This window comes from Spermophilus citellus (genome assembly GCF_964194105.1).
Source record: "Spermophilus citellus genome assembly, chromosome: 9".
Lineage (NCBI taxonomy): Eukaryota > Metazoa > Chordata > Mammalia > Rodentia > Sciuridae > Spermophilus > Spermophilus citellus.
Genome location: NC_138191.1, coordinates 13,938,345 through 14,010,433, shown reverse-complemented (window position 1 = coordinate 14,010,433; position 72,089 = coordinate 13,938,345). Strand labels below are relative to the sequence as shown.

The 72,089-nt window shown below is 36.9% G+C and overlaps 1 protein-coding gene across 4 annotated transcripts; it reads right to left on the bottom strand.

The window, feature by feature from the left end:
* Positions 1 to 24,567: 24,567 nt before the first annotated feature.
* UAP1 (UDP-N-acetylglucosamine pyrophosphorylase 1) lies at positions 24,568 to 62,712 on the bottom strand. Of its 4 annotated transcripts, XM_081308608.1 has the most exons (11): positions 62,461 to 62,599; positions 56,008 to 56,344; positions 43,930 to 44,134; positions 41,074 to 41,249; positions 39,163 to 39,335; positions 34,115 to 34,308; positions 31,078 to 31,218; positions 30,079 to 30,267; positions 28,776 to 28,823; positions 26,125 to 26,191; positions 24,568 to 25,123 (listed from the first exon to the last, which is right to left on the bottom strand). In XM_081308608.1, exons 2-11 carry the CDS (start codon positions 56,285 to 56,287, stop codon positions 25,031 to 25,033), a joined length of 1,566 nt encoding a protein of 521 aa, XP_081164734.1. In that variant the 5' UTR covers positions 56,288 to 56,344; positions 62,461 to 62,599; the 3' UTR covers positions 24,568 to 25,030. The 4 variants fall into 4 exon arrangements, with proteins under 4 accessions (XP_081164734.1, XP_081164733.1, XP_081164736.1 ...); XM_081308607.1 differs by lacking the exon at positions 56,008 to 56,344 and having other exon boundaries at positions 62,461 to 62,711; XM_081308610.1 differs by lacking the exon at positions 28,776 to 28,823.
* Positions 62,713 to 72,089: the final 9,377 nt, after the last annotated feature.

The following is a 72,089-nucleotide window of genomic DNA, read 5'->3' as shown; positions in this document are numbered from 1 at the left end:
AAAAAGCAACTTTTAAATGTCTCTCAAAAGCCCAATAAACAGCTATTTATCAGCACTCAGCATCAAAAGTTCTGCTTTATATCTATCTTCAATCTCCCCTGCTGCCACTGGTACCTGGTCTCAAGCAAAAACAACTCCTGTTAGTTAAACTACCTTTCAGTTTCTGATACACCTATATGTCAGATCAGAATGGATTTGTTGCAATAGCATTATTCTCCATACTCAGGCCTAGACGGGAGCAATCATCTTATACATAATGATAACCCTCCCTATGAAATTTCTGGGCTGTGATTTTTCCAGAATCTGTGGAGGGGGAAAATGCATACTTCCCATTAACTGTCTTATTAGGGATTCAAGAACTTCAGAGGATCAATAACTTATTTGAACCTTATTTTAGAAATTCACCCTATTTTTCTCATCTACGTGAGAGGGAGCTAGGATGATTGAGAGGATAATATCTGTGTTTATTGGGGATAGTCTTTTTTAAAATATTTGTTTATTTATTTATTTTAGTTGTAGTTGGACACAATACCTTTATTTTATTTATTTATTTTTTAATGGGGTGCTGAGGATCAAACCCTGGGCCTTGCACATGCTAGGTGAGCCCTCTACCGCTGAGCCACAATCCCAGCCCCTGGGACTAATCTTATAAATAAGTATTCAAAATCATTTTGTCCTCAAAAACAACCACTTTATAGAGACTTTGCACCATGACCTATCATTCTGCCCTTAATGTGTAACTCCATCCCATTGCCCTAAGTTACACCGTAAACACCACCTCTCTGTTTCTAATACACAACATATTTCACAGCAGAAAGGAATTTATAGCACCAATGTTATTTTTCCACATACAAGTCCAATGTGGACTGTCCAGCAGCGCTCAAATTGCCTTTCAAGATAGAGGCCAGATTCTGATTCTGGACTTCTGGGAAGGCTCAGATGTTAGTCTTATGGTTAGAATCTGTGTTCTCCAAGGTCCTTTATGTCCCAGACAGAAACCCAGTTGCCCAAAATCCTTTCATTTGAACACTTAAGAAAGTTGAGGCTAACAAAATAAATAGGAAAATAAATAAGTAAAGCATTTTAGACGAATGGAGGGTTAGGGGAGTGGCTTGAGGGGAATGGAGTCTGAGGAAGATCGTCCCATGAACTGTCAGCAGTCTTGGAGAGCACAGATCAAGATCCACAAGTTCTAGTCTTTGCTTATCCCATGGGAAGTCTGTTTCTTTAATGGAATGATGAGTAGAGATAGAGCTAATTTTTTTCTTTTTTCATGAGAAATCTGGAATGTAGCTGAGAGATCTGGCAGAGGTCAATGACAAGATGCATCTTGAGTCCACATCTCTCCTACATCTGAAGCTGGGGCTCCTGGATTCTCACTTGCAGACTCAGTCTCAGCCCCCTCCCTGCCTTTTTAGGAGCAATCCATACCTGAGGTGGGAGGATCTGTACTAGAGGGCTAGTCTGTCTGGGGTTAAAGACTTACATCTGATCTTGGCCCCAATTCCAAGTTTCAACCGCATTACTAAAGTCAAGTTTGGAGATGCTAGTACATCTTCTCAGTCCACAAAAAAACTTGCTAATGCTCCCACCCCTACAGGAGTGGACTACAAGAATCCAGGCTTATATTAGGTAACATCTTCTTTCTTGACCATAATTGAAGGAATCAGGAATAACACACCTAACCTAAGTTGTTCTTTCAATTCTATATCATAAAATTTGAAAATGGAGAAAGAGATTGCAAGTCCCATCTAACTAGTTGATTGGAAAGAGAAGGTCTTAACCCTGAAACCATAGGTGGTAATATTTTCTGCAACACATGGACTATGGAAGCCAAGAAATTTGGCCCCCAGGTAAAAGGAATGAGGTCAACATACAGAAAAATGTAAATCCAAGTGAGTTTCCTGACATTTTTCTAGTTCCTAGTCCTGAGCTCTTTCCACTTTTGGATCCAAGCAACACTCTACTTTCTTATAATATAATCCCATTTGTTGCTTAAACTGTGTCAAATGGGCTTCCGTAACTTGAAATCAACATCTTTCAAGTCTGTGCAGGTGTTTCTTCTAGTAAATGAACTAACACGTCCATAGTAATAGAAAGTAGGTATTATTATTCCAATTATGACAGACAAAGAAACCAGCTAAGGGATTTGTATTGGCATTCCCAGCAGCTGTGGCCACCAGTTCACCAACTACTTACTTGCCTGGAGCAATATTTTCCTCTTGGGATTGATGCTCTGAGCTCTACTTCTATATTCGTAAAACATACACCACATCAGAAAAACACACCACACCAGGTATTTCAATAGGATTGTGTATAAAGAATTGGTCATAAAGCTGTTGGAGGGCTGACTGAGCACAAACAGTAACTGCACAAAGTAGCTGCCATCCTAAGATTGAGGGAATAAAAGTGGAAGAATTGAACTTAAGAGCTACAAGAAAGAGACACCATGAAACTGAAGCTGAGATCTTTGAGGCGGTTTATGACATGTTGTTTTCTGGTACCACTGAGGAGAAAGGTTGACAGTGGTTCTGCAAAGTGAAAAAGCTGGAAGTCATAACAGACTGCCATGAGAGTATGAATTTCCACCACAGGGCAAGGCCACTTCTGCAACAATAACACTGAGGTCAAGAATCAGAAAATGACCCCCTCTTCCCTTCCTCCAGCCTGTCAATCTCTATCTCCTGCCTTCTACTGGCAAAACCTAAAAGAAAGCCTGTTGGTAAATGAATCTGTGAATGTAGTTTGCAAAGTCCCAGCTTTGACATGACAACACAGAGCAGAGAAGAATGGATTTAGAGCTGAGAAGCAGCTCTTAGAAAGATAGTACTCTTTCTATCCACTTGTTGAACACACTTTCTACACTCATTACCAACCCTTTACCTAAATTTCCACCTACATGCATCCTCCTTCCACCACAGTATACAGTTTATTTCTGTATATCTTCTAAAATGTAAGCATTATTTATTTAGTTTACTATTGTATCCCCAAGCCCCTATAACTATTCTTAGGGACTCATAAAATACTTGTTGAATATGGAAGGAAGAAAGGAAAATAGGAAGGACACAGGGCGGTAGCAAGGTAGGGAGGTAGTGAGAAAGGGAAGGGAAGGAAGGAGGGAAGGCCAGCCCAAGGTAAGATCTGAGAACTGGAAATATCTGTGCCCTAAACAAACAAGACAGGAGAACAGAGAGAACACTTCTTGCCCGGTCTGAAAATCATCTCTGAGATTCAAGTGGAGAGAGATGAACATAAAAGGTTCCAGAGTACTTAAAACCATTCTGAAATGAGAAATAAAGTGACAAGGGGTGAGCGGAATGCAAGAGGTCAAGGGTATCCAGGTCTTTCAGCACTTCTTATTCTAGCCAATAAGCTGAAGGAGCTGTAGCTAGTACTGCATGAGGTGTCTATTTCTCATAATAGAAAACATAGTTGCAAGATGACTCTTAGGCATGTAGCTGGTAGTGTGGGAACAGTGGGGCGTCACAGTATGGATAGGATGGAATTGTGGAATTTGGCAGGGACCAAGTCATTCATCCCTTAGAAAAGCCTAGTCTAGACTCGGATAATTGGTCCTTATCCTCAAAACAAAGGCATACTTCCATAGGTAGAAAGAATATGATTTTTACATGTTTATATTCTTCTCATCACTATGACTAAAATACCTGAAAAGAACAACTTAAAAGAAGAAAGATTGATTTTTTTCTCAGAGTTTGCCAGTCTTGAAGTAAAGGTACCATTTGGAATTTCAGGCAGAGAGAACCAAGCCAACTAGGATATATATCAAGGCCAGAAAGTGAAAACCACATTTTAGAGGCAAAACATGGATACCAAACAGTGGGTAAATCATGGTTCAAGTCAAAACAAATGATGATGAAGCCCCCAAACTTCACAAGTACCCTGTGTGTGACTGAAGCAGAGAATAGAGAAAGGCATTTAGAGCGATAAAGAAGAGCAAAGAAGGAACCAGGTATCTGCCTGTAGTCAAAGAAGTTAACAAAAGGATGTGGAAGAGAGATTCTGAGCTAAATGGTAGAGTCCCATTAAAGACAACAGGAAGGAGGAGTCAGCTTGCTAGCTCTTGAGGAATTAGTATGAAGAAGAAAGCAGGAACAGTGAAAAAGGAACAATATTTTGTACAATTTTACGGTGAAAGGCGATCAATAAAAAGATAGTAGCTTGACATTCTATTAAGGTGAAACAAAGGACTCTTACATGCAAATTGGCATAGCACAGTGGTTAAAAACATGATTCTGGAACCTGGTCCTTGATTTTGAATCCTAGTTCACCCTACTTGATATCAGGGTGATTGCAAGCAAGTTATTTAACCTCTCTTTGCCTCATTTCACTGATACAAACCCTGGGTGATTGTTGTGTGGATTAAATATGATTTTCAATTTAAAGCAGTTAAAATAATATCTGCTTCATATGAAGCACCCCATAAATGTTAATTAGAACACAGAACATAGAAGACAGAATATATATACACATATATGTGTACAGACATATTTAATGTATGTTAAATATATAGAGAAATACATAGAAAGAACCTGTTAGGAAATTAGGAAAAGTCAAATACACTGGATAATTAAGGTTTACATTTCATAATCAGAGAGATTTCTGCTTGAGCCACAGAAAAATATAAATTAAGAGCCTGACAAGGTCTTGAAGCTCATTGAGCTCAACCACTCCCCTGCCCCAATATCCATACTCTCTGTTTTATACTACAGAGAAGGAAATTGAAGCTAGAAAAAGTAAGTGGCATTGGGTTTCTCTGGCTATTAACTAGGCAAGATGAGAATCCAATCCCCCCCTCCCCTTCTCCTCCTCCTCCTCCTCCTCCTCCTCCTTCTCCTCCTCCTCCTCCTCCTCCTCCTCCTCCTCCTCCTCCTCCTCCTCCTCCTCCTCCTCCTCCTTCTTCTTCTTTTTCCCTCCCTAGGAAATCAAACTCAGGGCCTTGCATGTTCCAGGCAAACACTCTAACACAGAGCGACATCCCCAGCCCACAAAACCCAGGCATCTTGATTCCCAGTCCAGTGTATAACAATCATCTCAAAAATGCTATATAGAAGATCTGCCCAGTTGATCCAAATTGAAATGATTTACCAATAGTTAAAAAAAAAAATTAGAGGGAGACCTGGAGAAGTTAAGGGGCAAAGGTTGCTGAGGGGCAACTGCACTGAACTAGGTGCCAATGTCTCAGTCTTGATTTTCCAGCATTTTTATTCCTACTCTGGAATTAGTTTAAAAAACCATTTCACCAGAAACAACCCACAAGCATTCAACTCTGAAATACAATATTATATGATCATAACTATCTCCAAAATGTACATTTGAGAATAATGAAGAATTCTGTGCTTCAAAGAAAAATTTAAAAGTAGAAAAAGTAAACCACACCAAAAACCTTCTGTGGAATGATAAAAGTAAAACCAAAATATTGAGTAAGCTTTTTTTTCAAGTTTTATCAAATGATATAATTTTGGTGCATCTTATTTTGTACTAAACAGTCTTTATTGTATATGGGAAGCCAGAAGAGAATGTTGTGGTCAGAGATGGGCATATATTATTCTCAGATACACTAGACAAAATTTGGTTACTCAATAGGTCAGATTATGTTTCTGATTAAACAATGTGATGGTTAAATATAGTACTCAAACCAGCAACAGATTACCAGTGGTTTGCTATTGTTCGGTTCTTCACAAAGGAGCAATTATTTGAGAAACCAGGAATGGAGGAAAGAAAGGAAGCCTGTTTTTGGAATAATATGAAAGAACTTAATTTGCAGTTTTCAGAAGGAAAGAAGAATCAAATTAAAATAAAATTGGTGCTCTGGGTTCGGGGACATAAACAGGCCCAATATTGAAAAAAGAAAAAAATATATTATAGAAATGTGAAACTATCATCATCATTTCAATTACACATTTGAAAAAAAATAAAGAGAAAATGTCTAAAATAGAACCTTTATTTGGCCTGTCAACTGAAAATTGATATTTTCATTATGCTTTCAGTCTAAGATTGATTTTTTAAATACAAGGTAGACTTCTTCTCCGTAAGTTGATCTGCTTTTTCCTCCTCAGACAGAAAAACATTTGTATCTTCTGAATTATCTTCAAAATCAAAGTCACAATCTAGCCACATCCCCTCCAAATTTTCCTTCTGTACCAAGGCTTCCTACAATCTAGTGGAAACATAATGAATCATTTGTGGATAAAAATTATACTTACTTAAAAATTATTAAGTCATGAGGACAGTATATGATTTAGATGAAATAAGATTAGCAAAAAAATTGATTATTATAAAATTTGGATAAGTATTCCACAAACATATGTAAATTCATAATATTATTTTCTCTAGTCTGTTTTAAGTTTTCCATAATAAAAAGTTTTAAATTAATTAATTCTAAAATTGAAAAAATTCTAACTAGAAAAAGAGGGGAAGTACCATTTATTGGGCACATCAATGTGAGGTTTCTTATCTTCCAAAATACAAAGAAGATTCTTCAGCCTTCTGGAAAAGGGGGGAAACTACACACAAGAATCAGACAAGCATCAGAGTTTTTCATTAACGATAATGGATGTTTGAAGACAATAAAGCAATACCATCAAAATTCTGAAGGAAAATTATCTACCCTGCCAAAATATCTGTGAAAAACCAAAGCAAAATTTACAAGAACTTGAGAAGTTTAATTCTCATTTCCCCTTTCTGGGGATGTTACCTGAAGATTATTAAAGAAAATTGAGAATTAAAACCAAGAAAGAGGGGCTGGGGATGTGGCTCAAGCGGTAGCACGCTCGCCTGGCATGCGTTCGACCGGGGTTCGATCCTCAGCACCACATACAAAGATGTTGTGTCTGCCGGAAACTGAAAAATAAATATTAAAAAAAAAAACAACAAAGAGGTAGATACAATTTCAAAAAGAAAAACATGCTAAATTCAAGGAGTAGATGGAATTTGTAGAACATGATACAAAAGACACGTTTCTCTTACCAACAAGAAAGGGATGAGCAAGAGCACTCACACACACAAAAAAAATAAAACTATAAAATATTAAAAAGTTCCTTCATATAAAGAAATAAAAATACATATTTAAATAATGAGATTTTTTTAAATCTATCAAATTATCACAGACATGTTTATAATGGCCGGTGAGGGTAAGGTTTGGTGAAATAATAATTTAAGTTGCAAATATGATTAAGGGTAAGTACCTTGGTATGGGGAGATTATTTTAGGTTATTTATTGTGTGGGTCCCATCTGATCACATGAGTGGAGTACAATCTTTCTTGGCTGGGTCAGAGAGATGAGATGACTGAAGAATAAGTCTGAAGATGATAGCATAAGAAAGATTCAGCACCCTATTGGTGGTTCTGAAAAGAAGGAGCCATATGCAAGGACCAAAGAGAGGCCTTTGGGAGTTAAGGTGTCCCCAGGGGACAGTCAGCAAGGGAACAGGGACCTCAGTCCTATCATGCTATAGAACTCAACTCTACATCTGAATGATCGAGAAAGTGGCTTCTATCTATTACAGAAAATAACCACTGTTGACAATAACCTGATTTTAGCCCAGTGAGACCTGAAATAAACTTTTGACCTGCAGAAATATAAGATTTTAATTTATGGAGTTTAAACCATTAAGTTTGTGGTCATTTGTTACCTCAGTAATTGAAAACCAATACTGGTAAAAGCATACATTAGCAAAATCCTCTAGGAGAACAATATAAAAATATATAATCAGAACTTTAAGAATATTTATACCTTTAATCAAATAATTCTCCTTCTGGGAATCCACACTCAGGAAATAATCATAAATATGGAAAATCTCTTATTAAAAATATTTACAACAATAGCAACAAAAGCTGGAAGAAAACATATTAGCATCCAACACCAAGTGAAAGATGAACAATCCCACCTGAAGAAATATTATCACACTTCTCAGAGGAGGACATACAATCAATCAATAAGTACATGAAAAAATGCTCACCATCGATAGCAGTCAGAGAAATGCAAATCAAAACCACCCTAAGATACCATCTCACTCCAGTAAGATTGGCAGCCATTATGAAGTCCAACAACAACAAGTGCTGGAGAGGATGTGGGGAAATGGGTACACTTGTTCATTGTTGGTGGGACTGCAAATTGGTGCAGCCAATTTGGAAAACAGTATGGAGATTTCTTGGAAAGCTGGGAATGGAACCACCATTTGACCCAGCTATTCCCCTTCTTGGTCTATTCCCTAAAGACCTAATAAGAGCATGCTACAGGGACACTGCTACATCGATGTTCATAGCAGCACAATTCACGATAGCAAGATTGTGGAACCAATCTAGATGCCCTTCAATAGATGAATGGATAAAAAAAATGTGGCATTTATACACAATGGAGTATTACTCTGCATTAAAAAATGACAAAATCATAGAATTTGGAGGGAAATGGATGGCATTAGAGCAGATTATGCTAAGTGAAGCTAGCCAATCCTTAAAAAACAAATGCCAAATGACTTCTTTGATATAAGGGGAGTAACTAAGGACAGAGTAGGGACGAAGAGCTTGAGAAGAAGATTAACATTAAACAGGGATGAGAGGTGGGAGGGAAAGGGAGAGAGAAGGGAAATTGCATGGAAATGGAAGGTGATCCTCAGGGTTATACAAAATTACATATAAGAGGAAATGAGGGGTAAGAGAAGAATAATACAAGTGGAAGAAATGATTTACAGTAGAGGGGGTAGAGAGAGAAGAGGAGAGGGGAGGGGAGGGGAGGGGAGGGGGGATAGTAGAGAATAGGATAGACAGCAGAATACATCAGACACTAGAATGGCAATATGTAAATCAATGGAAGTGTAACTGATGTGATAAAGCAATCTGTATACGGGGTAAAAATGGGAGTTCATAACCCACTTGAATCAAACTGTGAAATATGATATATTAAGAACTATGTAATGTTTTGAACGACCATGATAAAAAAAAGAAATATTATCAGCCAATAAAAATTAGATTTACAAATATTACGTAACTCTATTAAGAAATGTTTATGCTATGGTGCTACTTAAAGACTTTTAATATAGAAAAATATGCTCAAAAAGAAAATACACAAAAAAAACAGTAATAGCAGCTGCATTCAAGAAAAGATGACTCAAATACACTTTCTATTTCTTTGAATTTCTGAATTTCTCTTGATAAGTTTGAATGCTTTTCATCTGTTGGGTTGAGACAAAAGACTATGGTTATAGATGACCTTAGTATCTCTCAAGTGGCTACACAGGTGGGCTTTTACTCAACCCCATGTAACTTGGACCTGGCTTTATGTAGAGCTGATTTAGGAAGTTGCCTCCATAGGATAAACTGACAAAAAACTTTAGGTGTTTCATGAAGCGGGAAGATAGGAAGGAGTGCTTGGCTCGCTAAATTCTAAGAAAATGTATCCATTTATTTTGTGTAAAATTAAAGGTTATTGAAGATGGGGCTGGGGTTGTGGCCCAGTGGTAGAGTGCTCGCCTCGCATGCATGAGGCATTGGGTTCGATTCTCAGCACCACGTAAATGTAAAAATAAAAATATTGTGTCCACCTAAAACTAAAAAAGAAATATTAAAAAAAAATAAAGGTTATTGAAGATAACGACCAAGTTTATTTTCTTTTCCATTTTATTGTCATCAGCTAGCACATAACCTGGCACAGAATGAGTGCTCCATAAGCATTAATGGAGAGATGACTATACCTTTTGCAGATTCACTTGTTGGCCCAAATATACTGGCCCAAATTAACTTGGTCATTAATACCTAAGGGACATAGAAAGATTAAGATATACTCATGTTTACATTTCAAACCAATAGAAAAATTATTTGCTTTATGTAATATATGTAATATATATATTATATACTATATATTCAAAAGCAGGAGATCTGGGTGCCATGGTCTACACCTGAAGTCCCAGCAACTCAGGAGGCTAAGAATTGCAAGTTCAAGCCAGACTCAGCAACTTAGTGAGGCCCTAACCAACTTAGCAAGATCCTGTCCTAAAATTAAAAATTAAAATTAAAAAAGGCTGGTAGTGTAGCTCAGTGGTAAAGCAACTAGTTTAATTCCCTAGAACCACCCTTCAAAATAAAGCAGTAAAGAGAGTGAGACATAAAAGATATACAAACTGCTTTTATATAAATTACAGAAGTAACTTTCTTTCTACCGTACTTTTAAAACATTTTTCTTTTGATAAAACTTGTTTGGGAATAATTTTTAGTTTATTGCAAAGATAGTGCAGTGTCTTCCTGTATGCCCCTTGTTCACTTTTCCCCATCAAAAATATGACTTTAGGGCATTATCATTAAATGATTTTCAGACTTATTTTGGACTTATTTTGGACTTCGCCAGTTTTTCTATTAATGCTTTCATTCTATCACAGCATTTAATTTAGGATACAACTGTACATTTTGTTGTCACAAACTCCAGTCTCCTCTAGTATATGATAATTTCTTAGTCTCTCCTCATTTTTTTAATAACTATCCTGTACAATTTCTGAGTTTGTTTTTTTTCCTCATGATTATACTGAAGTTATAGGTTTTTTTAAAAAAAAGTCACAGAAATGAAGTTGTTCTTCTTTTTGCAGATAGATGATATCCACATGACATCTCTGGTGATGTTAAGTGACATTACTTGCTTAAGGTAGTGTTTGCAAGTTTTCTGTACTGTAAAGTAACTAGTTTCCCCTTCTTTAATCTTTGGAAGCAAATCACTAAATCTTAGCTCACCCTCAATGGTAATTAAATTTACCTTCTAGAAAATAACATCTATATATGCTACATATTGTACTTAGACATCTTTTCTAAGACAGATTTTTCTATTTATGTCAGTATGAACTCATGTATAGTTACTTCAGACTTTATATTATAATCCAATGCTGCCTTATTTTGCTACTCAAATTATTCCACATGATGAGCTTTTGCAAATTGACTCTGTGTGCCATTGGCATGGCTTATCTTTTTGTTTGGGTTTTTATTTGTGTGTTGTTAGGGTTTAGAAATGAGGTATCCCCCAAAGCTCTTATTAACTAACTTGATTGTCATGGTTATTTTGCGAAGTATATTTATATCAAAATATTTTTATACCACATAGAAAACACATATATATATTAATTATAACTGACATCTCAATACTATGTTTTAAAAACTTAAGAGCCTACACAGGACCTCACTGAGGTGAAGTTGGACATAGTATACTGGTGACACTTAGGACTGATAAGCTCCACCCCTCCGAGAAGGCAAGGATGAGACACGGGGTTGAAAGGAAGAATGGTTCGGAAAATCTGTTTGGGCCAAACAGAAAACTTAAACTCTCCTTTATAACCCAAGATCTCCAAATTCTACCTGCTCTGCCAAGGGAGAAACAAGGTTTATTCTCAGGGAAATTTAAACAGACTCTGGCCTCAGGAGCATCTGGCAGAAAATAAAGAAGGCACAGATTTGAAAACACTGTTTGGTGAGGATGTACATCCCAATTCAAGTAAATTGCCAGCTCAAACTCTTCAAGATCTTGTAGTTAAGCTCATAAAGACATAGCGTCACTGTGAACATAATTTCCCACTTCTCTTTAAAGAAGTATAAGTAATCAATATATTTATTATTAAATAATGTTATTATTATATATAAATAAATATCAGAGGGAAACACCTAACATAAATAGACTAATATAAGAAATGAAAAAAAAACTGGAGAAAACAAATTATGCATAAAGCAGAAGACAGGCAAAACTTTTAAGAAAAAATTTGTTATTGAAGAAAGGTGAGGGATGACACTGTGTTCATAACACAGAAATAGGGTGGTATAAAACAAGAGCCATATTTAATTAAGGATACCTACTAGAAATTAAATCAATATTATAAACAAGATAAAAAGAGCTAGGGGGATGGTTCAGGAGGCTGAGACAGGAGGATCATGATTTCAGAGCCAGTCTCAGCAAAAGTGAGGGGCTAAGCAACTCAGTGAGACCCTGTCTCTAAATAAAATACAAAATAGGGCTGGGGATGTGGCTCAGTGGTCGAATGAAAAGAAGGAGGAGGAGGAGGAGGAGGAGGAGGAGGAGGAGGAGGAGAATAGTAGTAGTAGTAGTAGTAGTTAAGGGGAGAAAAGGGTGTTTGAGACTAAATAAAAGAAAATTCCTCAGAAAACAGAAGAAAAAGAAGAGAAAAACAGATTGGAAAATGTGGGAAATTTGGATGGTTAATTCTGCAGGTCTGACATCTCATAGGAATTCCAGAAAAGGGTGAGCAAGGAAAATAAACAGGATAAAATTATCAAAGAAATAATACATAAGATTTCCCCAACTTTAAAAGCATTCTCAAGAACGAACCCAGTAAAATTACTGAAAAGTGGCTCACATCAATTAATTTTATCATGAAATTAGAAATACAAATAAAAGATTTTCAAAGCTTGAGGAAAAGCAACATAGGGAGATCCATGGGGTAACTGGTATATATCGAATTTCTCAAAAGTAATCTTGAAGCTAAAAGATAATAAACCTGAAGGAAAATATTTTTTTAATCTGAAAATCTGCACACCCAAACTAACAAGTCTGACAGTAAAATATTTTTAAGAATACCAGAATTCAAATAATTTACCTGTCATGCATCCTTTCTTGGAAAGTTACTACATACGGTATGTTCTTCAGCATTACAAGAAAGTTAGCCAATGAAGAAGACAATGGAATCAAGGAAGCCACAGAGATAAGGAGCAAAGGGGAGGATAGATAAACACCATATAGCAGGCTTAGAGAATACCCATTCGGGTCTGAGGACAGGAAAAAATGGAAGGGATGTGTTATGGTTTGGATATGAAGTTCCCCCAACCCTTCTCCCAGCCAGATCTCCTACATCAATGCAGGAATGTTTAGAAGTTAAATAATTGTATTGTAAGAGCTGTAACCTAATCAGTCTGTCCTAGTTTGAATGGACTGACTGGGTGGTAACTGTGGGCAGATGTGTGTGGCTGGAGGAAGTGGGTCACGGAGGGCATGCCCTGAAAGGGTATATTTTCCCTGTGTCTCTTGCCTCTTGTCCCTCTCTGCTTCCTAACTACAATGAATAAGAGCTTTCCTTCTCCATGCACCTTAACCAAGATGTGCTGCCTCATGTTGGGCTCAGAGCAATAGAGTCAGCTGTGTATAGTTTGAGATCTCTGAAACAATGAGCCCCAAATAAATCTTTTCTCTTCTAAGTTGTTCCAGTCAGGTATTTTGGTCACAGCAACAAAATGTTGACTAAAGTGGGGTGTCTGATATCTTCAAACATTTTAAAAGTGTCATTGTTTCTCACTTCACATCTCATGAAACATTTGAATAAAATAGCAATAGTTAAATAGAAAGATAATTAATTAGGAAGAATGAGGGTATCATTATTTCTAGGTTAAATGAAAAGTTATACATAAAAGAAGGCATAAGCATTGTATATTCCCTGGATTGATTTCGGGATGTATCTATTATAATTATGATATTATAAATGCTAAGATTGTTTTAACCAAATATTTTGCCACATCCATTTTGGGAAGAAAGAAGGAAGATTAAAAGTAAAAGAGGATACAAGAAAGCTAAACCCCCTACTACCTTAACACCTGAGGCAAACAACTGATGAGGAGGAATGATTTATGTTGGCTTAGACTCAGGGGCACATGATAAAGCAAAGCTGCTTGCCTGGGGGGGGAGCTGGTAAGCAAAAAGAGAGAGAGAGAAATGGGTCAGGGTTCCAACACCCTGCTCAAGTGATACACCTTCCTTCTGCTAGGCCCCATAGCCTAAAGTTTCCCCCATCTCCAGCCAGAACTGTTAGGTAATAGTTGGCCATGAGCAGAGAAATTCGAGGCAAGGTCACAAGTGTTCTTTAATTACTTCAGATTCTCTTAAAAACTAATTTCAAAGTGCCTGAGAAAGCAAAGAGTGGTAGTTAATTTGTAGAAAATAAACAGAAGCAAACAAGATAATATGTCAAAATATGTCAAAAGAAAAGGATTCATGGGATGAACTCTTGACAGGGCCCACCGAGGTGGTTGTGAAGTTAGGAATCAAGGCTATAGGTGCCTCCGTTTGTCTGGAAGACTGCCTTAGCAGCACAGGTGCATGAAGATAACGTCTGATTGGCCACTAACTCCAATGACCACATTAACATGGGATTGACTTGTAGATGAAGCCCCCCTACATATGATGGCCACCACGGCTATTCCAGAAAAAGCCAATTAAGGTCAAAAACTCCACTGCTCCACGTGAAGGAGGAGTTCAACAGCTGGTTGGTGAAAGTTGCTGAAGGGGGACCTCGGTTCTCCAGGTAAACATCAAACAGTCATAAATTTGGGGACAGCATTGTCTCCTTTGTCACTCTCTTCTTGGAGATGGCCAACTCTCTCTCTCAAGCGCTCTCTGCTTCAGCCTTCCTTTGCTTTTATTTTAATTTTACCTCACTTTCACTTGTTATAAAGTTCTCTTGCATGGCTTTTGGTGTCTGATTTTAAATTTTCTTTCATTGGACCACAAGAACGAAGGTTTAGAGTTTCAGCTCCCTGCTTTTCTGTGACAGAACCACAAGCTGGTGATTAAGCCTTCAACACATGGTCTTTGGGGGACCTTTAAGATCAAACCATAACACCACCAAAAGAAAAAGGGTTTACTTCTGGGGAACAGGACTTGAAGAAGTTTGAGCTAGGATGGGACAGGAGAGTAGTATTTTTTTTTAATTATAAGCCTTTTATTATCCATTAAGTTTTGAACAAGAGAGTTAACATGTTAAAGTAAATGTTTAGTAGCATTTCAGTATTAATGAATGAATCACACCCTTTCTTTTTGTAATGCTAGGGATTAAACCCAGGGCCTTGTGCATCTGTTAAACAAATGTTCTACTACTAAGTTATACCTCCTCCCCATAACCTTTTTAGGAAAGGTTTTTTTGGGTTGTTGTTGTTGTTGTTGTTTATAGAGTCAAATCTTGAAAGGATATATTTAAAAAGTAATTTACCCAATTTCCATAATTCATGCTATTGGTGCTATTTCTCCCAGCCCTGAGCTCTACCCATTCTCATCTTTCTCCATATTCGCTACCATTTTATCCACGCCTAGAGTTTTAATTACTCCCAGTGAACTGATGACTCAAAAATTCTTAACTCCAGCTCAGGCCTAGAACCTAGTCTGAACTTTGTCATTAACTAGAGTATAACCTGGAGGGAATCACTGCATTTTGGCCCAGAATTGTCTGTTGGAAAAGAAAGTCCTCAGACTAGGCACTCAGATCTCTTGCATAAGGGAGCAATAACAACAGAGACACATTTGTGTGGGTGAAGCTGAAAAACCAGCCTCTACCTCAGAGCAAAGCCTGTCCAAGGAAGGAGCATGACCTTTGTCCTTGGAAAGACCCACAGAGCACTCCTAGGCTCATACCCACCCTGCTGAGTTGTTTATCTACAAACAACAGGAGAGATCTGCTAGCCAGATGTCCCTGACTCGGTCAGGCTAGGTGGGGACCCATAGCAATCCCCTAGCAGCCACCAATCAGCATGAGACAGGGAGATACCTGGGATGCCAGATGACCCTCCCAGTAGTTTATGGTGGTTGATAAACCTATTTGGAAACAAGTAGTTCAGCAGGAACACCCCTCTTGGCTTAAACCAATCAGTTCAAATGAATCCCCCTCTTGTACTAACCAATCACCCCTACCCAACTTGTTCCCGCCAGTGAATGTGCTAATCATGTTTTAGAGTTGTTTTATGATTTTCCCGCGCTGTGTGATGATTTGCTAAGAGATGCTATTGAAGCCAGATTTAAAGATAGGTAATCAGTGTAGTTAGGAAAATCGGGTCTAATATCGAGTAAGATCTAAAATGGAGGCCATGTTGAGAATGAATTCCGGGAAAAGCAGGACAACTCATGGAATGTTAATGTCCCCAAGGCCCAGAGCCCATCCCAAAGAAGTGTTAATGAAACAGCTCCCAGCAAACTTGAAGATGCTGACCCAAAAGTCCTTCCTGCCCAGATTACTCCTTTGGCCCACCTGTGCCCCACCCTTGACAGAACAAAGGAATGTGACAGGAATTCGGGAAACCAGATGAAGGCCTTAACTATAAAATGGGGAGACAACCGCACTTCCATGGATTCCACCTCTTGGGTCCCCTTCTTGCTCTGGGAGAAGTCTTTTCTGCTGTCCTTTAATAAACTTCTACTTTCCACTCTGACCTTGCCTCGGCGTGCTTCTCTGGTGTTATACTTCAACATTGGGGAAGCATGGACCCGTCACTGGTCAACAGCGGTAACACTATGATGTATGTGAAGTTCCCTGCCTTCCCCAAAGAGTGTATAAAACTGCTGCAAACCCTGGGCTCAGGGCCTCTCAGCATCACCAGTTGCTGTGTGCACGCGGAGGACCCAGCTAGCTCGCAATAAACACCTCTTTGCTGCTTACATCGATCTTGGTCTCTGGTGGTCTTTTGGGGGTCCCGAATTTGAGCATAATAAAGCTATGGTAGTACCCCCCACACCCCCTGCCAAAATTTTGATTAGAGGTGGGCAGTGGACTTCTAGAACATTCATGCTGACATTCATATCTACACATTCTAGAGTCTCTGGGCTCCCAGATTCTCCTAAGGCTAAGAAGTAATTCCTGAGCATTTGAATATATTGCCCTCTACTGCTCAGAAATAACCCTACTGGGAAGGACACAAAGAACTCCAATAACCATGGCCAGCCAGGACAAATCTGGGGGGGGTGGGGGGTGGGGCGGGAGCTGATTCACAGGAAATAGTGAAAATCAAGTCAAAACACTCAGAAAAATAAGTGAAAAATCAAGCCACAAAAACCTGCTTAATCAAGTACATTCTGCTCCATCACTTAAGATCTTACTAACATAAAGTTTTGCTTACATTAGTCCCCATGACAGCATGGCAGATAAGGTAGGACAAGCAACAGAGCCAAGAGACACTGTTACCTTCTAGAGGATTCCAGACAGTTCCAGAAAAAAAAGTCCTTTGACGCGTCATTGTTGAAAGACCAAAAGAATTTGGAATGTGTTTAAAAGGATGGAGCAAAAATGACTAATAACTAATAAATGTTAATCAAAAGAAGTACTATGGGCATTTAATTGGTTCCATTTGAACATTCTTGTCTCTGATTGCAAATAGTCCAATAAGCAAAGAAGATAGTCTTTCAAGTTTTTTTTTTTTTTCCTGCAGGGCTAGTTCTCAACTTCCACCTGCAACCCAAGGCAAACTGTAGGTTGCAATTGCTTTCTTCTTATCAAACCGAAGCAAGTTATCAAGATTTGTATTCCATTTCCCAATAGCTCAATCAATGAGATTGAATAGAATTTAGCATTTTCAGGCGTTTTCCTGACCTTGACTGGTACTAGTGATACCACCGGATATCGGTGATGAGTCCTGCTTGCTCACATGTTGAAGTTTGAAGCAAGACGAGGCAAGCATATAAAGGAGGGTTTACTTAAAAAGGGGGTAACATAGACTTCTCCTGGGAGGGAGAAGGGGACCATAGCTGATATCCTGATATCCCCAGAAGCAAGGTGTTCTGCCCTTTTAATAGGTCCTAGGCTTCCTTTGTTCTCCTGCCCTCTTCCCCTTATCTTTCTCCTCTCTGCATATGTGACTAGGCATTTGATTAGGTCTAGGAAATGCTTGGTGGGACGGCCAAAAGGTGGGAGACAGGTGGGCTAAAGGGGGAAGGGCAGGATGGTGCAGCCCAGGACACATTAATTAACAACTTTATAGCTCCCTGAAGGGAGGGGCAATTCCTGGGACAAGTAACGCTAGCAACAGGTTGGAGCTGGGGGAGGTTCTAGATAAGGGTGGAGGAAGGACTCTGAAGGAATTAACATTTCAATCCCTCAGGGGACAGTCTCTGACTTGCCAGACTCAACTCAAAATTGGCCTCCTTGATCCTACCCGACTTTACTTACCTATCTATAATGACTGCCCGTCTAATACTGGCTTGGCTAGGCTTACTGGTACTGAATTCATTCCACAAAAACACTGCCTTTCAGTACGTCTTCTATGAACATAGATGGACATGTGCTGAGAACATAATAAAGGGAAGGGAAAGAGTATGAGAAAAAATTTTCCACTGAAATAATTAAACTTGCCTAAATATAGCACAGTTCTACTCTCAAATGTTGTTAGTCCCAGAACTACTCTTTGCTGTTCCCTGCAAACAGACACGCACACACTTTCCCACAAATAATGAAGAAATGTAGCCTAAACTCAGTGTGAGAAATAAGAAGTTCAGTGGTCCATTTTCAGAATACAGTATTTAGCCTTAAATGTAAAATCACTGGGGATATAAGATAAACAGTGAGAGGGGAAATACAGCAGAGTGGTTACCAGCAGTTAACTCTTACATAGTCCTTGCACCTGAATAGCCAGCCCCTTGACAAACAGAAGGTGAGGGAAGGGGTTGCCTTGACCAGCAAAGAGAGAAATCTCTCTGTTCAGAAATAGTAACTTAGGTAAACAAGTAATAATTGTACACGTACCAAAATGCACTCACCCAAGGAAGACTTTCCCACCACATGAGAACAAAGGGAGGTAGAAACAACTAAAGGTACGTTTTCTTTAAACAACCCAATAGAAGACAGTAAAACCTACACAACGTCCAGAAAGATTATGCACCCCATAGTACTCAGCCAATAAGAAACCAGGGGGAGGATCTTGCACACTAAGGGATAAAATACTGATTGTCACTGCTCTGGGTGTGCCTGGCCACCAGACACTCCATCTTGCGAAACCATCATTAAAGTCTCACTTGGTCAGTGTCTTCCCAGGCCATTCTTTGGGTTTAGGCAGGTGAGAGTGTTTCTCACATCCGGGAAAACTGAAATTGGCTTTGGGCTGGCATGGCATAACCTTGTCATGCGATTCCCCTTATTTCACACTGACTTGAATGCGGCCCTGGCTGCAGCCATCTGGCCCTGACCATCATCTCTGTTCTAGTGCCCTTTCTCCAAAAAGACTTTCAGGCTGAAAGTGCCTCTTACAAACCTGAATTTCCCTGGAACTTCTGATTATGAAGTTCACCTAAACAATTGCTCTCTCTTCCTTATTAAATGTTGTACCATTTCTCCTCAACTCTGAAATAGATTGAATTTGCTTCCCCCTCCCATCTGAAATTGAGAATGGTTTCCTCCTGCTGAGAAATGAAGCTGAAAGACTACATACCCCTACCCTGACAGGCACCAGAGAAGCCAGAAAGCAGAGAATAGAGACAGGAGATCAACCCCAGCCCCAGTCCTGTTTAATAAAGGCTAACTAAATCTACATATGTATATCTTCTGGCTTTTGTTTCTATAAATTGTAACTGTTTCTGTGGAGCTGGTGAGAAGAAGCCTTTCCCCAGCTTGATCAAACTGCATGAAATTCTTTTTTTCCTTTTTTTAAAAAAAGTGTAACAACCACTTTTGTATAACTCAACGCAGCCAGGCAGTTGAATCCAGCCAGCTGGGATCCAAGCAAGGTTAACAACTCTAATAGCTTAAAATTTGTAAAGCACAACTATTCCATTCCTTTACTTTTTCAAAAGCTCTAGTTGAGCTTTTAGGCAAAGGTGTGGCAGGAAGTAGGGATTTCAGAGACAAATAGACTTGGACTTTAATCCCCAATCTGCCATTTACTAGTTATGAAATCTCAGATTAGTTATTTAAATTCCCTCATGTCTGATGAATTATTTTATAATGTATTTTAAAACTTAAAAATGCATGGGGAATAAGATTTTTTTTCCTTCTCCATTGAAGTATAACTTCAAAGAGTAAAATAAACAAATCTCAAGTGTTCAGTTTGATGTGTTTTTGCAAATATCTCTAGCCACTCTTGTTCAAAAATTGGAATATTTACAGTATTCCGGAGGCTCCTTTGTGTTCCTCAACCAGTTGCTATTTCTTTCACAGGACTTTACCGTTTTGACCTCCTCCACTATGGATTTCTTTTGCCAGTTCTTGATCATTATATATTTGGAATAATATAATGTGTACTCTTTGGGGTCTGGCTCCTTTCTCCCAATATTACTGCTAGGTGATATGACAAATTTATGTTTAACTTTTTAATGAACTGCCAAACTGCCTTCCAAAGTAGCTGTATTGTTTTTGTATTGGCATCAGCAAACTTTGAGTTCCATAACCTTGCCAATGTTTGGTATGGTCAATCTTTTAAATTCTACACATTCTAATAGATATGTCATCTCAACATCATGGTTTTAATTTGTTTCCCTAAAGATGTTTGGTATCTTTGTGTGTGCTCATTTGCTATCAGTTTATTTTTTTTGTTGTTGTTCTTGAAGTCCCTGTTTAAATCATTTGTCCGTGTTTAAAATTGTTTTTCTTATTATTGGGTTTCAAGGGTTATTTATGTATTGTGGATACAAGTCCTTTATCAGATATGTGATTGGTAATAATTTCTAACCGTCTATGACTTGTTTTTCCATTAAGTGTCTGGCAAGCCACAGTGTCTAAATTTGGATAAAGTTCTATTTGTCTTTTTTTTTTCTTTTATGAATAGTGCTTTGGGTGGTATAGCTAAAAAAGCTTAGTTTTAACCACAGGTCACTGAGACTTTCTTTTTCTTCTAGAAGTTTTATAGTTTTTTTAATGACAATAATAAAAACTTTAATATCTAGTTTAACACATAATCACAATATTCAAAAGCTAATATTAAGAATAAATGTATTCTGAACATAATTATCCCCTCCATTTTAGCTTTTACATTTTGGTCTATGATACAATTCAAATTAATTTTTATATATGGTGCAAGGTATGTAAAAAAAAAGTTTTCTTTCTTTGTTTTAATGGATATCTAATTTTTGCACCATGATTTGTTGAAAAGAATGTTTTTCCTTCCACTGAAATGCCTCCATTCCTTTTCTGATAATCAATTGATAATTTATGTGTGGGTCTGTTTCTGGACTCTCTTCTGTCCTGATTATATATTTGGTTACCTTGTCATCATTATCACCCTGTCTGAATTACTATAATTTTAAAAGTCTCAAAGTCAGATATTATAAGTCCTTCAGGGCTGGGGATGTGGCTCAAGCGGTAGCGCGCTCGCCTGGCATGCGTGTGGCCCGGGTTCGATCCTCAGCACCACATACCAACAAAGATGTTGTGTCTGCCGAAAACTAAAAAATAAATATTAAAAAAAAAATTCTCTCTCTCTCTCTCTCTCTCTCACTCTCTCTTTAAAAAAAAAATAAGTCCTTCAGCTTCCTTTTAAAATGTTCTTTATATTTCTATATGCAGTTTAGAATCTTCTTATTAATGTCTGTGATAAAGTCTGCTGGTATATTGATTGAAATTAAGTAGAATATATAGACCAATTTGGGAAAAACTGACATCTTAACAATATTGACTTTGCTTCTTTAATTTCACTCAGCAATATTTTGTAGTTTTCAGGAAATAGGTTTATCACATATTGGTCAGATTTATCCGTAAGTACTTCATGTTTTAACACTACAAAAATTCCAATGCCTTGTTCTTTGTTGATAAGACAGAGGAATACAGTTGATTTTATTATTTTGATCTAGTAACCTACAACTTTCCTAAAATTATTAGTTCTAATAATATTAAATGTAGGTTTTGTATCAGGTGCAATTGTACATGCCTATAATCTCAGTAATTAGGAGGCTTAGGCAGGAGGATCACAAGTTTAAGATTAGCCTGGAAAATTTAGCAAGGTCTTGTCTTAAAAAAAAAAAAAAAAAAAAGTGATGGGGATGTATAGCTCCACCCCCCCCAAAAAAAGTAGGTTCTGAATACATGACCTTTGTTTATCACATTTATCTCTTTTATCCCTATTGAGGATTTTTTCTTAGCAAGGGAAGTTGATTTTGTAAAGTGCATTTTTTTGCAACTATAATTTACCTTTTTTAGTTTGTCATTATGTTGTTTTAAAATGGAAAACAGCATAATGAAGCTCATGTTTCTCTTTTCAAGAGAAGTCAACTTATCCTGCCTTGGAACATAGATATTCCTGGTTCACACTTAGACTGGGACTTAATACCACTGTTGCCCCTGGCTCTCCTGGCTTTGGTTTTGGATTAGAACTACACCACTAAGTCCTGGGTCTTCAACTTGTGGAAAGAAAATCATGGTAGCCTCCCTAACCACATGAAACAATTCCTCATAATAAATCCACTTATGAATCTATTTCCTATTGCTTTTTTTTTTTTTTTTTTGGCAGTACTGAGGATTAAACTCAGAGGTGCTCTACCACTGAGCTACATCCCCAACACTTTCAACTTTTTGAGAAAGGGTTGAATTTTCAATCTTTCTACCTCAGCCTCCCAAGTCATTACAGGGATGTGCCACCATTGCCTGTCTCTAGAGTTCTTAAGGGAGTTCTGCTACAAACTCCAGTTTGTAACATCCACTTTTGTATAAGTCATTGATTTTAAGTCCTTACATCTTAGTACTAAATTTTCTTTCCATAACTTCCCATTGTGTTAATGTTCTCTTTAGCTAGAATGCATATTTAGTAAGGAGTTGACTATGAAGTTTACTTTTTTATTCCCTGATGGTGCTGGACACATGGGAGGTACTCAGACCTTACTGGCTGCCTCATTTATTCATCACTTTTCATTATATTCTTTCTAAACCGGGCAAAAGAGGCACAGATTATAAAACATCAGTCTCAGACAGTAGAAAAAAAATGATTTCTAAGCCAACAGAATGATTCGTATTTTAGACACTTAGATCATGCATAACTTTTCCTTGCCTCTTTTTGCCTAGATGACTGAGATCTGACTGTATACTGATGAATCCTCAAGAGCAAATGTTAAAATAGTACACTAGGGCTAGACATAAAATCACATACATTAACCCCTCCGAAACTTCTGGAACAAGAGTAGGGATTGAAAAATAGTGTATTTTGTTCATACATGTGACTGAATACACCACTGGTTTAGATATTCATTTGTACTATCAGTAAAAATAACATCGTAGGTATGATCTGACCAGCCTCAAAATAACTATTACTTCTCACATAAATTCTACATTATTGCCAAATGATTCTAATGCCTATTTTATAAACATGTTAACCAATTCTGCATTTCCTGAATTAGAAAAATTATTTAACAAATACTCTTAAAGAGATATATATATATAATGTTACTTCCTTACAATTTCATGGCTTGGAAGCTCTTAGACTCTGCCATTAACTTATTCAATGTTCTCCAGTCATTGCTCCTTTCTAACAAAACTACTAGCATAATACCATGCTTTCATTTCCCCCTTTTCCTAGCATTATTAGAGAGAGAGAGAGAGAGAGAGAGAGAGAGAGAGAGGAAACAGCAGGTAAATGTTCAGAAAAAAGGAGATGAATCATGTTCAGGTGCTACAAATTCTGAAGTTTTGTATTCACAAATCCATTTGGAGCTCATTCTAATGAGAATTCAAATTCCACAAAACCTTTTGGAAAATAGAGTGGATAACAATTGCAAATTGGGTTATTATTAAAATAAAACAGCAAATATGCAAAATGTACTATTCAGGCCTTAGTACAAGAACAATTAAAAAAGATTTCAATATTATGCTTTTTTTTTTTTTGGCAGTAAGGGGGAACCCAGAGGTGCTTTATTACTGAGCAATGTCCTCAGTCCCCCACCATTTTAAATCTTACTTGGAGACAGAATCTGGCTTAGTTGCACAGACTGGCCTTGAACTTGCAATCTTTCTGCCTCAGCCCCTGAAGCTGCTAGAATTACAGTTATGCACCACCACACCCAGCTAATATCACATGCTCTTAAAAAAAAAAAAATGATCCTTAAGGACCACACATGCTATTCCATTTGGCAAAAAGTTAGTAGAAAATAAAATTTATTAATCTTGATAGAATTTTTAGAATCTCTCATGTATCCAGATGTTAATTTTTATGCTTTTGGTCAATGCACAAATGTTATATAAAATACATGTATAAACTTCAATAGTTTTATGCAAACTGCATTTTAGACACATAGAACCCCCAATAATGACCAGTGATCTCTGGTGTATATTTAAAAAAATCACCTTTGTCTCTCTTCTTCTTTTTTTCCCCTAATTCTCTAGCTGGAGAAAAACAAGTACAGTAGTTATTAATTTGCCTGAGAAAATCCAGAAACTATCTTTTGAATTCTTAAGTGCCACAAAATATTTTGGCAAAATAAGAGTAAACAAATTACTTAGAACAGGGTCTCCCAAACTTGACACTTGACATTGGCCCAGATAACTTTGTATTGTTGGAAGCTATCCTGTCAATTATGTGATGTTCAGCAACATTCCTGGTCTCTACTCATTAGATGCTAGTAGCATCATCCTATCCTCCCAGCTGTGACACCCATAAATGTCCCTAGACATTGCCAAGTGCCCCCTTGGGATGGAGGGGATTACCTCTGGTTGAGAGCTATTATAAAGTGATAGAAGACAAAAAAAAATCCAAAGTTAGACGTTCACTGAAAAAAGCTCTATGACCCCACAATATCAGAGAAGTATCAATTTGCTTTAATGCATTATCTCAAAGTTTCTCCCCAGTTTCATGTTTTCCTGAAAAAATAATTTCCTCAAGGTACAAATAATAATAACACTCCAGAAACAAGAAGATAAGTTTATTTTGCTGTCCAATTATTTCCTTTAAAAAGTTTAATGCTTGATAAAATAAAACAAACTTTTAGTATCATAAAAACCTTCTGACATGTACATGACATATTATTACTATGTACAACTTCGAAAACAAAATAATGTTGAACATCCTGACTATAATTAAGCTACAGAAAACTTCATGGATGGTCAATATTTTCCTTGGCTGGAAGAAAAATCATACAATTGAAAAATATAAATAAGACCTTCAATGAGTTGAGAATAATAAAAACACTATCTGAAATTCAGTCATCTGGATCTTGAAAAGTTTGTAGTAGTTTCAACAGTTCAGCAAGCAAAATGAAATCCTGTGAAAGTCTTCAAACTTCAGTCTTCCAGGAGAGGTCCTGCAGTTTCACAGTTGATCTATCAAAAATAAAAGCTATTTCCTATTGTGGTAGAAATTGGTAGATGGTTCATATACCATTTTTCACCAGTTCATGGACTCCATTCTCATCAATGATTAAAGGTGCATGGAACTCTTTATCTGCCACATAACTTTCTATTCCCTAAAAGGATTGAAATTAAACACAGTTAGAAAATTGGTGGATGCCTGTCAAGCACTGCTGGACTTAGTGGTTGTGATGCCAAAAACCAGGCTGAGATAAAGAATTTTAAAGTAAAAAATCTATTTCATGTACTTTAAAGCTAGACTTAATGATTATTTATGGAAGCATAAAACAAACAACAAACAAAAGAAAGTAAGTTACTCTGATTATAATAATTTCTTTTTTTTTTGCAGTTCTAAAACTGAACCCAGGACCTTGAATATGCTACACAAATGATTATCATATAATTTCTAAAGTTAATAAGATGATTTTCATCATCACTCAGTAAAGTTAACTTTCTTAGTAAGATGGATATCTCCTGATGCTACAACTAAGCAATACTAAAAAGGATCTCCAGAAAAAAAATATTAATAATTTGAATAGCAGGGACCTTCAACTCTTCAGGTGTTAAAAGTTACAGTAGAAAATGTACACTGCATTAAAAAGAGCTAAATGATTTATCAAAAAAGGTCAATAATATATTTTAAAGCCTAATGAATTTTAATGGATAGGTGAAACAAATTAACATTATAGACTTCTGTTACTGACAAGTCACTCGATTATGGGATAGATGCAAAGACATAACAGGAATTCTCTAAGAATTAAGAATCAAAGCAGCTTCGCAACTCACTCTTAGAAAGAGGTCTTCAGGACAGAATGACAAGAAAATGCTCCATTTTCTCAAAGGGTAACTCTACTTAAACATAATACAAGAATCCTGTTTTTCTTTGTTTTTAAGTTTTATTCTTAACTGACAAATAATTATATGTATTTATGGGGTACAACATGTTGTTTCAATGCACATATACATTGCAGAATGATCAAATCAGGCTAATTAACATAATTCTCGCCTCAAATACTTACTGCTTTTTGTGAACATTTAAAGCCCACTCTTAAAGCTGTTTGGAAATATACAATACTCTTTAAAAGAACAGGAGGGGAAAAAAGGAAAGCAAACTTACTTCTCCAGCATAGGAGATAAGAGGAGAGATTTCACACTGGATTGGTACATCATTGGCATCCTTCAAGCTAAGGAAAAAAAAAATCCCAAAAAAGTGTTAAAAATTTTACTTCCCATATTACTTGCCAGAGTTAAAATGAAGACCATAACTTCCCTCTGAAAAGCTTGCAGATAACAAAATTATTGTAGTTGAACAAATGAAATATATCCTACCCTGATGATCATTAAATTCCCTGAGTATTAAGTTAACATGAAATTCTCATGGTCAGAAAGACACTATTTAGGGAAAGAGACAATAATTACTGCTAACTCTTTACAGCATTTCATCAATATTTATACACTATTCCTTTCTACACATCTCATTTTTTACTAATCCCAAGTTTCATAAAGTTGATAGAGAAGAGCCTATTAATTGAGTACATACTATGTGCCAGGCCCCCATTGCTAGGTGCCTTCAAACCTTTGCATTGCCTTTTAATCCTCATCATAATCTTCCAAGTCAGGTACTAATATTGACTAATATTCTAGAGCCAGACTGTCCAATTCAGTACCCAATGGCCATATGTGGCTACTTAAGTTTAAAATAATTAAAATTTTAAAAAATTGAAAAATTTAAATTCACTTTCTCAGTCATAATAATCATATTTTAAGTGCTCAGCAGCCATGAGTGACTAATGACAAACAAACTGGAGAGCAGAGATGTAGAAAACTTCCCTCACTGCACAACATTCCATTTAGACAGTACAATTCTAAAGATCATTTAAATTATTTCCCAATACTTGCTTTTTTTTTTTTTACAATCCAAATATCCTAGATTAGCTGAGTTAATTTATTAATTACATTTTATTCTTAAGGCATAGGACAGAGTTTATTTAGGAAGGTAGACATGCATTCAAGGGAGAATGTAGGCTATCTCAAGAGTGAGAAGCCTATCCATTACACTTTAAAATACTTCTGTTATCAAAAGTCCTTTTTAAAGTGCTAAGGCAGAACACACTCAAGCAAAATCAAGGCCAAAGTCACCATTTGTATAATTCTCAGTCACAATGTAATATTTATAGTTATTTGCAATTCTGAACTTCCAAGTCATCTAACATAAAAATCAATAAACAGTATTTTCAATACATTTACAGTCACTAGACTGTGGCATTATTTGTCATTTCAAGAATCTTAGAAATAGGACAGGACACACAAAAAAATCCAGTCCTGTGTAGCCTCAAACCATGTTCTCTTTCTAGTAAGAAGTCTTCAACTTTGGTTGAGTCAATAAAATTAGAGGTTTTCTGAGGTCAGCCACAGGCCAATTTTTCTCCAAACAGAACTCTATATCTTACTCCAATTTACTTAATCTGACTACTTTCTACTTGAACCAGGAGAGTCATATTCTCTTTGGATCCTTCCAAGTCATTTTCAGCTATGATCCATTTGACTATAAAAATTATAATGTTCTTCCAAGATTTAGCTCTTGTCCCCACCTCTCCTAGACCACTGCATTTCATAGTGATTGCTTCCATTCATTTATTTAAAATAAAATAAATTTATTAAGCACCTGTTAAGTCTCCCTGCCTCCTAAAGTACTGTTTATACCATTGTTAGCACATAATCACATAATAATGCCCCTTAGTTTTTATGAATGTGCATCTTAATTTTTATGAATATGCATCCTGAACTCCCAGTAGGCTCTCTTTTGTGTAGACACTTCAGCACCGAAGATACTAAGAGCATCTGTAAGTAGGTCTGTCAATGCTTGCTGATTGAATGAATAAATGAACCATGAAAGTAGATGGACAACAGCCTAATGCAGAGAAGAGGAGGCACACACTTCACACATCTCTCCAGATATGTGCCAGATTCTATCACAAGAGTTATACACCAGACTCTCTGGATGGCTTGAAGTCACACTAACCAAATGGAAAAAATGAGGGCCCATCCCACTGATGGGCAATTGATGTGTGTGTGTGTGTGTGTGTGTGTGTGTGTACACTAAACCTAACAACTTTGAAAGTGTAGCAAGAATATCATGCTGTCTTTTTTAACTAAAAAGATAATGGCATTTAAAAACTTTGACAGTACCCAAATAAGAGGACATATGGCACTTCTAGCTAAAAATGATCTGTTAAAGACAAAAAAAGATACTAATTGACCAAAATTACAACACAATTACACAAAAAGAGAGCTGTTTATGTAAGAATAAATCAACAGAACAGCTTTCTCCATATTAAGAGCCATCGAATATATATGAATAATTACAACCTTTATACTGACATCATATTATCTAATTCAGTAAGACACATTTTTCAGAATACTTTCTAACTTATGCTTATGCTAAAAGCTGGAATTCAAATTTGTTCCCTCTGACTGTAACCTGCTCTGGGTCTTGCCTAACACCTGTAAAACTGTTACTATGGGCTCAAATACCCATGGTCAGATTCTTTAGTAAAGCATGCTCCCCATTTCCAGCATGCACTGAGATTCTGAGTTAGTGTCATCCAGACAGATACCTGCCACCAAGTAAGCAGTGCACCCCCACCAAAGCTTCAATCATCCTCCCTCCAGACCCCCAAAAGGCAGAGCACTAAACTACAATGCCAGTTAGTATGGAGGGAAGCACAGCCCCATCACCATGCACTGCAGGCAGGCTGGTATATTTACTTGTAATTGACATCAGCTGTGATGGTCTCTGACTTTCCATTTGTAGCACTGTTATGTAGGAATAAATAAGTATTAATGGGAATGGAAAGAAATCAAACAATAACAATGAAGTAGAGTTGCAAAGTACACTTGACCAAACGGCATATACTTATGGTAAATCGTGAATCTAGCACGAGAGGCCTAAGGGGGTTAAAAAAAAATTCAATGATCAAAGATGAAGAATGAGAACAATATGACATGTCACAAAGCAAGCTGATTGACAAGGCAGAGCCTGTAAGTGGCCTTGGACTTGGAGATAGAAGCTAACACTGTTCCTTTTTGTAAAAACAGTTATCAAACAGTAAGTTCCAATGCTCAATGTTTTAATACTTATTGAAGTATTCTAGTGCTTTAGTATATGCAGCCTTTTTTCCCTTAAGAACATAAATTAAATGGCAGAATGCTTCTCACCCAAGTATAAAAACACCAAAAAGCTTAAAAAGGGAAATCTAGGTGCCAATGAAGGTTTTATCATAAAATAAAAGATTCAGCTTAAAAGGGCTTTATCTCAAATTTGAATAACTACAAGTACCTTCTTTCTTAAGCTTCTGAAAATACAAAATATTTCTAAAGTTTGAGTATCAGAACATAACTGGCACCTTTCTTAGTGCCTGGGAGAAGAACCATGAGGCAACATCTCCTGGGTAGCCTGAGGGTGGCAGGGCTTTAGATGGGTCTCACATATAACACTTGCTGTGAGGCCACAGATAAATGAGCAGCAACAACCCATTTTCTATGGCTGAGAAACTTGCCCTGTGTATAGTATGTTGCTAATGGGATTTTAAATTATCTTCTGACCATTATTTAATAGAAGTGATTTCATTGACATGGTGGGGCTATTTGAAAACAAAACAAAACAAAACAAAAAAACCAACTTTCTCTTTGAGAAAGTAAAGCTGTCCTTCTCTGTAATGGGCAAAACTTGATGTTACTTATTATCACGAACTTCCCACACAGCAATAATTTACTATCTTAAAAGATTTTAAATTGGGCTGGGGATGTGGCTCAGCGGTAGCGCGCTCGCCTGGCATGCGTGCGGCCCGGGTTCGATCCTCAGCACCACATACAAACAAAGATGTTGTGTCCGCTGATAACTAAAAAAATAAAATATTAAAATTCTCTCTCTCTCTCTCCCCCTCCCTCTCTAAAAAAAAAAAGATTTTAAATTTACTTTTTTATAAAAAGATTTCAGGATATATCAAGAGAGAAGTCAAAAAGAAGTCCAAGAAAACATCCCCACTGAAGAGAAAAGATATTGACTTACCGGGGAATTGCTGGAAGGCGGGAGCCATTTTCATCTATAAAGTGGCCACCTGCATTAAGGACCCAGCAATGGTGAAGGGACATCAAAGCATGCCTTGCAGTAGTAGGGTTGTCCTTCCCATTCTGGCTGTCCGCATTCTTTAGTGGAGAAAACTCATCTTCCCGTAATACCTCATACACCACAAACTTCCTAGAGTGAAATCATACAAAGACTTCTTTCTTGTGAAATAAAATTGCATACAGAGCTTCTCATTCCTCTCTATATAGCTAAGCCTTTAGTATTCAATGACAAGTTTTCTTAACATAATTTTAGGTGTATTACAAAAAAATAATGCTCATCCCTTGAACAAAGATAATTTTCTTCTTCAGTACAAAAATGAAAACTCATTTCTAACCCCAACTATAATAAAACATTTCATCTTAGATCAGAAAGAACAGAAATCCTAATGCACAAAGATCATATTAGCACTGGAGCTAAGAAAAAAATATATATAAAAAAGATGCTTTAGAAATGTATATGGAGAGACTGACTATATACAGCTAATTCACATTCTGCATTTTCACATTTGTCAAATTCTGAAATAAGTATCTCAACATCAGATGTGATCTTTATTATAGAGAGGTATATAATCCAAAAACATGTTCACTAAAACATTTGCTCACAGGTCAGTAACAGATCCCAAATACAAATGGGTCAATTGTTTATCTTAACCTTTTTAGTCTTTCAGCCAAGCAAGATAAATGACTTTAACAACTTTGCAGGAGAGCCAGATAACAACCCAACTGATAAAAAGAACACTGCACTCTAGGTACTCAAACCACACTCCTTGGAGTGGTGGTTTATTGTAGGGAATGATAATCGATCTAGATGATATACTCATAATCAAAATGCCTGAAATACATTCTATCAAGTGTTTCCTGAGAACAGTTTCCTGCCTAAGAGACTAAAAAGCAGCATTTCGAGACAAATTTAATCTTACTGGTGTTATTCAAAGCATACTTTGCAAACTGGAAGATGTCAAAAACAAATTTTTCCATCTTTATTCCATTTGGTTTGTCTGGCTTAATTAATTGCCCCTGGGAATCCATATATGGAATCTTCTTTTGAGCCACATGATGCTGCAACTGGGGTTCGTAAACACTAAGAATTAAGGGAGAAAAACAGACAATCACTTTCCAGATTTAAAATGCCAGAAAATTTGATAATAATCAGGCACAAATGTTAGAACAAAGTACTAAGATTTTCAAAGTGAAGAACATTTGTTAAGCTTTGGTTTATATTAAAATACTGAATGAATAGACTTCTCCCACTCATTTCCTTATATTAAAAAAAAAAAACAAATAATGATTTCCACATTAAAAAACATACACACCCATGCACATATAGACAGAGGTTACATCAATGTCTCTCTTATTACTTTTATGACTTTTATAAAATGTTCTCTTGCTCTAGCTTTTTCAGCTGAGATTCCTTCAAGTACAGGATGGAAAGGTAAATATTAAAGTTACTATAGGTGAATACATAACACAGCTATACAAAAAACACAGTAAAATGGGAACTGTTTTACAACTGGAATTGTCTGAAGTAAAGCTTAGCTGACCTGATTTGATCATGCCACAATGTATACCAAGAGGAAAATATCACCTTGTACCCCACAAACACATATGATTATCATTTATCAATTAAAAATAAAAATAAAGTATTAATTTTTTAAGGAGCAGATGGTCATTTTGAACATATGAATGCTATCAAGTGAATCTAACAGTGAAAACACCCTTCATTTAAATATCTGGTGATATATACTAAGCTCTTATTTAATATCTTATGGCATTGCCAGGCTGACTTCCATTCAAGTCTCAAGTCCTTATACACAAGATTCTAAATGCTAGTCTGGTAATAGCTGAATTAGAATTGTGTGAGCAGCTTTTTAAAAAATATAGATCAGGGCTGGGGATGTGGCTCAAGCGGTAGTGCGCTCGCCTGGCATGCCTGCGGCCCGGGTTCGATCCTCAGCACCACATACCAACAAAGATGTTGTGTCCGCCGAGAACTAAAAAAAAAAAAAATATAGATCCTCTGGCTCTGTCTCCAGAAATTGATTCAGTTGGTGAAGGGTAGACATCTTCTTTTTTTTTTTTTTTAATATTTTTAGTTGTAGATGGACACAATACCCTTATTTCATTTATTTATTTTTATGTGGTGCTGAGGATGAAACCCAGTGCCTCGTAACACATGCTAAGCAAGCGCTCTACCGCTGAGCTACAATCTCAGCCAAGACATCTATTTTTTTTTTAAAGAGAGAGAGAGAGAGAGAGAGAGAGAGAGAAGAGAATTTTATTTTTAATATTTATTTTTTAGTTCTCGGCGGACACAACATCTTTGTTGGTATGTGGTGCTGAGGATCGAACCCGGACCGCACGCACTCCAGGCGAGCGTGTTACCAGTTGAGCCACATCCCCAGCCCAAGACATCTATTTTTAAAAAGCTCTCAGTTGTGGTAAAGAGGAGTTTCATTTCTTAATTCTTTGCTTCAGCAGAATCTAGGACACAGGGGATTGAGAGGGTGAGAAGAAAATGAAGAAATGCTTTGGACTTCACCTAATGCATTGGAGAAAAGCTCCTATTAATTTCTACCTTATAATAATGTCACTACAAACAATCACAGTTGAGATAAATTTCCATTTGATAAAAGTAATCCTCAGGAAAGATGAATTCTATGGGACATGGGCTTAGGGAACTAAATGAAAATAAAATTTTATATACCATACAATCCTATCCTGGTTAAAGAAGGGCCTATAGCATAGGAGGATCTATCCACTTCCCAGGTGGTTTAGTTTCTAATTAATAACAAAAATAATAAGAGGTCTCCTCTGTATTTCATAACTTTAGGAAAATCGTTTGGTTTGAATAAATAGCAAAAAATGAAAAAAAGAAAAAATAATAATAAGAGGCTCTATCTTAAGGAATATAATAGGAAAGGAAGAAATCAAATTATTACTATTTGCAGATGATATGGTCCTATATTTAGAAGATCCAAAATATCAAAGACATCTTTATAGAACTAGAAAAAATTGTCCTAAATTTCACATGGAAGAGCAAAAGGCCCAGAGAAGCCAAAACTATAAAGAGCAAAAAGACCAATGCTGGAGACATCACGATACCTGATTTCAAATTATACTATGGAGCTATAATAACAAAAACAACACGGTAAAACATAAAAATAGACACGTGGAACAATGAAAGAGAGGGCAGAGACAAACCCACATAGATACAGTCTCTGTTCTTTAACAAAGGCACCAGAAATGTACAGTGGAAAAAAGACAACTTTTTAAAAAAAAACAGTGCTGGGAAAACTGTATATCCCATACACAGAAGGAAACTGGATCCTCATTTTTCACCCAGCACAAAAGTCTATGCAAAGTGGATCAGACCTAGAAATTAGACCAGAAACTCTGCAACTGGTAGAAGAAAACATAGGGTCAATACTCCAGCAAAAAAGTGCCAATATAGACTTCCTCAGGCATCACTGACTTCTAAAGCTCAGGAAATAATAGCAAGAATTAATAACAACCCAATTAAAATGGGCAAACTAAACAGATATTTCTAAATAGAAGAAATACAAATGGTCAACGAATACATGAAAAAATGTTTAACATTTTTAGCAATTATGAAGATGGAAATCAAAACTACACTGAGGGGCTGGGGATGTGGCTCAAGCAGTAGCGCGCTCGCCTGGCATGCGTGCGGCCCGGGTTCGATCCTCAGCACCACATACCAACAAAGATCTTGTGTCCGCCGAGAACTAAAAAATAAATATTAAAAATTCTCTCTCTCTCTCTCCTCTCTCACTCTCTCTTTAAAAAAAAAAAACTACACTGAGATTTTATCTCACATGAATTGGAACAGCAATCATCAAGAATACAAATAATAATAAATACTGGCAAAGATGTACGCTAATCTATCACAATGAATTCCACTACTTTGTCACAATTATAATGTATCAATTTTAAAAAAAAGGCCCTAATTTTGCCCATACTTGACAACGTCTCTCAGAAATGGTACAGTGAAGAAATGATTGGCAATGTTCCCCGCATTGAACAGCAGTCGTCCATCTGAACTTCGCTTTTGAGCTGTTGCCAGGGAAATCTCACTATATTCTACCACCTGGTATACTCCATCCACTCGGCAAACCACTCCAACTGGTTCTGTAGGGTTTGTTTTCTCTACCACCTGCCCAACAACAGGAAAAAAAAAAAAAAAAAAAAAAAAAAAGACAACATTAGAGGAAGAAATTTAATTAAATGCTCCTTTGGAGATTTTCCATTGTCAAAGGCCATATTTATAATTTTGCTTACATTGTCTGTAAGGTATTAACCCAAAAGGAATCTTTAATTTTAGAAAATCAACCACCCATAGTTTGACAAGCTATTTTCCAACTGGAAATGAAGTATATACATTATCTCCTTCCTATTTACCACTTAACCAAACTGGGATAGAAATACCATCATACATATATGACCCAGAGGTAATCATATAGGACTTGGCCCTAAGATATTTTATAGTTTTATTATTTATTTTTATCCATCCTCAACTACTTTGAGAATAAATGAAATTTCTCTAGGATTCACAAGACAAAAGACTTAAGTAAGGTATTTTGTTTCTCATTTTGTTTTGTCTACAACATTATTTCATTTTAACACAGTGTTTTTTTCAATTTTCATTCATGAATGCAGCATTTTTGTTTTGTTTTGTTTTTTATGGACTTGGATTAGAGCAGGCAAGTCATTGGGCTTCCACTCTAACTTTAAATCAGAAAAAAAAAAAAAAACTACTCATGTCTATCCATTTTGCATACTATGTTTTATTTGAAGTAAGAGATTCTAGGCTTTTAAAAAGTCTGAAAATGAGTGATTTAAATCATTTATCAATGGCCCTGGGCTAGTACAGCAACTGGGAGAAGAGTCTATCGAAATCAGAGAGAAAGGTAAGAGTATATCATTTTTAAAAAAATTCACAGGTGATTCTGATATATCATACCATTGTCCCAACATTTCTGGCCCAAGTTAGAAGAAAATTATGAAACAAGTGTATGCAATGCACTAATATAAAATCAAGGTTGAGATGAAATGAACAGCCAACACAAGAGTTAAACAATAAAGAATATTTGAAGGTATTGCTCTGTTTGCCCTGTCCAATTAATGATATAGCATGCTTTGGAGTATTTTTAAAAATCTGTATCCAACTGGGAAACTGTATTCTAGATACACATGAAATTATATCAATAAACTTAAAAATTCTCTTAAGCAATTGATTTCTTGAATAAACAGTGACTCACAGTTATTTCCAGACAACTAAAGCCACTATTGAAAACTTCATTTACAAAGCAAATAGAGATATATGTACTGCATCTAGCTCAGTGAGGCAGGGCTACTAGATACATAAGCTCCTGTGTAGCTGCACTGTTTGCCAACCTGAAAGGGGCACAGTACTCAATGAAAAGAAACTTTTCACCAAGGAAGTGGATTAAACTGGAAGAAAACATACAGCAAATTATTTAAACCAATTATTGAATTTATTCCATGGGTAATGAAGAAGAGTGACAGGTTGGATCTCTACAAACATTAGCATGCTAGCCAAGTGTGTCTATAATCCAGTCATTAGGGAGGCTGAGACAAGATAATTCCAAGTTCTAGGCCAGCCTCAGCAATTTAGTGAGGCCCTAAGCAATTTAGTAAGACCCTGTCTCAAAAAAAAAAAATAAAAATAAAAAGGGTCAGGGATGTAATTCAAAGACCAAGTAAGCGCCCCTGGGTTTAATCCCCAGTACCAAAAAAAAAAAAAAAAAAAAAAAAAAAAGTTAGCACACTAGTTTAAAAAGTTATTTGAGCTACCAGCAAATGCAAAACTAGTCTGATGGTGGGCTGGAGTTGTATCTCAGGGGTAGAGTGCTTTCCTAGCACATGTGAAGTACTGGGTCCTCAGCATCACATAAAAATAAATAAAATAAGGACTAAAAAACAAAGAGTGTGATGGCATAATGTGACATATTAGACAAAGAGATGGGCAACTGAATTCAAATTCTGGCTCTGCTAATGTGTTAAAGAACCTTGAGACTGGGATTTAAAAAATGTTGGAACTCAGAGTGCTTATTTCTGAGATTAAAAGAGTTGACTGGATCATCTCAAAGGTTCAACTCTTTTTGGTCGTATAGACTTTAAAGTGATTATGAAGCTTATAACAATAAAATTGTTTCTGTTTTAGAACAAAGAGTGACACCAAGTGGAACAAAATAAGAAATGTACTTTTTTTTTATAGCACAGTAGCTACTTATGATCCAATATACTGCTTTTATTATAGTTTAGGAGCTATTTAAAATATATTGCAGATATTCAAAGTAGTGAATTGAAAAGATATCTTAAATAGATGAACTATGTTAAATTAACTCTTTTGTTTTCAGAGGCAGGAAGGGTGTTAGGCCTACCACTTTAATCTCTTTATATTTAAATGGTAAATTTAAAATTTCAGCTTCTGGATTTGACTTTATATTGAATTTATATATAATTTAGAAAGAAATGACATCATTATAATAGAAAATTCCAAGCAAGAATATGGTATACCTTTTCTGGCAAATCTCATATATTTCAAACTTATATGTAGTTTAGTTGTTTTGTTTGTTTGTTTGTTTGTTTGTTTTGTTGTTGTTTTGTCAGAGCATGTATGGTATCTGCTCTTTCTTTCACATCAAAATAACAAAATTATTCTAAACTTTCTCCTAATCTTTTTTTTTTCATTTTTTCATATTTAAACTTGCAATCCATTTGAAAATAATTTTGGTATGAGCTTTGAGGGAGAGATTTACTTATTTTTTTGGCAATTATTTCATTCACTTCTACCACTGATTTGAAATGCCAAACTTTTCAATTTATCTTTTCATTTTTTAAAATTAATCACTGTTATTTTATACATATTATGGGGTACAGTGTGATATTTAATATATGTGTACAATGTGCAATGGTCAAATCAGGGTAGTTAGCATTTCCATCTCCTTAACATTTTTAAAAAATTTTGAGTAACATAATAATTATATGTGTTTATGAGATACAGTGTGATATTTCAATATATCTGTACAATATGAATTGATCAAATCCAGGGAATTAATATTTCCATCTCCTTATCATTACTCATATTCATCTCAGTTAAAATGGCATTATCAAAAAGACAAAAAAGTTACAAATGCTGAAGAGGCTGTGCAGAAAAGCAAATACTTGTATTAACATTGTTGGGAGGAATCAAATTAGTATAGTCATTATGAAGAACATTATGAAGTTTTCTCTAAAAACTAAAAATAGATCTACCATATGATCCAGCAATTCAGTTATTGGGTGTATCCAAAGGAAAACAAGCGTGTCAAAGAGATACCTGTGCTCCCATGTTCATGACTATAGTATTCACAATAGCTAAGATAAGGAACAGAAGGACATCAATGGATGAATGGATTTTATTTAAACTACGGTATATATATACACACATATGCACCAACATACATAAGTATATATAAATAAAAAATAGATATAATGAAATATTGAGAGAGAAAAGTAAAAGATATCATTTGCAGCAAAATGGACAGAACAGCAGGACATTAAAATGAATCAGAGAAAAACAAATACCACATGTTCTCTCTCATATGTACATTCTGAAAAGTCAATCTGAATGTAAAAGAGTGATTACAAGAGTGAAGGGAGGGGAGATGAAGGCAGGTTAAATAACAAGTACCAAAACACTAAAGGAATAAATTCTAGTTTTTTTTTTTTTTAAAGAGAGAGTGAGAGAGGAGAGAGAGAATTTTTTTTTTAATATTTATTTTTTAGTTCTCGGCGGACACAACATCTTTGTTGGTATGTGGTGCTGAGGATCGAACCCGGGCCGCACGCATGCAAGGCGAGCGCGCTACCGCTTGAGCCACATCCCCAGCCCCAAATTCTAGTTTTCTATAATGCAATGGGGTGACTTTTATAATGTCTATAATATATTTCATGAATAACTTAAGAAAAGCCTGAAATGCCATTTTTCTATGATGTGCTCTGTTTATGACTTGTCTATTCTATTTCCATTAATCTGTCATTCTATTCTGGTTTTAGTACCACACTCCTAGTCATATTTTATTTACAATTCATTTTAATATTTGATAGATTGTCTACAGTCTCCCATACCCTCCTTATCACCAATCTTTTTCAATATTTTCTTGGCCATCTTTACATATTTACTCTAAACTTTGTAATCATTTTGTCAAATGTCCCCCAAATAGTTTCACTTGGATTTTGATTGGGATTTTAATACACTTTATTTGATAAGAATGGATATCTTTATGGAATTCCAGAAATATACTGTTTATATCAATATTTTTAAACTTTTCAATGTTTTTAAGGTCTTGGATGTTTTCCATTTTATTCTAGCTATATTATATGTTTTGTCTGCTACCATAAAGGCATACCTCCTATATCAGCTGTGCAATTTTAAAAAGGTTGGAAAAAACAAAGCCAACAACAGAGTCTTATATAAAATTACAAATCTTCCACCATCTTAATCAGTATGTTTGTGGTCAGTCCAGCAGCAATTAATCTCTTTAAACTGTCCTTCTCCCCAACCTGCTTATTTCCATTTTATTCACAAAAATATCATGAGATTCCATGTCAAATACCTTACTGAAGTTCAGATATGCTGTTTTTAATCATATTTCCCTACCTACTTACTATAGAAATGGGTTAATCTGGTTGAATACAACTTGATACTAATGAATCCATCCCAGGTCTAGTGATAAATCAATCATTCACTTTCCCAGGTACTTAACAAATTATCCTCACATATTTTAAATTCTTACTTGTATCTGACAATTACACAAACTATTTCTCAAATAAAATATCACAAATTAAAGAAAAAAAGTGGGTGGGAGATAGTTTAGTCACTTGAAAGATGAATGATTCTAAAATATTCAAACCACCCCAAGAAGCCTAGTTCAACTCCTGGAATGTTTATACTGATAGAGAAAGACCACTTAAAGTCTTGTTATAATTGAAAAGTCATTACCTTTGCCCCACAGTCTGCTCCTTTCTGAATGCAAAATCCAATGAACCGTGGGTCTGCCACTTTTACCAATATGTTGTCCACACAATAGACATGAATGCTCCAAATACCTCTTTGCTCCATATCCTCCACAATATTATGGGCTGCAAGGGCCCGATAAAGACCACCATTACCATCTAAAAAATAAAATAGTCCATTAGTAGTACACCAAAACCCATTATGAGGGTAACCCAAAGATTGTTTAATGTTTCCAACTGGGATGGAGATCTTTAAAAAACAGTTTCACATTACAGAGCCAAGAAAACTGAATAACCATACAGAAGAATTTAGGCGTTAAAAAGTCATTACATGATTTGGAAGGCTATTAAGCGAAAATATCCATACAATAACATTATTAATAGGACCAGGCCACCCCAAAGACCATGTTTCTTTTTAACTCAGCTCCTTTTAATAACTTAGCCTATAATATATTGTGCAACATAAAATTCTCAGGCAATGATAACTTTATAACATATCAAGTTTTATTAACATTTATGAGATTCAAATTAGGTCTCTATATATGTCTCTGACATGGGCTATCTATGTTATACATCTCCAAAATGTTTACACCAAAGCACTGGTTAACAAATCAGACTGATGTGAAGATCTATGGTAATTTCAGTACAGGTAAAAGGCTCTTCTTTTCCCATCTACTTTTAGTGCTGCTTTAATGTTCTTCTTTCATCAACAACCTTGGCCAATGCTTAAATAATAACAAAAAAATCTCACAACTTCCCCAAATAAAGCTAAGAATAAAGAGGAAACTCTTTCATTAAAAGAATTATGATTTTTACATAGAAAATTAAGATGAAATAAAAGCCTGCATCTGGAGAGCACCATTTTTAGTACTATTATTTCTTTTCTTCCAACTATGGTTTCACATAGATATGAACTTATCAATAGGCTTATTTTTAATTTAATTTTATTTGTTTTTCTTACTGTCTTACATAACAGCAGAATCCATTTTGATAAAATTATACAAGCATAGGATTATATCTTATTCTAATGAGAACCTCATTCTTGTGGGTGTGCATGATGGTGGGGTTCATACACATTTTCATATATGTACATAGGAAAATTATGTTAGATTTATTTTTATAGTTGTGATCATACTCAAGGTCACTGTATGTGGCTACATAAGTGGTACCCTGTCCTATTGTAGTGGGTACCACCAACAAACCACAACGTGCACACACTAAGTTGAATTGTACAAAGCTATGGCCCTAACCACATTTTGTATGCAGTTCTGTCTGTATTTTTGTTCTCTTAATCTATTTAAATGACTTTTCTCTATTGCTTATTGTCTCTAAACAATAATTTTAATGCTACTTAAGAATTAATGCCATTTAAAACTATAATTTCGCCTCTTATTTATTAAACAGCAGGTGTTTTCCAATTTTTCACCACAATAACATAATGTTGCCAATGACACTACTATATATGTAAAACACTGGGTAAAGAGAATAAATATCCTGAATGCTGTTCAAATTTACTCCAAGTCAGATGTCTACACAAAGCATGTATCCATTCTACCAATGGGCATTTCCATCTTTTTAAATCATTGCCAAGTTGCAAAAAAAAATTAATTCTTTATATTTAATTGGGTTTTGAACTCCCCTTTTTACCCCAAATACAGATTGCAGAATCACAACTGTTACATACTCACATTATTACATAATGGCATATTAGTGACTGTTCAAAACCCAATTGAGTATAATGTATGAAAGATGATATATCATGAGCTCTGTAATGTTTTGAACAATCAATAAAAAAAATTAATTCTTTTTTTAAACACCCAAATCAAAAGGAAATCAAAATTTCATGATTTATGCTATCAGTATTTCTAGTCATCAATAAATAAGGATGATTACAAACCTGGAGCCATAGAAACTTTGTTCTTCTCTTCTAAAATAATTTTCCCATCAAAACTCATAGCAGGCAGCATTCCCTGCTGAAAAAAGACTACATTCTCTTTTTTTAAACCAAAGTACTTGTGCTTTGTGAAAAATTCCTTTGTAGATTCCATTGTTCTGCCACTGGTCATTATATACCTTACAAGAGAAAAGTACAAGATTCTCTAAGTAATAGTAGAACCATGAGAATTAGGGCAAAGTAAAGCTTTATCTATTTACTGAGCTAAAGAAAAATTTTGAGGGCACTTGTTTCTTATTTTATCTTCCTTTGTCTTTTTCCTGGGTAAGACAAATTCATTAGCTGCTATTCAAGAGGAATTCCTCCAACAATTTTATGCATAAGCATAAAATAAATCTATATAATAGTAAACACACTTTTTCTAACAGAGAATCTATAGCTAGCTAAAATATTTAGAACTCTGTGAAAGTATATTAAATTTAAAGCTTTTATTATAAATAAATAGGGAGAAGAGATAACTGCCATGCAGTCTAATGATCTCTTGTGCTTCTTTTTTTTTCAAAGAACAAATACATTTTTATTATTTATTTTAATTTGTTATATATGATGGCAGAATGCAATTCAATTCATATTACACATATAGAGCACAATTTTTCATGTCTCTGGCTGTACACAAAGTAGATTCACACCATTCGTGTCTTCATACATGTACTTAGGGTAATGATGACCATCTCATTCCACCATCTTTCCTACCCCTATGCCCCCTCCCTTCCCCTCTCTCCCCTTTGCCCTATCTAAAGTTCCTCCATTCTTCCCATGATCCCCCCCAAACTTTTGCCCCCACCATCCCCATTATGAGGCATCATCCTCATATCAAACATTCGGGGTTTGGTTTTTGGGGGTTGGCTTACTTCAATAATACTTAAATAATATTCTCCAACTCTACTCATTTACTTGCAAATGACATAATTTTGTTCTCTTTTAATGCTGTGTAATATCCCATTGTGTATATATACCACATATATATTTTCTTGTGTTTATTTTATTAAAAATTTTTTTGTGTCTTTGTTTTATTTATTTATGTGGTGCTGAGGATCAAACCCAGTGCCTCATGCATGTGAGGCAAGAGCTCAACCACTGAGCTACAACCCAGCCCTTATTTTATTAAAATTTAAAATGGAATTTAGGCTTTGTTGCCTTCCATTTAGAATCACAAAAGTATAATTACACATTACATTGTCACAAAAATTCAATTTATGCTAGTATGGCAAAGGAGAAAAAATTCCATCTAAAACCATGATTAGGTAACTATAGTAGTTTGAGGCCTTTACTATAAACTACATGTAAGTAAGGATTTTTGTTGTGATGACTGATTAATCCCCAGCACTTAGGAGTAGGCACTCCATTAATAATTCTTAAATGAATGAAGGTATGATTCTCCCCACAGTAAATAATCTGGGTATTTTGAACCTTGGCACAAAAAACTGGGGAATGATTTAGATGATGACAAAGAGGTAACTAACTGCTTAGCATAAGAAAACAGAAATTCTGAGTTGTGAGAAGATGGAAGAAAATCTAGCATGACTGATGTTAGGAGGCCAGGGGCATTAAGTAGAATGTTGACTGCTTAGAACACAAATGTCCTTCAAAAAACTTCCACAGGAATCAAGATGAGGGAAAAAAAAAAAAAATTACAGCAGGCCAGTACTTGTGTTGAGAAGAGCTAAAAAATCTGAAGGGGAAAAAAAAATATCTTCAAAGGCATCAGAGAGCTGCAGAAGCAACACAGATTGGATCTAAAGTCCCAAAGAGGAAGAATCTTTCAAAGGGAATTAAGGATATCCAGCTGCCTTGTTCTCAGGGTTTTGCTAATTTTGTGGTAGAGTTTCTGCACTTGGACCAAAAGCTACTGCTAAGGGCAGAGAAGAGAAGCCAGCAGAGCTTTTACTGGTCACATGAGACTGAAATAACAAGATTAGACTTGAGAGATATCAAACGCACAACTGGTTTCCCCCTCAAAATGTACTAACTTCCAAAACTACCCTGGGAAAATAATTCAAGAACTTCTAAAAAGAAGAGCAGAATTTCCTGTAATCTCTTGGTGCTTAGAATGCCAACACTGACCAAAGTAGAGGGTCTGAGAATATGTCATACACTAGTGGAGGCCAAGAACACCAGTTTGACCTACAGCAGAGAAATCAATGTAGCTTTCCATCTGGTGTGTATATGGAAAAAACGGGGTGGGGGAAAACTAGATAACCTGATACTTAAGGATATTAGTTTCTATACTGAGAGAGCCACCCAGAACAGTGACTGAAAATAGACCCATACCATGTCATCATGAAATGTCAGCTATTAAATGTATAAAGAGAGCCTAAATGCTTTCAAATAATAAAAAAAAAAGACTGGGAATCAAAATGGCAAAATGGCATAGATATTATAGCAATGCTGTAAGTAAAGCAATGCCCTCAAATTCTGAAGAAACTTATTTCTTTGAAAAAAAAAATTCTATACCTAGACAAACTATCAATCAGTATGAAGTTTCTACACTAGAAGAGTCCACAGAGTAGGTACCTTCTTAAAGTTACCTCTAAAGGTACTTGGGAATATAAAAGTTAGAAGTGAGTAGATATTGTTAATTAAGGCCTTAGAGGTCATCTATCTAGCTATAAGAAGTACTAATTCTTTTTAAAAATGTTTTTAGTTGTAGATGGACACATTCTAACATATATAGTAAAATATACCTCCCGAGAAAATTAGAAATAATAGAAAATGTGTCTGCATATGAATAAGGTGTGCAGGCATTTTGAATATTGTAAAACAATATTTGTTCAGACATTCCCATGAGACATATCTTACCATGGAATGATGCATTTGTTGCCATGATATTTTTCAGCTAACTGCTGTAGCTTCAGGATACGTTCTGCTTGAATCTGAAAAAGTGTCTTATGGGATGGCAACCCAACATCATACATCCCCTTGGGATATGCAACTCCAAGTCTTGTCCCCTGCCCACCGGCTAGAAGAAGAACTGCTACTTTGCTCTGAGAAATCTGGAAAAGTCCTAGAAAAGAAAACACTTGTATCACAAAACCTCTATAATTCAACATACAGAGGTATTAGCAAAAACATACCCAATATAAGGCATGAAGAACAAGGAATCTACAAAGTATCATGAATGACTATCTTGTTAATAAAAACATTTTTATTATTAAAACAATTAAGTTAATGTAAATCAAACACCAAAAAATGAATGATATACTTTATGAACTAATAAAAATTTCTTCTAATAACATGAGGAGGCAAGGAGTAAGAGATGTTATAAAGGTTTTGTAAAAATTTATCAGATGTGGCAAATCAAAAAGATAAAAGAAGATACCAAGTTTTCAGAACATATGATGATGCTATTAAACTTCCTCCAAAAAAATTACCTCCAGCCTATAAATCTATCAAAAATAATTAATCAATAAGCATGCAAATACACTAGGCAAGCTACTACCCTATATATGTCAGAGAAAAGAAACTTTCAGTTGGGAAAGCAGTAGAGTGAAATGGTTAGGACCCCAGGCTCTGAAGTTAGAATACATGGGCTGAAACCTCACTAAAATGAATGAAGCTTGGGGAATTACATACAAAGGGCATTCGAAGACTTCGTAGGGTATGGGAAATACTCTAAATCTTGATTGAGGTGATAGTTGAATAGGTGAATATGTTTGTAAAAATATAAAATTATCCATAGTATTGTATGCAATTATATTTTAATAAAATTTGGGCTGGAGGTGTAGCTCAGTGGGAGAGCATTTGCCTAGGATATGCAAGGCCCTAAGTGCAATCCCCTATGCAGCTCAATAAACAAATCTTGTAAAAATGTTTTAAAAAGTGGGCCATATTCAGTATTTCAGAAAATAATGAGATTCAGAGTCTTTTCATGACTAACTTAGTTCTTCTGTCTAGAATCTGTCATTTTTCACCAGTTGAATATTCAGCAATAAGTAATATTCAAACAATGCTTGAACAAAAATGTTATTTTTTGAACCAAAATGAATTCAAGATAGATTAAAAATCCAAATGAAACTAGAAAAGCTATTGAAAGACAGAGGCTGTCAGTTCGGATTAAAAAAGAAACACCAATATCTACTATATTCCATTTCTAAGACCCATTTTTTCACTCAAAGGTGTACAGTCTCAGCATCAAAAGGCAGAGAAATTTGTTGGGAGAAGAGGCTGAATGAAAACTGGGTATCTGGCAAGCAAGAAAAACTATAAAATGTAAGATAAGATTAAATCAATGGTTAGTTTATGTTCTAATTTTTTGAATTTCATGCTTTCATTAAAATTTTTAGAAATTTCTGTGAAGAAATGTGGCCACTGGCCATAATTGTAAACCACCATTAATTAGAGTCAGCCCTCTGTATCTGCAGGCTCTGCATCCATGGATTCAACCAACTGTGGATCAAAAATATTCTAAGGAAAAAAGAATTGTGTCTGTACTAAATTTGAACAAACTATTTTTTTTCTTGTCATTATTCCCTAAACAATATAGCATAAGAACTATTTATATAACATATACACTGTATTAGGTACTATAAGTAATCTCGAGATGGTTTAAACTATATGAGGGGATATGTGTAAGATATATGCAAATACTATACCACTTTATATAAGGAACACAAGCATCCAAAGATTTTGATATCCAAGGAGGATCTTGGAATGAATCTCCCACAGATACCAAATCCTCAGGTAATGTGGGTTGATCGAATTTATGCTTTATGTATTTTGTGTTTTATGTATTTTTTTATATAACAGGTTTTCTTTTTTTCAGTCTTTTTATTTTATTGATTATTTAAAATATTACATAGCTCATGATATATCATCTTTCATACATTTGACTCAAATTGGGTTTTGAACTCCCATTTTCACCCCAAATACAGATTGCAGAATCACATCTGTTACATATTCACATTTTTACATAATGCCATATTAGTGACTGTTGTATTCTGCTACCTTTCCTATCCCCTACTATCCTCCTTCCCCTCCCCTCCCCTCCCATCTTCCCTCTCTACCTCCTCTGCTGTTATTCATTTCTCTCCCTTTTTTTCCCTCCCCCTTGCTCCTCATAACCTCTTATAATTTTATGTATCATTGAAGGTCTCCTACCATTTCCATATGCTTTCCCTTCTCTCTCCCTTTCTCTCCCCCCAATCGTCTTTGTATACTGTAGTCTTTTCCTCATGCTCTTCCTTCCTGTTCTGTTCTTAGTTGCTCTCTTTATATCAAAGCAGACATTTGGCATTTGTTTTTTAGGGCTTGGCTAGCTTCACTTAGCATAATCTGCTCTAATGCCATTCATTTCCCTGCAAATTCTATGATTTTGTCATTTCTTAGTGCTGCATAATACTCCATTGTGTATAGATGCCACATTTTTTTTATCCATTCATCTATTGAGGGGCATCTAGGTTGGTTCCACAGTCTAGCTATTGTGAATTGTGCCGCTATAATCATTGATGCAGCCGTATCCCTATAGTGCGCTCTTTTAAGGTCCTCAGGGAATAGTCCAAGAAGTGCGATAGCTGGGTCAAATGGTGGATCCATTCCCAGCTTTCCCAGCAATCTCCATACTGGTTTCCAAATTGGCCTCACCATTTTGCAGCCCCACCAGCAGTGTACAAGTGTACCCTTTTCCCCACATCCCCGCCAACACTTATTGTTTGACTTCATAATGGCTGCCAATCTTATTGGAGTGAGATGGTATCTTAGGGTGGTTTTGATTTGCATTTCTCTGATTGCTAGAGATGGTGAGCATTTTTCATGTACTTGTTGATTGATTGTATATCCTCCTCTGAGAAGTGTCTGTTCAGGTCCTTGGCCCATTTGTTGATTGGGTTATTTGTTATCTTATTGTTTAATTTTTTGAGTTCTTTGTACATTCTGGATATTAGGGCTCTATCTGAGGTGTGGGGGGTAAAAATTTGTTCCCAGGATGTAGGCTCTCTATTTACCTCTTTTATTGTTTCTCTTGCTGAGAAAAAACTTTTTAGTTTAAGTAAGTCCCATTTGTTTATTCTTGTTATTAACTCTTGGGCTATGGGTGTCCTATTAAGGAATTTGGAGCCCGACCCCACAATATGTAGATCGTAGCCAACTTTTTCTTCTATCAGACGCAGTGTCTCTGATTTGATATCTAGCTCCCTGATCCATTTTGAGTTAATTTTTGTGGATGGCGAGAGAAAGGGATTCAATTTCATTTTGTATAACAGGTTTTCTTAAAGATAATATAAAAGCAATAAGAACTTAAACACTAAATCCACTATAAAATTTGAGGTGTTAGTCCTGATCCTACAATTTTTTCATTAGCACATATCTATAGCAACTATTCCAACTATTTGATTGACAGGGTGTAGTGGGGGTTACCAGAGATTGAACTCAGGGGCACTTGACCACTGAGCCACATCCCCAGCCCTATTTTGTATTTTATTTAGAGACAGGGTGTCACTGAGTTGCTTAGTGCCTAACTTCTGCTGAGGCTGGCTTTGAATTCATGATCCTCCTACTTCAGCCTCCTGAGCCGCTGGGATTACAGGCATGCACCACCATGCCCAGCTATTCCAGCTATTTTTTAATGAAAGAAGTTTAAAAGAATATTATATATTTTCATAATTTTTACCTTTAATCTGAAGTTGACCTTAGATATTGGGATTTAATTTTCTCTTTCTTCCTTAACTAGAATCAGAATTTTCCTTATTATTAACTTCACAGCATTTACTTGTACAGTAACAGTTGAATATAAGAAAATAACTTTAAAACCCAAAATAAGATATAATACTCTCAATTTTAGAGACAAAATTCTCAGAAAAGTTAAGATTCTTGCCCAAGGTCACATAGCTAGTAAATGTGAATCAAGATTAGAAACTCACAACAGGACCTATTCACTAAACACCATACTGCCCCCCACAGTCTCTTATCACATCCAAATATTTAACGCATGTATTACAGTACTATAATTTTTAGTGTGTAAACTTCCTTCCTAATTCTGTTGCCCTTTCTTCTCTTTTCCACTGAATTCATGAAAGACTGCCCACATTTTTTTTTAAATCTCTTCTTACCCACCATCCTATACAGAAAAGCTGTTGAATAAGAAAGAGCCTACATTCTCTAAAACTTCCTAAACACTATATATATATATATTTTTTTTTTGGTCCCTTGGTGTGCTTTTTGGGAATGAACCAGGACCTCTCACATGCTAGGTAAGCAATTTACCACTGAGTTACAGCCCTAAACACTAAAACTTTATTCTAGATTTATGTCTACCTTAAGCAAGCTCCATAATCACCATGTAACAAAACCTGAATGAAATGAAGGGAGCAGGGAACCATATAAGACAAATATGAAAACTGTTTAACACTGGGTTATTCCCTGAGTTATCAGAAACTATGTTTCTAGGGAATAAATTAATTCTGCTATAATTGATCCACAAAGCATTATTTTAAAGTACAAATTCACAGTCTCTTGGGTTGGAATTATTTCTGAATGCAAAACTCTTCAAAATTTGGAAAATATGTATTTAGGAAATATATAACATTTTATTATAATTACATTCCCAGCAGTTCTGGAATGACACCCCATGATCAAATTAAATGAGATAAATAAATATAAATAGCCTCAGGTCTCTTCAGGTCAATTTTTCCTCCAAAATAGATTTTGTACCATTTCAGAATAACATACAGAACTGCAGTCTGTCTGAACACTCAGATACCACCAAAGGTATCTGAATCAGAAATATTTCTGAACATCGTTTTAAAAAGCTACAGGTAAATATTTTGAATACCGTGACTTTGGTTCTTTTTGTACTACATATTTGCCTCACAAGCACATGTTGTAAGTTGTTTTACCATTAATGGGGCTCTTGTCAATCTTCTGGACTTTTTACTTTTTTAAATTATTTCCCTTAGCTATCTTACCTGAAAAAAGTAAAAGCCACTCTTCTACAGTCCATGGATCAGCACCTGCTCACCTAATGCCATTGAACACCAATTCAGTGATTTCCATAGGTTCTAACCAGTTATCAAAATATCCCTGCATAAACTTTCTCTTCTTTGGATCAGTTCCCTCAAGTATTGCTTCATTCCAATTTCCCATTCTTTTCAGTTTTAAAGTTTTGCTAATCAGCAACTCACACTGGCCTCATTTATTCAAACAAGTCACATGTTAGTTTCTACACTTTCTTCTTTCTACCTGTGGACCTAATAACTAATCTGATCACCACTACTTAAAACTGGCATTGAGATTATGCCCACCAGGTGTACACCTCCAGATAAACATAAATTTACATCTTAGCTCCATCTAACCACAAATATTATAAAGAATTATAACACAATCTGTACACATTTGTGCCAAAAAAGCTTTTGCATTAATATCTTCCTGCCGATGCACCTCACTTAGGAGTAGACAGAGAAAAACAAGAGGGAAGAAAGCAGTCTCTGGAGTATCAGAGTGGCATTTTCAAAAATAGACACAGCTACATCTGTTGTCTACAGTATAAAATTGCGTGTACACTGGCTAAAGTAGTCATCTACTTCAGTATAAAGCTGCAATGTTTATCAAAAGCATATAACAAATTAGTATGTCTTACAATGACAGATAAAACACCTATTAAAATTAAGTGGACCAATAAAATTCAATAAGTTTTTTTGTTATATGGCAATAATACATTATTTCAAACTGTATGTGTCAGAACATAAATTTTGTGTGGGAGCATGGTGAAAAATGAACTGATTATGCCATTCTATTTGTCTTGGAAAAATTAATTAATATACTTGGCCAATATGACAATTAGGAAATTATGAATGTCTCCTATTCTAAAACAACTTCTGTAGAAGTATGAGAAAACCTGAAAAGTTTCAAGTTATCATCTTTTTCATCTCTCCATTATAGAATGTAAGAGTTAATAACTTTCCTACGGGAGGGACTTCAATACAGATCAAATAACAGGTTTTAAAAAAGAAATGAAAATTTAAACCACAGTGAGACATTTTCTGAGCAGGAATCTCTCTCTCTCTCCTTGTGTTGTGGGTCCATGAGCATTTGAGTGCTTTTCCTGATAATACTTACAAGAGTTTACAGTAGACTATAAGAGATCAGATGTTTCCTAGATAATTTCCTGCTTGCACAAGTTCCTACCATATACTTCACAGTACACTTTAACCTGGGCATGTGTCTGAAACAAGGAAGGTAAATAGCACAGGTGCTATTTACAGGCTGCCAAAACTTTCTTTAAATTATCAGCACTCCAAGACATTAGAATGGTATCAAAAGGCTATTCAACTAGTGGAAATAAAGGAAAGCTTATCCAAAAAAGTTAGTCAGAGGAAATATTTTAAAGGCTTTAAGTTTTAATTACACAGTATGGCTGAAACTGTTTCCCCAAAATGTTAAGCACAAACACAAACTAATCAGGGAACTCTCTATTTGAATCAACCCATTTTAGACATGAGAGGATTATTATAGATCATTATAAATTTTATTAGGCTTAATAACAGCACTGTAATTAGTAAAAAAAAAAACACGTATATAGAGATATATATATACTGAACTATAAAAGGGTAAAAATCACAGATGTTTAAGATTTGCCTTAAAATAGTGTAGCAAAGAGAAAAGGGATAAAAAAGAGGGGTAGATAAAGCAAAAGTAGCAAAAAATAATTTTTAAACAAGGCAGCATATGGGAGTTAATTATACCACATTTGTATTTGAATATGCTTGAAATTTTTTATAATAAATTCTTCAGTCAACTATACAAACCATTATGTCAATGTGCTTATGTGTGTGTGAGTGTGTGTGTTTGAGAGAGAGAGAGAGTGAGCGAGAGAGAGAGAGAGAGAATATGATAAAATATTACTAGTAAGTATTATCTCTGGTTTGTGGATGGAAGAGATTTTGTATTTTTTCCCTTTGTAATTTTCAGTGTTTTCCAATTTTTCTAAAATAAGCATATATTACTTGTATTATTACAAATCTATTAAGACTATCACTACACTATAATTCAGAAAATGTAGTCTAAACAATCCAGTTGCTTTTCTACTATAATATTATATGGTAAAGAAACACAATTATATTAAGAAAATGTGGTGTATCTACACAAGGGAGTTTTACTCAGACACAAAGACAAATGAAATTGTGGCATTGCCAGTAAATTGATGGAAACGGAGAATATCATGCTAAGTGAAATAAACCAGACTCAGAAAATTAAGGGTCAAATGTTTTCTCTCATATGCAGAAGCTAGAGCTAAAGAAGGGAGAAAGCAAGGGAAATGAATATCATAAAGATACAGGAAAGATCAGAGGAATAGAAGATTGAGGAGGGAGGACGGACAGGAAAGGGAAAGAAATGAGAAATGAATTTAACAAAATCACACTATGTGCATATTCTAACACAGGGAATTCCACCTTTATGTATTTGGAAAAAGCACCAATCAAAAATGAATAAATAGATAAGTCAGTAAAAGGAAGATCAGTAGAGTAGAGGAAGAAAGGAGGAGGGAGAAGGGGAGGGAAAAGCAGGGGAACCGGGATTAACGTAGTAAATCAAATTCCATCCATGTATGACTTTGTCAAAATGAATCAAACTACTATGTAGAATTATAATGTGCTAATATTTTTTTTAAAGCATCATTATGGGGTCGGGGTTGTGGCTCAGTGGCAGAGTGCTGGCCTAGCAGGCATGAGGCACTGGGTTCGATCCTCAGCACCATATAAAAATAAAATAAAGGTATTGTGTCCATCTACAACTAAAAAATAAATATTTAAATAAAAAAATAAAAAGCATCATTATGATTAATAGGAAAATTTTTATAGGCAAAAAAAGACTAACACTGAATAGAATTATTTTTTAGAAACTTTTTACTCAAATAAACATGCATTCATCTTAATAAAGAATGGGAGGTGGTTATTAAGCAAATACATTTTCCCAGTGTATCTTTACCAAAATGATATTCTTTTCAAAGCTTCTATTTACTTCTCGTGCAGATCTCAGCTTTATAAAATAAAGATTTTCCAGTTACTCTTCTACATTCCATTGCTTACACCTGGCCATAAAACTTCAAAAACTACATTTAAGCAAGATCTCTGTTCAATAAGAAGGTTACCTTGGTATTCATCCTTCAGGAAAAAAAAGAATTTTTCACCCTAGGTTTAAAATGTCCACTATCATCTCAATAACCAGAAGACGTTTTTAAATGATTGTACAAGGCCTTTTCCCCATCCAGAAGAAAAATAATTGTCCTTCATTCAATTAACCAGGATTTTCTTACTATCTGAAATATAATAATCTTCACAATGACAATCTCTTCTCTTTGAGGATCTACTGTAGGATCTTTATTTTGTTACAAATTCATAGACACATAGTAATTTCTGGCTAAGTAAAAAGGATATAATGTCAGCTACAAAGTCTCCTTCTCCACTCTTTACTGTGGTTAAGCCACATAAATATTTAGCTTGAAAACAAGCCAGAAGGAAGTTTGCTTTGTACCTTCTTATGATACACCTTGGTACTAATAGTTCTGGATTATAGTTTATTTATTTATTTATTTATTTTATTGGTTGTTCACAACATTACAAAGCTCTTGACATATCATATTTCATACATTAGATTGAAGTGGGTTATGAACCCCCAATTTTACCCCAAATACAGATTGCAGAATCACGTCGGTTACACATCCACATTTTTACATAATGCCCTATTAGTAATTGTTGTATTCTGCTACCTTTCCTATCCCCTACTATCCCCCCTCCCCTCCCCTCCCATCTTCTCTCTCTACCCCATCTACTGTAATTCATTTCTCTCCTTGTTTATTTTCCCATTCCCCTCACAACCTCTTATATGTAATTTTGTATAGCAAAGAGGGTCTCCCTTCATTTCCATGCAATTTCCCTTTTCTCTCCCTTTCCCTCCCATCTCATGTCTCTGTTTAATGTTAATCTTTTCTTCCTGCTCTTCCTCCCTGCTCTGTTCATAGTTGCTCTCATTATATCAAAGAAGACATTTGGTATTTGTTTTTTAGGGATTGGCTAGCTTCACTAAGCATAATCTGCTCTAGTGCCATCCATTTCCCTGCAAATTCTATGATTTTGTCATTTTTTATTGCTGCATACTACTCCATTGTGTATAGATGCCACATTTTTTTTATCCATTCATCTATTGAAGGGCATCTGGGTTGGTTCCATAGCTGGATTATAGTTTAAATGGAAAGTCATAAATGTAGACAAGTTCTACAGATTCCAACCAAAAGATCATAAAAAAAGATTCAAATTACAGGAGGTCCTGATTGTTCCTTATGGCCATTACACAAAAATCAAAAGTTTTGACTTTCCATAAAAGTTAATACTAAGATTTACCTTTAAAATTACAAGGTGAAATATAGGCAGCTGGAATAACAGAGGTAACCCAAGGAAAGAAGGAAGTGGATCTCAAGAGTGGAAATTATAATATCACCAAAACTTTCCATTCACAAGGATTCATCTGAAAGACATTCTCTCACATCTTAGTCACAGAGTCATTGTTTAAGTAAGGTACTAGATTAGCCACCACCAAGCATTTTAGATATGAAAGGCACCTCCTTGAAGAACATCCAATTATTTTCAAACTGCTTTTTAACCTACTAACCGTTTTAAGTAAATCTCTTGTAAAGATCAAATACACAAACTAGGAAAAAGCAGAACTACTATTGCAGTGATGGTGGGGAGATAAAGGGATTTAGGGACTTCTCTTGTTAATAGCTTGCTTTCCCCTCCCAATGAGACTGATCCCTAGCAATGAACCTCTGGGGCTCTTTGGAAGAAGTTTAAAAATTAGTGTCCTGGCCGGCACCTGTAATCCCAGCATCTCAGGAGGCGGAGGCAAGAGGGTCTAGAGTTCAAAGCCAGCCTCAGCAATTTAGCAAGGTGCTAAGCACCTCAGTGAGACCCTGTCTCTAATAAAATACAAAACAGAGCTAGGGGTGTGGCTCAGTGATTGAGTGCCCCTGAGTTAATCGCTGGTACAGCCCACCCCAAAAAAGAAAAAATCATTGTCATTCAACAGATGAATGGATAAAAATAGTATGTTCTATATACACAATGGAGTATTTCTCAGCCTTTAAGAAGGACTTCCTGGGCTGGGATTGTGGCTCAGTGGTAGAGCACTTGCCTAGCATGTGTAAGCCACTAGACTCGATTCTCAGCACTACATAAAAATAAATAATTAAAGTTATGTCCATCTCCAACTAAAAAAATATTAAAAAAAAAGAATGACTTTATGACATTTGCTAGTAACTGATGGAAGTGGAGACTATCATACTCAGTGAAATAAGATAGTCCCAAATCCAAAGGTGAATGTTTTCTCTGATATGCAAAAGCTAATCCAAATAAGGTGGGAGGCGGGGTGTGAAAAAAAGAATAGAAGAAAGGTCAGTGGAGTAGACAAAGGGGAATAAAGGAAAGTGAGGAGGGATGAGAAAGGGAAAGACAGTTGAATGAATCTCACATAACATTCCTATGTACAAATATGAATATACCACAGTGAATCTCACCTTCATGTACATCCATAAGACACTAATTTTAAAAAATACATAAGTAAATAGAAGAAAAATCAGTGGAATAGAGGGAAGAGAATAGTGGAGGGAGGAGAACAGTGGAAGGGGAAGTACTAGAGACTGAGTTACAACAAATTATATTCCATGCTTTTATAATTATTTCAAAATAAATTCTACTGTCAGTAAATTTGTGAGCCTAGAAAAAGATACAGTCAAGTATACAAAAGGTTGATAATATCAGTTATCTTTCTTTTGCAGGCAGGGGGTGGGCAGGATGAGAGGTAGGACACCAAAGACTGGAAGAAAAATAGACATGGTATGGTACAAATAAAGATATCATTACATCTGTAAATTACTGCACATCTATCAAAGGAAACATATACAACTGGGCTATGAATATAGTTCAGTGATAGAGTGCTCAGTCAACATATGCACTCCAAAATCCCCAACACTGAAAAAGAAAAAAAAATTTACACCCAACATGTATACAACCAAGTGCCAGGTGGTGATATGAAAAAATAAAAACAGTTTAAAATGGATTTGATGGAATTATAGACAATTTCTGTTATTTTGATACTAGCTTCTATAATAAAGTAATGCATTTTTTAAAGAAAAGAAAATTATTAATCCAATCTGCTCAATCACAAATGAGGAAATGAAGCCAAGATTGGACAAATCAAGGGCCTTGGCTACAATGTTTAGTCAACCTTTTACTTTTCAGAGAATAGTAGATTATATCCACAGCTCTTAACTCTACCTTTTGTATTTTGCTATTCTCAAAAGAATGTGTGTTAAATCCCCAAGCAGAAGAGCCACTGCACTCCACAACTCCAAGAGATGACTTTCCCAGGTGACCCACCTAGGTAGAGAAAGGGCAAAGACCAGACCAAGGTTGGATTAATATGAGCAAAGACAGAAAGGGCATAATGTAATGTTCAGGAAAAAGGGAATTATTTGGTTCAGTTAAATGTGTGGGAGTAGGAATGGGGAGAAACAGGGAAGAAAATGGGATTGAAAATACAGGCTAGGGACAAGTTAGGGAAGATTTTCAGATTAAACCAAATTAAATTGAAATGTTTTTTCCCCCCCCAGAGGAAAAAAGACAGTGGAGGTATAGAAATCGAGAAACCTAAGATTCTTTTGAGGCACATTAAGACTTAAATGAGAAGAGCCTTGAGTGGGACATAAGAAATGAAAATGGAATACAAGGACCAGCAATGAGAGATGTTGCTGATATCCTGGCAAGATTATTTGGCACTTTCTGGTCAGTCCCCTGGTTTAAGGTAGTATGAGAGTTAAAATGTTAGTTACATGATCCAGCTACTTTAACAATTTTAGTATGTCTCTAATAACAAGTAAGATATGCTCAGTACCTTCACTTTCCCAGGCATGGAGCTGATCTTGATCCCTGGTAGCACTGCCCAACACTTCTCTGGGAACAGGCTCCATTCGTGCATCCACTTTCTCTTGGTGAGAGGACTGGTTAAATCCTTCAATAGCCTTTTGGAAAAATAAGTTCAACTCCTCAAAGTTCATGGCCTGGAGTTCAGCATAAAGTTCTGCCTGTTGGGTTTCTTCCAATTCATTCCAGAACTGTAGCAGGTGTTCTTGCTCAGCTCTGGACAACCTGAGTTTGAGGTCATTAACATTCATAATGCTCTGGTAGCCAACCTCTGTGAAAACAGGGGTATAATTTCTGCAACTGCAAGCCTAATAAAGAAAAGGGATGAACAGCAGGTCAAAGTCCAACCTTCAAACCTAAGGGGTTTTTTTCCTACTAAATTAAGTACAGATATGCACTGTATACTGATGTTTTGGTCAACGACAGACTGATATGATAGTGGTGCCAAAGATTATATCACCTAATGACATCACTGCCATCTTCATGTAAGTACACTCCGTGATGTTCACAAAATGACGAAATAGGCTAACAACACAATTCTCAGAAATGAATTCACATCATTAAACTACACATATCTATAATTAAAAAAAACTGATAAAGAAAATTAATTTCTGTCCTTCTGTAGCTCAATATTTGTAAGGGAACAAACATGTAAAAGAACAATAATTAGCATTATGTACCAGACATAAAGTACTTAACCTACATGGTCTCACTTAATTTTCAACAACTCCGTGGCCCACATACTATTGTTATCACTATTTACAGTACAGGAGACTGAAAAGACTGAGGCACAGAAAGGATAAGCAACCTAGCGAGTTGGTGGAATGGGATGTGAACCTGAGTAGTCTGATTCCAAGGGCTCACACTCTGCCACATTTAAGTCTTTGAACTATTCCTGTGACCACTAAGCTACCAGTTAACACGTGAGCTATTCTCCTTTTAACTCTAATAATAAAAATAACTGTTGTTGCATTCAGAATACAGCAATATTCAAGAATAGAGAACTACTTATGATCATGAAAAATACATTTCAATTCAATAGTCACTTCTGCAGAGAAGCAATGAAAATATGTCCATTATCTCTATTCACTAAAAACTTGAATCCAGATTCAAGAGACACACATAACAATTAGGGAAAGAGACAATTTTTATTTTTAGAGTATTCTGTGACCAAATTCAGGTCAAAAGAACCTACAAGTGTGTCCTCTGAGGTGTAATAATACAGCATATACAGCCTTTCCAACAAGGGAAGATCAATGAGTGCAGTATCGCCCACCTGTAGACAGGGACATAAAAAGTCAAAACAGAAGCTGTAGCCCCAGAAGACCACAGGCACCCTGGAAACCCAGTTCATCTGCACCTTCTGTAACCATAAGAAGTCTCAGGATACGAAAATGGACCATACTCCAACACTGAGGTTATTATCTCTTGTCCCATGTACCTAGAGGAATTCCAAATGCCCATCACATATCAGATTTTAGAATAAAACAGAAGTGACTTGCATTCTAGGCTCTGCTGCCTAAATCAAATAAAAAATGTTTTCAACTTTGGTATCTTCATCTATTAAGTGAGAATAATAAAAATTTCTTCACAAATTCAGAGACATAACTTGAATAATCCTTACAAACAGAAAATGAAACACAAATAACTTAAATAATTTGCCCAAGATTTTATAACTAGTGGGTAGAAAAACAGGAATTTAACACCGATCTACCTTACTCTAAAAATCTATGCTCTTTCCACAATAGATCTTTCATAAAAGTAGAGGAAATACTGCCAGGTGTGGTGGTGCAAGCCTGTAATCCCAACAGCTCTGGAGGCTGAGGCAGGATGAGAGCAAGGTCAAAGCCAGCCTCAGCAACTTAGCAAGACCCTATCTCAAAAATAAAAAGGGTGAATGGGCTGGGGAATGTAGCTCAGTTGGTAGAGTATTTGCCTTGCATGCACAGGGCCCTGGGTTCAATCCCCAGCTCCACCAACAAAATAAAAATAAAATAAAATAAAATAAAAAGGGTGAAGATATAGCTCAGTGGTTAAGCATACATGGGTTCAATCCCCAGTATCACATATATACACAAAATCAGAGGAAATACTGAGCACTCAACACAAAGCCTCATTAAAAAACAGAAGCACTAGGAAGTAAATGTATCCAAGGAACAGAGTTGGGATATGGGTATTAATATTTGATAATTCTACTTTTGTCATGTGTTGTCTAACACCTTGGCTATGTCCTGAGAACATAGGACATATGGTAGGTGTTCATCATTGTGTGAACCTCATACAGTGTATTTAAACAAATCTAAATGATATAGGTCAATAACTGAATATGGTCTCTTGATGTAATCAAGACACAATAAACACAAGGTGTATGAGGCTTCTGGTCGTGTAATACACATACTGTCTTAGATTTTATGAGTAGAAGTGCACTATATAAAAAGTACAGCATAGTAAATAAACCAATAACAGTCATTTATTATCATCAAGACTTATGTATTGTACATAATTGAATGTGTTATAATTTTACTAGACAATGGAATACTAGGTTTGTTTATACCCAACATCACCACAAATATGTAATGTGATGAGCTACATTATGAGGACAATGATGTCATTAGGCAGGATAGGAAATTTTCAGTTTCATCATGATCTGTGAGACTACCACGGTAGATGTGGTCCACCATGGACTGAGACATTGTTATGTGGCACATAACTGTATTTCTATTTTGTGGCTGTTATGTGGCACATAACTGTATTTCTATTTTGTGGGTCCAACAACCCATTCTCTTACGTGAATAGGTTACTCCTCAAAGTTTTCCTTTAATGAAAATACGTTATTAAATAATTTAAGAAGAAAAATTAACGTTCATATGCCATTTTTTATTATTTATTTTTTAGTATTAAAGACTGAATCCAGGGGTGTTTTACCACTGAACTATATGCCTAGCCCTTTTTTTAAATTTTTATTTATTTTATTAATTTTAGTTGTTGGACTTATTTATTTATTTATTTATATGTGGTACTGAGAATCAAACCCAGTGCCTCACACATTTGAGGCAAGCACACTACCACTGAGCCACAATCCCAGCCCCTATGTCTTTTAATCTTTTTTTTTTAATTATTTTTAAATTTTGAGACAGGGTCTTACTAGGTTGCCCAAGCTGGCCTTGAATTTTCCATCCTCCTGCCTGAACCTCCTGAGTCACTGGGATTATAGGCGTGCGCCACAAGGACCAGCTCACTCACCAAATATTTAATGAGCACTGACTTCTACATTATCTGGGTGATTGGCAAACACAAAGAAGAAAGCGACAATGAATATGCTCACATTTCCATGTAGGAGACAAACATAAAATTATCATATAAAATTATTCTTATCTCATAAGAATAATGAAGAAAAATAAAGTGAGAGAAGGAGCTAAAAAGCAATAAGGATGATGGCGGTTATTTCATATCAATGGTCAGGTAGAGCCTCTATAGAGCTAAGATTTGAGAAAACATTCAAATAAGGAGGGAACAAATTTTTTTTAATATTTATTTTTTAGTTTTCGGCAGACACAACATCTTTGTTTGTATGTGGTGCTGAGGATTGAACCCAGGACACACGCAATGCCAGGGGAGCACGCTACCGCTTGAGCCACATCCCCAGCCCAAGAGGGAACAATTTAATAACTTGGGAAGGAGCATTCTAAGTAGAGAACTTCAAGTGAAGTGGCCCACTTAATATGTTCACAGAAAAGTAAAAAAGGTCCATGTAGCTGGTGCACAGTGACAGAAGCAAAAAATGACTGGAAGTAAGGCTGGAGATCTAATTAAAGGGCAGAATGAATGAGGTTTTGTGGTTAAAGTAAGAACTTTGGGAAGCCCACTGGAGAATGTCAAAGAAGGAAATACCATGGTCTGTCTCAGGTTTTAAAAAGATCATTTGTTGTTGTGTGAAGGGAGGGGGAAAAAAGGATTGTGACAAAGGAAAAAAAATGGAAGGAGAGAGACCAGTTAGGGTATTAATCCTGTATAGGACATGAGAGATGATGATGCCTTAGAGTGGTGGTGAAAGTGGACCAACAGGATTAAGTAATGGATTGAACGTGTAGTAAGAAATCAAGCAAAGATGACTCCACCTTATGGTGCCATTTACTGAAGACAAACCCTAAGATAGGAGCAGATACAGGGATAAGGATAGCGAGTGGGAAAAATCAATACTTCACTTTTGGTCATATTAAGTTTGATATTAGACTTCAGAGGAAATACTAGAGCTAAAGCTAAAACTTTCAAGGTCATCAGCATACATGATCTTCAGTTATGGACTAAATGAGATCCCCAAGGAAGTGCAGGTAATTATAAAGCAAATTCAGGAGACTGAGCCGTGGACACTTACTAGAATATTCAAAGACATTTCTACTGATTAATAATACTGCTATTATTTTTATGTTTAAAAACATCATATTAAAAATAGTTGAGAAGAATGAATTTATATCAAATTATTTTCCAAGCTATGGCTCCTACGGTCTCGTTTATACTATCACTATTGCTCAGATTCAAGGTAGTACATTGTAGTGGGAAGATCAGCAGGTAAACAGTAACAGAAGAATAGGACGTTCTCTTTCTTTACCTATCATTTCACTTTCCTGTGTGTGTGTGTGTGTGTGTGTGTGTGTGTGTGTATATATATATATCTCCTTATGAAGATAAGATCATCAACCCCAAGAGTCATGAGTAGAGAGGGCTTACTCTGCTAAAAAGTATATACAAACCTATTATTATAACACTGAAAATTATAAATCAAAATTTTCCTAAAAAATCATTAGATACTCATTCATACAAATATAACAATTCACAAGTTAAGTTTTGATATCTGGGCCCAGAACACTGGCAATCTACAAAAGTTAACAAGGTCACATGTGCACATTTACACATAACTATGCCTGAGTTCTGGACAAACAATTCATCTAAGATGTTTACCTGAAGTAAATAACCACCTCCCTCATATCACTATAGTACACTTCCCACCAGTACTGGTTAGAGGAGTATATATGTGTGTATGATGATAAACAGCAATGAGGAAGATAGTTTTTAAAAGACAAGATTAAAAAAAAAAAAAAAAGACAAGATTTTTATTCTGACAACCAAAATCTGAAAAAGTTGAAAATCTGCTCTAGAAATTGTGATGAAGCTTGGTACATGCCCATAGCCTAATGCATCTGTATGAAAACAAATGATAAATAGGTAAGAAAGCACCATTATCAAATATACCTTTATTGCAATGTAAATACCAGTATATTAAAGAAATCCAGTATTTCCTCTTCCTTTTCTTATCTCTTTTTTGTCCCTATCTCTGCTTTGAGGGCTATAAGTATACACTCATTATGGATAACTAAACCTCTTTAGAGCTTTTCGAAAAATAGTGTTGAGGTTGACCATAACCACTGACTGAACCCTGTAACTGCTTGGCAGCACGGCCCATGAAGTCTTTTGTAGCCCCAGTTAAGGGAGCCAACTGACTAATAATGTAAGAACAGACAACTGCCTTCAATTTCCTGCAAACCCTTGGGTCCACACCCAGTTGCTTTCACCTCAAAGTCTTTAAACTTTAACTCTACATAATTACATATACATATTATAATCACTACCACCTGATTTCAGATTTCATGAACCAGGGACAAATAAATATAGTACAGCGACCGGGCATACTTGATAAAATCTTCAAGAAGCCATCTGTTCAGCAAATATGTGGTCTCTTAGCTCTCCAATCCCATTCTGCCTGGCCAAGCGAGGGGAAACCCAGAAATTTCAACCTTCTCCCACCACCAATATTAAGACAAAAAAAAAAAAAATAGTGGCAAGCAAGTTTGGTCATATTGTCATGCCCGCAGCAGGTACATCCTGTCCTTGTCAAAGTCCTCAATTCTTTTCCTCATACATTCAGGACACCCCCACTCGCTCCCACCTGACAGTCCCAACGACCACACCTACCCCGACTGAAGGCCTCCCAAACTTGACAAAACTGTCCACAGGATCTGACCTGAGAACCTCAAGGTTCCTATCCCCCACCCAGGTGAGGGCTCATTTCCCCGCCCCCAACCGCCTTGAAAACGTATACACATTATAATACTGTCCAGAGATTGCCCAGACCTCCTCTCTCAACATCCCCCACTGTATCTGGGAAGTCCTCGTCCCATCCCGGCCCCGCCATCCACCCGGAGGCCCATCCCACACACCCTCCAGATGGGTCTCCAAGAATGGGGTGCAACTGCGGGGAGCACGAGGTGGCGCGAGCGAGCGCCGCGGGATCCGAGACGCGGGCCAGGTGGCCGGCGCTGTGCCCGTAGTGCGACGCGTACCCACATAGGCGCGCGTGGCGGAGGGGCGTTTGGGTGGTGGGGGCGAGCCCTGGAACCTGTCTCCTCACCTACTGGGAGCCCCTTACCTCCCTCCGCGCGACCGCAGCTCCACTCGGCTCCTACTGCTCCGCCACTCATCGGCGTTCCGGGCCCGCTCGGAATATATACCCTCATCCGGGGGGCCAGGGCGGCGGGGCGGGCCGGGAGCTGGGGCCGAGGGGAGCGCCAGCCCGGGCCACCCCGCCTCTCTCGCCGTTCTGAGTGGCTGCCGGTGCGGGGAGGAGCGGAAGCCGACCGCCCTGACACGTCAACGGCGTGAGCGCAAGCCTCGAGGCGGGCACCGAGAGGGGCGCGGCGCGAGGCGGGGCCTCTTCGCGTCATTCACTCTCTGGCCCAATAGGGAGGCCCCGGGCGTCCTGTCAGTAGGACAAGCCGGGGGCGGGGTCAATTGCGTCCGCTCTCCGGGCCCGGCCAGACGACCCGGGGCAGTGAGCCAGTATCTCTTAGTCGTCCCTTTGGCCCAGAGCCGCGGGGCGCACACCCTGTCCAGAAGCGGATCGGAGTTGGGCGGAGAGTTGTAGCTCTGCAGGGCAGATTTCCGGACACCCACGCAGATGGTTGAGAAAGGACCACCGATTTCTCCGGAAAAACTTCCAGGGCGGGCCTGGGGCGCCCTCTGACCTTGGGCGAGTTATTTCGTCTCAGGTTCGCTAGATACCTGGGCGGACCCCAACTTCGTCAGGGGTGTTTTTGAGTCCCAAGCTGGTGAAGCCAGGCCGCTTTCCTTTTGCAGAACCAGACTTGAAAAAAAATGCCAAGAAAAGATATTAGGTAACCTAAGATAGCGGTGAGCTTGCCAGTGAGAGGGAGCCCGGGGTCACCCTAAGGTGCCCGTGGATTTAACCTCGCTGGCCACTAAGATGGTGATTGAATGACCTCCGGGGCCATTCAAGGGCGGATGTTTAACAGTCCTGTTACACAACCTTTTGCGGGTATGCAGATACAGGTTATATATTAAGCACTCTGTCCTTGAAAGTTGTGTTTGCATTTAAAGTTGTGTTTCATTTTTTCAGTTTTTGTAAGAAGTCCGATATGAAATATCGAAAGCACCTAGATTTAACATAGGGCTCCTCATAGGGAAATTCAGGCATATTTAGGTGCCTTCCCTATTAGGTTTCCTATTTTAACTTTTTTCTTCTTGCATGTTTTCTATGAGAATTTTAGTGTCAATTTTTCCAGTTTGTAACTTAACCAGGGGTTGTAATTTATAAATTAATTTTCCATTTGATAATTATTCTTGTGATTTTCAGGAATCACAAAAAAAAAAAAAATGTAAAAACAATTGCCCAAACACAAAAGTAAATCTTTAACCAACAGAGCACACAGCTCTGGAGGAAACGGATCAAGGAAGGGTGTGATAGCCAAAGAGTACATTTACCCTCTGGTGCCAGTCAGAATGCTAGGTCACCCAAGAAGCTGTAAATGTCACCAGCAGTTCTGTTTATGGTGGCAGCTGTGCTGCCTTAGGACAGGAATAATGATAGGGAAGTGTTTTTCAGACTTCCAGTTGAAAACAGGTTTAGCCGGACTTGGAAGCAAACACCTGTAATCCCAGAAACTCTGGGGTTTAAGACAGGAGGATCATAAGTTCCAGGCAAGCCTCAGCAACTTAGAGAGACCCTGCCTCAAAAGTGTGGGGGTGGGGCTGGGGATGTGGCTCAAGCGGTAGCGCGCTCGCCTCGCATGCGTGCGGCCCAGGTTCCATCCTCAGCACCACACACCAATAAAGATGTTGTGTCCGCCGAGAACTAAAAAATAAATATTAAAAATTCTCTCTCTCTCTCTCTCTCTCTCTCTCTCTCTCTCTCTCTCTCTCCCCCCCTCACTCTCTCTTTAAAAAAAAAAAAAAGTGTGGGGGTGATTGATGCTGGGAGAGTAGCTCAGTGGTAGGGCACCCCTGAGTCCAATCCCAAATTGGAAGGAGGGAAGGAAACACTAAGATTTAAGGATTAAATGAAGAGCACGAAACCTGTATGCATTGGAGGTTACTTGGAATCTCTTGATATTCATATATGGATACCCCTGAGGTTAAACTATTAAGAGCAAACTGCCACACTTTCAGCATGTATTATTCTTATTCCTTTCTAGGTGATATAATCTCACCATGGGGAATCAAAAGATTCTGTGTCCTCAAGGAATTTATAGGAGAGATGTTCATTTTTAAAGATAAAGGACCATAAGTGCCACAGCAAATGCACAAATAGAGGAATTCAGAGGAGTGAGAGAATAAAAGAATGAAGAAGTTTCCCCAAAGGACAGGCCAATAGGAGAAGAGGTGGGAGGTGTAAGGGACATCTTCACAAGAGGCTGCCCTTTGATGGGCATAAAAGCCTTGGAGGCTTTTATGTTTTCCCACTGGTAACACCATCACCTTTTCTTCTTCTTCTTCTTCTTCTTCTTCTTCTTCTTCTTCTTCTTCTTCTTCTTCTTCTTCTTCTTTTTTTTTTTTTTTTTGGATTGGGAATTGAAACAGGAGTGTTTTACCACTGAGCTACATCTCCAATTCTTTTTGATTTTTTATTTGGAGACAGTGTTTCACTAAATTGCTTAAGGTGGCCTCAAACTTACAAGTGTCCTACCTCAGCTTTTGAGTCTCTGGGATTACAGGAGTGCACCACCACACCCAGCCCATCATCTTCTCTAACCCCTGCTGACTACTTAGTGAAAAAGACCAAGAAATTTGTTCATACATGAAGAATTTAGGAAGTGATGTATCCACCTACATGGTGCTACTCAGTACATTGTGAAATTTTAAGCATCAGAAGTGACTTTACTAAAAGGTATGTATTTTTAGTAACATATCTCATCTTGATTTAAAAAAAAAGATAATTCTTTCATTTGTTAGATGAATGGATGGACAGAGAAATAAGTAGAGAGATTAGGAAGATGGACATCGTGAGATCTGGAAGAAAAATCACATGAGTTCTTTGATGTCAGTTTCCTTACCCACAATAATTGAGATGATAATATGTACAGAATTTGAAAAGAGAAATGAGAAAGGCTCAGCTCATAGTAGCAGCTATTCAACAAATGTTAGGTGAGTTAAAAAAGAGAGGGATAGAAAAAAAGCTAAATGGAATAGAAGTATTTGGAACACAAGCAGAGATGTTTTAAATGGACCATTATTGTGAAGAAATTTTAAAATGTAGACAGTCATACAATAGTAGGTTTTTATTTTTTGTCTTTTAGGCACAATGGGATTTTGGTGGTTTTTACATTCTTTTGGACGCTTTTGGGAAATAAGTTCTGAATCTGCTAAAGTGGAAATTAATTTTAGAAAAGCAAATGTGTTACTTAACAACTAAAACAGCTGTTTGCTTGAATGGTTTTCCCTATAGTTGTGTCAGAGAGGTGCCAGTCAGCCCACAATTTCTTGCTTTGTACATTTTTCAAACAGTCGGCTAGTAACTGGCGGGGCCACACCAGGAGTTTTCCCTGCATTGTCTTGAATGTAACAGCCTTAGCTAGACCAATGAACTTCTAAAGAAACTTATTTCCCAGAGAGTCTGGCTCTGCTCAAGGCTCTGTTCAAGGCAAGGCCTGAGCATTCATGAGATCACTGTTTCCAAGAAGCTGCAAATGGGTGGTGCAAAGGTTAGTATTTTGACTTTTCTGTTGACAGTTTCCTAGGACATGAGTAGTTCTTTTTCTCAGGAGACATATTGACCTAGCTCACTCCTCCTCCCACACTCTAAATTTTCTGTAACTCAGAATATGTTTTGAAATACTGTGAAGTGATGAATATACCCTGTTAAATGTCAAATTTTTTATTCAGTATTTTCCACACCCTTTAAAATTTATGCAATCTCTCAAAGGCTTTTGAGCTAGAAAGTTCGGAGAGGTCTTTGTGCATCTACAGAGTGTGGGATCTTGGGGTGATAGAAAGATGAATAAATGTACAACCCCTCAAAACTGAGTATAACCAAATAAGTACATAAATAATGAGGAAATAGACTGGAGAGAGTGGATAAGAGAGTGTTGATATGCTATAATTAAAAGAAGTTAATTCCTCAGCTGCAAGAATCCACATTGAGAAATGGTTTTTACCATGTGGAAGACTGAACTTTAAATTCCTTTTCAGTGCTGTTGGCTAGACATTATTATCTGGTTTACTTCCCTTAATTAGTAGACACATTAACTAGAAGTAAATGGTTTACTTAAAAACAATATAGGTAGGAAGATGCAAAAGCAAGATTAGTAGTTAAGAGCTGGGGATTTAGCTCAGCAGAAGAACACTTGTCTGGTATATGGCAAGGCTGTGTGCTCAGTTCCTAGCATCACACACACATAAAAGAAAAAAGTCAATCTATTGCTATGTACCAGAGTTTCTCTGGAGGTAATGAGTGTAAAAATAATCCAGTAATTAAAAACTTCAATCACCATAACCATTCCAATATATTTACTTCTTTTAAAACTAAATTGCTCATTACCATTATGAGTCCTAGGTCAAATGTTGAATACCTCCTCTTGGGAACCCACTTGGCTGGATCTTTCTAATGGAGGGAGCTTTACAGTGATACTATCTCTAGAGGAGATTCCACGGAAACTTAGCCTACAATGACCTCTGACCTACAGTGAAACCAGAATGGCCACATACCCTGTTCCAAACCTGCCTCCCCACCTTTCTGGTCTTCCTTCAGCCACTGATCTCTGCTTGGCTGGATGACCTTCCATAATGGAATTTCTCAGAGGTGGACTATTTCCCAAAATATGCTTTCTCAGTTCTACTGTAAGTACAATATGTTTGGATTTATTGTGCATTTTACCTCTTATATTTTTCAACTCAACATGAATGACATTTAAAAGGGATATAGCAAGATATTTTTGTTGGAGAATATCTCCTGGTCACCTCTTGCTCTTTATGAATCTATGACAGATTACTTACTTTATATTTTCCAGATAATATCTTCAAATAATGAAAAGATAAAAATCAGATGTTATACCTAAGAAATCTTAACATTAGCAAGAAATTCCTCAGTAGATTCTGTTTCAGGCCCCATATCTCCCCTTGGTCTGTACTGCTTAATGTTGATGGAAGAAAGAATCAGTGTTTTAATGTCTCTCTGGCAGTACCAGGTAGCTTGGCATCAAAACTGAATTACAAAAGTGTGGTCTCAAAACTTACTTGGGTTCTCAGAATTTCTGGTAATAATTTCCTGTATCCCTAGCAGCATTTATTTATTTATGTAATGTGTCCAAGACAACTTAACATAGTAGGTGAGAACATGAAGTCTGATGCCAGACAGCATGAGTTTGAATCTTGGTTCTGCAGTTACTAGTTAAACAGCCTTCAATAAGAACATTTTTTAAAACTTATTTTTAAGTACTTGGGTTTTAGACCAGGACGCAAGAAAAGACCACTGACTCGAATTAAAATCAAATTAAAGCAAGCTTATTATTTTGACTGGCCAGGCTGCCTCTCCCTCCCAAAACGGCTGGAACAAGACAGCAACTCCAGCTTTCCTGCAGCCCAGTTTATACCCAGAAAGTTACACAAAGGGGGTTTACAGATAACAGAACTCTGACAAGCATCACACTAATGGTAGTTTACACTTTTTGCTGGCCCCAACATCAGAATTTATGAGGACCATTAGAGCCTCAGAGAGGGCCATTATCTGGCCAGGGAAGGCCAATATTTATGAGGTGTCACTAAAGTTTCAGAGAGAGGTGCTATCTGGTCGGAGAGCCAGGCATGCGTGAGTTCAAGGCACGGGCAGGCATTCCAAGCAGGTTCAGAATTTGCAGTAATTTATAGTAAAGCCAAAATTATCTTTTCATGGCTCTGTGGTGAGATGGCTCCCAATTTTAAGAAAAGATCAGGTTGGGTCTATCATTCCCCCCTTTTCTTATGTGTCCCTTTCAAATCTTTGATAGGGTAGGGGAAGACCACTGAGGGAATTTTAATCCCACAGGTAATAATCTCCAGCTTTTTAGAAATCACCTGTGGGGAGCCATTCTGACACGTGATTGGGTGACTCCCGTTAAGGGCCTGAGGCGCTTTGGCTCTGTTGAAGCTTTCCCGACCCTTTCCTGATGAGAGAGCCCATCCGTGTGGGGGTGTGCCTGACCACTGACCCCGGGGACCCAATCACTGACCCTGACCTTGGAGTGCAGCCCCCCCTCAACCTTCATTGGATGGAATTGTCCCCTGAATCTCTTGTTCCCCAAATAAAAGGCTACTCCCCGGCGTGTTCTCTCTCTCTCTCTCCTGCTAGCCCTGAGTAATCCTCGCTGCCCTGCTGGGTGGCTAGAGGTGGGAACCAGGGAGGTGAGCCGTCTCGGACCTAGCAATATAAATAAGGTAACTGGTCTGTGTGTTTTATTTCGATCTCTTCTAACTAACTTTATGCCTAGAACCTCATTAATGAAACCACTGCGCAGGCCGCGTGGTAGAATTGGCGCCCACGAGGGGGGCATTCTAGATTAGTTAGATAGAGTGGGAGCGCGTGCTAAAAAGATAAGGAAAAAAATAAAGATAAAGGAAGATAAGGAATAAAAATAAAGATAAAGGAAGAGGTGACAATTGGGTCACAAAAGTACCTGGAGATATTGAAGGAAAGAGACGTTAAATTACTTAAAATGGGAAATTCTACTTCTACGGATAAGGAAATGTATCTAACTATTTTAGACAGTATAATTAATCAGAAAGGAAAACAGATAAAGAAAACTCAGTTATTACAATTCTTAAAGATTGTAGGTGAATATTGTCCTTGGTTTTGCGACCAAGAGTCTCCAAATTTACTTACTTGGGAGAAATTAGGAAGGAAGTTACAGAGAGTCTGTCTTTCTAATGAAATACCTGGAAGTATAGAAAATATTCAGAAAACTTGGACAGCCCTAGAAGTTTGTCTTTTTGAATATATGGGCCAAAGTTCATGGCCCCCTGAAGACCTTTTAAAGGGCATTCAAAGAGCTGTTAAGTCTATTCAAATGGAAAATCAGCCTGAGGCTAAGTTAATTCCCTTTCCCTTGAGCCCTTTAAAAACAAAGGCACTAGGGGCCAAGCCCCATGCGGAGGATTCAGATGGCGCGGATCAGCCCCCCTTCTCGCCGCCATCGTTCCCTCCTAGCGGGAGCCCGGGAATTCCAGGGGAGGTCGCACAGTGTGACGTCACTGGTGCCGACCAGGACAGTCCGCGATTTTTACCGGGACAGGGACAGAGATCACAGACAGTTTTTTTTTGGACCTTCAAAGACAGTTGAATTAGATCCTGAAACGGGGCCAGAACAAATCCCTACTGGGATTTTCGGGCCGCTTCCTGAGAATACTGTAGGTTTGATTTTGGGGCGTGATAGTTTAAAGGGAGCCATTGAGGTAATACCTGGTGTGATAGATTCAGAATTTAAAGGACAGTTAATGTTACTGTAAAATCCAATTATGCCCTAAGGCTCACCCCAAAGGATATTTTTGCTCAATTAATATTATTGCCTTGTGTCTCAGAAAGGCACCTGCCGGTAGATTCAGTTTCTAAACCGCCAGACAAAGTATACTGGTCCCAGTTAGTACGACAAAAATGCCCTTTATTAAAACTTAAAATTAATAATAAAAATTTCCTAGGTATAATAGACACAAAGGCTGATATCTCAGTATGGTCCAGTAGGTTTTGGCCTAGGAACTGGCCTTTGCATGTAGCACCAGCTAACCTAGAGGGAATAGGACAGGTTTCACAGCCTGCTCAAAGTGCCAACTATCTCCGTTGGGAAGATTCCGATGGGAACAGTGGAGTATTTAAGCCTTATGTGTTAGAGTCTTTACCAGCTAACCGATGGGAAAGAAATATTTTAGCCAAAATGGGTGTGTTATTAGTTACCCCAAATTCTATAAGGTCAGTTGAGGAAGTTAATCAGAGGTATTTTCCTGGAGATGATAAGGAGACCTTTCAGGAAGAATATCTGTTTACAAGCCAGTCTCCATGACAAAGATTAGTAAATACTCCAGACCAAAATTTTTACTAGGGGCCCTGAGTACTTCCCCGATCCCTAAGACAGCTGAAAAAATCACGTGGCTCACAGAGGAGCCTATATGGATTTCTCAGCGGCCCATCTCAGGGGAAAAGCTTAAAATAATTCATAGATTAGTTGAGAAACAACTTCAGGCTGGTCATATTGAACCAACACTTAGTCCTTGGAACACACCTATTTTTGTTATTAAGAAAAAGTCAGGAAATTGGAGATTACTACAGGATTTAAGGACAATAAATCAAGCAATTCAGCCTATGGGATCATTACAGCCAGGACTTCCCTCCCCCACAGCCATTCCTTTAGATTATAGCTTGATGGTAATAGATTTAAAAGACTGCTTTTTCTCTATAAGGTTACATCCTGAAGATTGTGAAAGATTTGCTTTCACTGTCCCAGCAATTAATTTTAAGGAACCTGTTAAAAGATATTGCTGGAAGGAACTTCCCCAGGGAATGCGTAATAGTCCTACACTGTGCCAAAAATATGTTGACCAGGCAATAGATCCCATAAGAAATAGTTTTCCTGATGCATATATTATTCATTTTATGGATCATATATTACTGGCTCATGCTAATCCAAAGGTACTTTCAGAAATTTTTACTCAGTTAGAGACTTCACTTACAGCAATGGGTTTATGTATAGCTCCTCAAAAAATTCAAAAAGTATCTCCTTTTCAATATCTAGGTCAGATAATTCAAGGACGTACAGTCCGTCCTCAAAATCTTCAGATAAGAGTTAAGGAGTTACGTACCCTTAATGATTTTCAAAAACTATTAGGAGATATTAACTGGCTAAGACCATCCTTAAAACTAACTACTTCTGAGTTAAGTCCTTTATTTCAGATATTACAAGGAAATCCTTCTCCAACCTCTCCACTCTACCACGCGGCCTGCGCAGTGGTTTCATTAATGAGGTTCTAGGCATTAAGTTAGTTAGAAGAGATCAAAATAAAACACACAAACCAGTACCTTATTTTACATTGCTAGGTCCGAGACGGCTCGCCTCCCTGGTTCCCGCCTCTAGCCGCCCAGCAGGGCAGCGAGGATTACTCTGGGCTAGCAGGAGAGAGAGAGCGAACACGCCGGGGAGTAGCCTTTTATTTGGGGGACAAGAGATTCAGGGGAGAATTCCATCCAATGAAGGTTGAGGGGGGGCTGCACTCCAAGGTCAGGGTCAGTGATTGGGTCTCCAGGGTCAGTGGTCAGGCACACCCCCACACGGATGGGCTCTCTCATCAGGAAAGGGTCGGGATAGCTCCGACACAGCCAGAGCGCCTCAGGCCCTTAACGGGAGTCACCCAATCACGTGTCAGAGTGGCTCCCCACACTCCACGTCAACTAACCTTAGAGGCCAAAACAGCCTTGAGAAAAGTTGAAATTGCAATTAAAAATGCACAGCTTACTAGAATAGATCCTAAAGAAATAGTGTATTTATTAATATTTCCAACTGAACATACCCCAACAGGAGCCATATGGCAAAGATTAGGAGTTATTGAGTGGATTTATTTATCCCACTCCCCTCAAAAAACATTAATTCGTTTTCATGATTCTATAGCTCAATTAGTAATTAAAGGTAGAACTAGGATTTTACAATTAATTGGATCTGAGCCTGATATCATAATTATTCCATTTTCTGTTCAACAGACTAATTGGCTTTTTCAAACTTCTAGCTCATGGCAGATAGCTTTTGCAGA

What these genes read in the sequence shown, in the direction of transcription:
- UAP1 (XM_081308608.1), bottom strand. Translation starts at nt 56,287, where the DNA reads ATGAATGTTAATGACCTCAAACTCAGGTTGTCCAGAGCTGAGCAAGAA. An exon ending in GAGCAGACTGTGGGGCAAAG is followed by an intron (nt 34,309 to 39,162) that starts GTAATGACTTTT and finishes GTTGTTGGGCAG; the next exon opens with GTGGTAGAGAAAACAAACCC. An exon ending in CGCCTTCCAGCAATTCCCCG is followed by an intron (nt 28,824 to 30,078) that starts GTAAGTCAATAT and finishes CCTACATAACAG; the next exon opens with TGCTACAAATGGAAAGTCAG.